Source organism: Solanum pennellii, chromosome 5 (genome assembly GCF_001406875.1).
Source record: "Solanum pennellii chromosome 5, SPENNV200".
In the NCBI taxonomy this organism is placed as follows: Eukaryota; Viridiplantae; Streptophyta; class Magnoliopsida; order Solanales; family Solanaceae; genus Solanum; species Solanum pennellii.
In genome coordinates, this window is record NC_028641.1 from 76,252,493 (window position 1) to 76,323,897 (window position 71,405).

At 29.9% G+C, this 71,405-nt stretch overlaps 9 protein-coding genes across 12 annotated transcripts in view; 1 reads left to right on the plus strand and 8 right to left on the minus strand.

Annotated features, from left to right (window-relative positions):
• Nucleotides 1-2,416: 2,416 nt before the first annotated feature.
• Nucleotides 2,417-5,487, minus strand: LOC107019069 (epoxide hydrolase A-like). Its single transcript, XM_015219650.1, has 4 exons — nt 5,333-5,487; nt 3,519-3,885; nt 3,198-3,439; nt 2,417-2,796 (listed from the first exon to the last, which is right to left on the minus strand). The coding sequence occupies exons 1-4, from the start codon at nt 5,440-5,442 to the stop codon at nt 2,550-2,552; spliced, it is 966 nt and encodes a 321-aa protein (XP_015075136.1). The 5' UTR covers nt 5,443-5,487; the 3' UTR covers nt 2,417-2,549.
• Nucleotides 5,488-6,977: 1,490 nt separating this feature from the next.
• LOC107020014 lies at nt 6,978-8,223 on the minus strand. The gene is made up of 2 exons (XM_015220360.2): nt 7,963-8,223; nt 6,978-7,425 (listed from the first exon to the last, which is right to left on the minus strand). The coding sequence occupies exons 1-2, from the start codon at nt 8,053-8,055 to the stop codon at nt 7,069-7,071; spliced, it is 450 nt and encodes a 149-aa protein (XP_015075846.1). The 5' UTR covers nt 8,056-8,223; the 3' UTR covers nt 6,978-7,068.
• Nucleotides 8,224-8,879: 656 nt separating this feature from the next.
• On the minus strand, nt 8,880-11,047 carry LOC107020530 (pectinesterase-like). Its single transcript, XM_015220935.2, has 2 exons — nt 10,008-11,047; nt 8,880-9,787 (listed from the first exon to the last, which is right to left on the minus strand). The coding sequence occupies exons 1-2, from the start codon at nt 10,960-10,962 to the stop codon at nt 9,087-9,089; spliced, it is 1,656 nt and encodes a 551-aa protein (XP_015076421.1). The 5' UTR covers nt 10,963-11,047; the 3' UTR covers nt 8,880-9,086.
• Nucleotides 11,048-11,229: 182 nt separating this feature from the next.
• Nucleotides 11,230-19,810, minus strand: LOC107020529 (probable acyl-CoA dehydrogenase IBR3). Its single transcript, XM_015220934.2, has 17 exons — nt 19,618-19,810; nt 17,501-17,635; nt 17,124-17,264; nt 16,858-16,989; nt 16,393-16,578; nt 16,162-16,239; nt 15,907-16,026; nt 15,287-15,385; nt 15,079-15,196; nt 14,371-14,633; nt 14,083-14,277; nt 13,645-13,787; nt 12,900-12,984; nt 12,603-12,812; nt 11,953-12,105; nt 11,723-11,827; nt 11,230-11,633 (listed from the first exon to the last, which is right to left on the minus strand). The coding sequence occupies exons 1-17, from the start codon at nt 19,750-19,752 to the stop codon at nt 11,442-11,444; spliced, it is 2,490 nt and encodes an 829-aa protein (XP_015076420.1). The 5' UTR covers nt 19,753-19,810; the 3' UTR covers nt 11,230-11,441.
• A 10,353-nt stretch (nt 19,811-30,163) lies between these two features.
• LOC107020005 (pathogenesis-related protein STH-2-like) lies at nt 30,164-33,459 on the minus strand. 2 transcript variants are annotated; one of them, XR_001456783.2, is made up of 2 exons: nt 33,171-33,305; nt 30,164-30,347 (listed from the first exon to the last, which is right to left on the minus strand). XR_001456783.2 is itself a non-coding variant. In XM_015220349.2 (2 exons), the coding sequence occupies exons 1-2, from the start codon at nt 33,352-33,354 to the stop codon at nt 32,189-32,191; spliced, it is 516 nt and encodes a 171-aa protein (XP_015075835.1). In that variant the 5' UTR covers nt 33,355-33,459; the 3' UTR covers nt 31,982-32,188. The 2 variants fall into 2 exon arrangements, 1 of the variants encoding a protein (XP_015075835.1); XM_015220349.2 differs by lacking the exon at nt 30,164-30,347 and adding an exon at nt 31,982-32,520 and having other exon boundaries at nt 33,171-33,459.
• Nucleotides 33,460-41,750: 8,291 nt separating this feature from the next.
• Nucleotides 41,751-47,645, plus strand: LOC107020353 (two-component response regulator ARR1-like). Of its 2 annotated transcripts, XM_027916915.1 has the most exons (7): nt 41,751-42,289; nt 43,836-43,988; nt 44,107-44,493; nt 45,602-45,678; nt 45,838-46,950; nt 47,054-47,124; nt 47,213-47,645. In XM_027916915.1, the coding sequence occupies exons 1-7, from the start codon at nt 42,103-42,105 to the stop codon at nt 47,214-47,216; spliced, it is 1,992 nt and encodes a 663-aa protein (XP_027772716.1). In that variant the 5' UTR covers nt 41,751-42,102; the 3' UTR covers nt 47,217-47,645. The 2 variants fall into 2 exon arrangements, with proteins under 2 accessions (XP_027772716.1, XP_015076165.1); XM_015220679.1 differs by having other exon boundaries at nt 47,054-47,645.
• A 582-nt stretch (nt 47,646-48,227) lies between these two features.
• Nucleotides 48,228-50,468, minus strand: LOC107020354 (GATA transcription factor 15-like). Of its 2 annotated transcripts, none has more exons than XM_015220681.2 (3): nt 50,227-50,468; nt 49,401-49,529; nt 48,228-48,865 (listed from the first exon to the last, which is right to left on the minus strand). In XM_015220681.2, the coding sequence occupies exons 1-3, from the start codon at nt 50,245-50,247 to the stop codon at nt 48,425-48,427; spliced, it is 591 nt and encodes a 196-aa protein (XP_015076167.1). In that variant the 5' UTR covers nt 50,248-50,468; the 3' UTR covers nt 48,228-48,424. The 2 variants fall into 2 exon arrangements, with proteins under 2 accessions (XP_015076167.1, XP_015076166.1); XM_015220680.2 differs by having other exon boundaries at nt 49,401-49,532.
• A 3,316-nt stretch (nt 50,469-53,784) lies between these two features.
• LOC107020859 lies at nt 53,785-57,010 on the minus strand. Its single transcript, XM_015221378.2, has 4 exons — nt 56,680-57,010; nt 56,395-56,567; nt 54,992-55,348; nt 53,785-54,604 (listed from the first exon to the last, which is right to left on the minus strand). The coding sequence occupies exons 1-4, from the start codon at nt 56,907-56,909 to the stop codon at nt 54,237-54,239; spliced, it is 1,128 nt and encodes a 375-aa protein (XP_015076864.1). The 5' UTR covers nt 56,910-57,010; the 3' UTR covers nt 53,785-54,236.
• An 11,480-nt stretch (nt 57,011-68,490) lies between these two features.
• Nucleotides 68,491-71,405, minus strand: part of LOC107020414 (telomere repeat-binding protein 3) — a 5,281-nt gene continuing 2,366 nt past the window's right edge. Inside the window, exons 4-10 of the mRNA XM_015220767.2 lie at nt 71,225-71,405; nt 71,089-71,139; nt 70,904-70,983; nt 70,313-70,554; nt 69,852-70,175; nt 69,705-69,768; nt 68,491-69,040 (exon numbers count right to left, since the gene is read on the minus strand). The exon at nt 71,225-71,405 is cut by the window's right edge and continues 29 nt beyond it. Coding sequence (XP_015076253.1) covers nt 68,855-69,040; nt 69,705-69,768; nt 69,852-70,175; nt 70,313-70,554; nt 70,904-70,983; nt 71,089-71,139; nt 71,225-71,405 — 1,128 coding nt within the window. The 3' untranslated portion in view covers nt 68,491-68,854. The remainder of the gene's footprint in view (nt 69,041-69,704; nt 69,769-69,851; nt 70,176-70,312; nt 70,555-70,903; nt 70,984-71,088; nt 71,140-71,224) is intronic.

Sequence of the window (71,405 nt, forward strand, 5' to 3'; positions counted from 1 at the left end):
TGAGGTCAATGTATACAATTAAAAAAACATGTTATAAAACAATATGGATGTTCACTACACCAAAAAGTTATTGCATAAACTCCTCCATTATGAAGATAAACTTAAACTCCCGTAACCTCCATAATATTAGCTACACATATACATTAAGAACTATTTCGATTATTTTCTTTATATTAGTGAACATAAAGTAGAGAAAGTAGTCGGAATATTTTGTAACTCATATATATAACTATACTAGTTTCTGAAAACGTGCGTTGCACGTTTAATTTTTACTATTGTTATATAATTTAAACATTGAACTTCATACATACATTTATTTCAAAAGCTCATAATAATAGCTAAAAGATTACAACACCACAATGAGTTTATTAGAAATGTAAAAGAAATTAGAAACAACAATAATCTTCGTGATGGAGAATATATATCGAAAGAGACATGAGGACTTAGGCATGTCTAAAAAGAAGTCTTCAAGTTCTTCTCCCCACCTCATATATTCTATTTTTTCACGGCTTTTTTGTCTATCATAGATGGAATAGTTTTTTTATTATCAGTTGAATGGCAATTTCTTTCATTTTTGAATGGTTATCACCTAATTCTTAAATAGTAGCAAAAATGTCTTTTTAAATTCTATATTTTTCAGTTCTAAATAATAGTCTTTAATATATAGATAGATGGAAAGATGTAAAATACAAATCATAATTAAACTTAATAAGAGAATTAACATTACCACTAATAATTATTGCTTTGAACTTGGAATCTAGTCTAGTTTGAATGAATAATTAAAAAGATGAAAAACACAAATCATTGTAATTAGTAATAAATGAGGAAATTACAAGTCATCTTTATAATTTATTACTAATTCATTCATATACAATAACACACTTTTAATATCTTAGTAATAATAAATCAAATAAATAAAATCAGTGGCATTAATCAAATAAATGGGGGGTCACTCTTTTTATATGCCAGTAATTATTCTAGGATATACATATACAATTAAAATATATCTTTTCACATTCCAAACATTTAATTATTTGTTTATATTTTAATTAAGAATTAATTTAAGAAAATGCAAAAGTCGTCTACATTTTTATTAAAATGATACAATTTTAACATTTAAACTAAATAATTAAATGCTTTTATAACATTTTAATTTATAGTAAGAGTAAATTGTAATTCAACTTTTAACTTTTTTTGTTCCCTCTTATAATAATATATATGATTAACTATGGGATTCATTGTATTGAAATCTACAACTTTTAAGATTCTAGCAATGTAAAGGTAACTGCTTTTATATTTTAGTTAATGTACCACTTAAATCTCTACCTATTTGTTCTTATTAACTAACATTTGTCTCTTCATTTTCTTTAACGTTTAGATTATTTAATTTTCATAACTGTTCAAATATTCTCTATTCATTAATAGTAAAAAAAGTTTACTGCTCAATATTTTTCAAAAATAAAATAATCAAATATGAATATAACATTTTTATTTAGTATAGAGATAAAATGGTAATTCGACTTTACATCTTGGAATTTCCCACTTATAATATAATATGATTATTGATCGTTTGGTAACTAGTTAGAGTCATGCAAGTATTAAAATGTAAGAATAGTTAGGAGTAAAATTTAGGTACTTTTAGCTATACATGAATATTATTCGTGTATTAATTATTCAACCTTTGATTTTACATAAAATAATACATAAAATCCTTCATAACTTTCTTCTTAAATACCCATCAAACATCCTATAAGTTATTCGAAAATTAATATATAAATATTTATTTCTTATTCAGCTATCAAAAAATTTAAATGAGATGGTGTTTATGCGATCCCTTATTAATAACCTCGCTACACCTGAGTCCTAACATAGTGTTGAATTTACCAGGTGATCTGAAATTGTTGATAAAACAAACATAAAGATTTAACGAGGTTCGTCCAAATCACTGACAAGTTCCAAATATGTTGTGCTAGAATATTGTGGATTAATTAGCAAACTATCAAAATAAATAGAGAAAAAAATAAAAAAAAAAACAGAATAATTTAACAAGATTCGGCCAACATTAATTCACTAGGCAAAAGCAAAGACAATTTTTCACTATGAATTAGCAAATTAAAAAAAACATACTCACACGTAATCACACAAAGAAGGATCTAAGGAGCGTAGACTGTACACAGACTTTACTCTTTACCTAAAAGTTAGAGAGATTGTTCCGACTAACCCTTGACACACCAAACCTACTACAAAACAATAACATAGTTAGTGTATTCCTACAAAATAAAATCTAAACAATGTAGATTGTATGTAAACTTTATCAGTACCTCATTGTTTCCGACAAGCCCTAAGCTCACAAAAATACTATTCCAATGAGTTTTGATATAGAAATTCAGTAGTTTTATTCGAAATTTTGTGCAAGTAATAAAATATTCACCAACTGTGAATGTAGTTATTATCACATATATTAACTTAAATATTATTATAATGTTCAAAATTCGAACTTATTTTAACGAACACTGCTTACACAAAATACTGCGTACGATAGAGAAAGTTTAGAAGTTTTGAATGAAGTCATAGATGTGTTTGCTAATCTCATGTGGCCTTTCTTGATTGACAAAGTGAGCTGCACCTTCTAAAACCACAACTTCCTCCAACAATGGAACATCATTCTTAAATCCACCATTGTGTATGTACTCTTTAGCACCTGGTATATGATAAACCAAGTCGAATTCCCCGACGATAAACTTGGTCGGAACTTTAACTTGAGCCCCTGTCCATGGTGCTGTGAGTTCCCAGTTTCTACATTTCATAAGACGCGAACATTAGGATGCATGAATGAAGAAGTTGATCACGAGAGTCTAAAAGCAACTAATAGCGTCTACGTTTGTTCAGGCTCTTCAGAAATGCTACCGAGTGTGTTTTGGAGGATCGGCCACAAGTGTGCAACAATTTCGGAGAGTCTGAGCAACATAGAGCAGTACGATAATGTTCATGAACTTCACAATTTTCTTGACTTCCTCGGAAACATGTCTCAAACTAAAACTAAAAGTCTCTTGACAAAGATCAAATGTATGCAATTGTAAATGCAACAACAAAAACCTTAATCCAAAATAGTCGAAACAAACGTGAACTATATAATCATACATGATACAACTAACGTGTTGAACAAATACGATATCACAAAGGTGGGGAACACTTACATGGGTAAAGCGCGGTAATAGTTAACTCCACCAGTGAAACCAGTCTTCTCAAACTTGTTTGCATAGTAATCTAACTCTTCCTCAGAAAGCCACGATGAAAGGGCAACCGGAGCATCAGGAAGAGCTTCAAGACCTTTGCCTTTAGGAAAATAAAAAGGTGCAGGATCGCGGTATGTCAATATTTTCTTAAGAACAGACTTAGCACCAATTGGAGCAAATTCAGCTTCAATATCACCCGGTACCTGCAAGGTAAAATCATATAGTAAAAATCCCTATATCGAACACAAATGAAACGGATACAGAGATGAAAACAGAGAGAACCTGAAATCTCGAGATATAATGATCTTCCCCATATATAGCCTTTAGCCCCTCAACAGTATTCATCTTTGGGTTCCGTGGGAGAAAATGGACACTCGAATTCACCAAGGCTTTAACTTTATCTGGCCTAAAGAGACATAGATGCCAAGCAATTAACGCACCCCAGTCGTGTGCAACGACAAACACCTTTTCTTCATTAGGAGCAATGGCTTCAAGCAGTGCAACAACATCACCGACAAGGTGAAAAATAGTGAACTTTGAAGGGTCGTTAAGGGGCGCACCAGTAGTATCTCCATAACCCCGTAAGTCAGGTGCAACAGCACGGTACCCACGTTCAGCTAAGTAGACCATTTCGTGGCGCCATGAGTACCTATTGCGGAAGATTTGGGAGTTAACTATCATAGAACCTTAAAATATGTCAACTTCTTTAACTATATACATATTAACCTCAGTTCGTTGAGATGAGACTGATGTCAGCAGGGGTGGAGCTACATTGTAGGAAGGGGGTTCATTCGAACACTCTTCGATGTAAAATAATATTATTTTTATATGGTAAAAATAATTTAGATGTTGAATCCCCTTTGGCTATTTCATGTGTTTATTTCTGCAGATTTTGAACCCTTTATTGAAAATTCTGACTCCGCCTCTGCTGATGTGTATTGATGTGACATATATTATATTGTAGTTAACTCAGAACATTGAGATCACAAACAATAAATTTTTCAAAATTTGAGTTGGAAATATCTAATAGAAACACTTATTCAGATGCTAAATTTGAAATATGTCGTAGTTTGAGTGTCTAAATTAATTTATTGGCAGGGATTGTTCATGTATTGCAACATAAGGATTAACGAGATTCAGGCAAGCCTAGTGAGACGAATTGTATAGTGCAAAACAATTCAAATTACAATTTTTTTCTTCATACGAAGTTTGTACTCAATAACTTAACGAGATCCGTTCAAGATTAGTTCTCGAGGCAAAAGCAGAGAGAATTTTTCACTATGAGTTTTTAACTATGAATGAGCATACAATCCGTATTAATATACAAATCTCATGTAGTTCCTAATTAATGTTACAAATTGATACCTACACGGATGCCAGACAACTAGTTATTGGGCCAAGAAGAAACAAAAAAAACTAAAAAGGCTTTTGCAAAGGTTGATTTGGGACCTATAGGCCACAAAAATATATATCTAGTTAAAAGGACGACGAATGAGAAAGAACGTATTATAGGAATTGTTATGAATACATTTATAGTTTCTACTGAGTATTTTGTTCTTTACAAAATGATTTCCCAAACTTATTATAAAACAACAACATACCGAGTATAATACGATAAAGTAGGGTTTAGAGAGCGTAATCTATACACAAACTTTATCCTTAGTTAAAAGTTAGAAGAGATGGTTTTCGACAGACCCTCGCGGCACCAAATCTACTAGAAAACAACAACATACGCGGTATAATCCTATAAAGTAGGGTCTAGAGAGCTTAGTCTGTACACAGACTTTACCCTTACTTAAAAGATAAAAGATGGTCTCCGACAGACCCTCAATGCACCAAACCTACTAGAAAAAAACAACAACATGCATAGTATAATCCCACGAAATAGAATCTCAACAATATAAAATGTACGCAGATTTTACTACTAACTCAAAGTTGAAGAGTTCGTGGGATCTGAACAATGTAGACCAGACTTTACCACTATCTTACAGTTAGAGAGATCGTTTCTGACAGACTCTCGAATCACTAAAACATACTAGAAAATTTAATATAATTTAGGATTTACAAAATTATTTCAAGATTGAAACAAATAATACCAGAGCTCAGGGAAGCCATGGATGAAGAGGATTGTTGGGCCTTGGCCTAATTCTGCTATATGCATATTTAAGCCATTTACACCTACCATCTTGTGCTCTATCTTCTCCATTTTTGTATTTTGTTTTTTCTCTGTGTGTGATTTTATTAGCCTTGATGTGGTTGACAAATGTAGGCAATAGCCTGTTATAAATACAAGTAATTGCATCAACTTTCTGACACGTGTCAATGTAAATTTTACTTCGTTTCCATTAAGCATCTGAATATGTGACGAAGTGTTTATATTGAGTATTTTTTATTTAAATTTAAAAAAAGATTCGTATGTATTTTTAATATTTATTGTATAAATAAATTAATCACTTAAAATATATTAACTGAGCTTGATAAATTGTAAAAACTACTTAGGTTTGTTATTGAAATTAATATGTATAATTAAAAAATATGATTTATTTTATGTGATTAATTAAATTATATACTTGAAATCATGCCCAATAGTTTTTGGCATGTAATTAGATATTTATTTCATCATCAGTTGAATAATTGTTTTGATTGAACATTTAAATATGTGGTAAAAGGCTTAATATATTTAAAAAATGTAAAGGTATTTATAATATTTATTATGTGCATAAATTAATTACTACAAATATGCAGCTTTTTAACTATATATATACTAGTCTCGACAAATAGTATTGTGAATTAAATCGACTTGTTACTATTATGGATTTATGGTGATGTGTATAATTAAAAGACGTGACATATTTTATGTCATTAATTAATTTAGATGGTTCAAATTAGGATAATTATTTTTAATTGGCGATTTAGATTTTTTATGTTGTCATTGTCAATTTCATTATTTGATTTGATAGAGTGATTATTTTAATTGAGTATTTGAATATATATAAAGTGCTCTGATTAAGAGTTTTTGATTCAAATTTTGAAATATTTTTGTGTGTAATTTTTATATTTATTACATCAATAAACTAATCACTTAAAATATATCCGCTACTTTAAATATATGCATTAGTTCAATAAATAGTAAAACTAATTATGTATGTTATTATTGAAAATTGATGTATATAATTAAACATATATATATTATGTGATTTATAAATTTAAACGGTTAAAATCACAATGTGTTTTTTCAAAATTTGTGTTAGAAGCTTCTCACATGAATACCTATTTAAATGCTAAATTTAAAATATAACGTGGATTGAGTGTTCAAATTAATTATTGAAAAATTTAAAAATCGTTCATGTATTAAATTTTTCAAAAATAATGCATTATCTTATGTATTATTAGAAAACAAATATTTAGGGTTTGTTTGGTAGGTAAAAGATACTTTTCTCCAATTGTTTTTACGAGAAAGAAGTGATTTACTTATTTATTTTTATAATATTGAATATGTAAATAAAAAACAATATTCCAAAAAAGAATATATACTCTAATTATTTCAGGTTGTTTATCTTAATTTTTTTTCATTTGAAAAGTAATAATTTTTGAAGTTTAACGTTATGCAAGTATTAATTATGTAAGAATTAATAATGACGGAAATTTGAATTTGAAATATGAAATCATTTTTATTAAAAGACTTTTCGCAAAATACTATTTTTATTCAATAATAATTGTTTTTATTCATTATTGATTTGATACACAACTTATAAAATAATAAATAATATATTTTCTGATTAATTAAACAAATATTATTAAATATTTTTCAATACGAATCTAAATTAGTCCTTCACGTGACCAAGTAAATGGGAGCAGCTGAAATTCTCGAAATTCGGTCCATGTTGAACTCCTTAAGATTAATATATGGCATCCCCAAATCACTTTTCTTGCTCGGAATCATAACTCCGGCGAGTTGGCCGGAGAACCGCCGGCGAGTTTTCCGGCAAGTTGAGCTCGATCCAGTTCTACTCTCAGTAATATACACAGGCCCATAAGTTATTCGGCCGGAAACAGAACGCCGGCGGCGGAAACTGCCGGAGTTGAGATCACCGGCGTTGGTATTTTTCCACTTTATGAAGAACAGAGCATTTTTCCACCATTTTTTCCGGTGGCTATGTTTTTTAATCTTCGTTGATTCTTTAAAAATCTGCTGTTTAAACAGTAATTAGAATCCCAAATTATTGAACATTGAAATAAAATTTGATTCAAATTGACTAAAATTGAACGTTAGAGGTATGTATATTATAACTACATACTCATTAATTACATGAATATAAGTAGCGAGCGGATTCTCAATTTTAAGTTTATAAATTTTGAATTTTACGATCGAATAATTTGATTTGACTTACAAGACAGATAATTTACAAATATACTATAAAATTTAAGTCAAACTTACTGGTTATATCAAAAACTCGTATGGTAGTGATACTAAATGTCACCCAACACCTAAGGGTGGAGTTATGGCCTATTTCGATAAACTAGATATTTTATATACGTATTTCGTAAGATTGATACTCATACTTTCAAAAGGCTAAATGATACTTTCTTATTAACTAGACTAGAGGAAGAAGGATAAAAATATCCTAGATCCGTCTCTATTAGAGAAAGGTAACACAATATCGAGAGAATTAAATATATTTTTGAGCTATATGAAGAAAAAAATTGAAAAAAAGAGGCGATTTACCTGGAAACAATCGATTTGAGTATCGAAGCCATAGTCGTCATCGTTGAAATGTTGAGATTCTCCAATGGAGAAAATAGGGGACTTGTTTAACATTATTTTCTTATAATTTTCCTTTTTTAAGGTTCGAAAGTAGAAATATTTTAAATAAAAAAAAATAAGATTCGAAAGTAGAAATATTTCAAACAAAAAAGAGAAAAATAAGATGAATTAGGACGAGAACGAAAACGAAAATGAAAACGAGCACATAGAAAGGGGAATTTAAATGGGGAGCGGGCTAGCCGTTTGTATTTGCAACTCCTATTATTTAATGATTTGGCCTAGTTAGTCTATTATGGAGCGTTTGGTAGGGGAATAAATTATTTTGAATTAATAGTGATGAGAAAATAATATTTGAATTAATTATTATAAAATCATTAATTTGATATCATATATTATTAATTTTTTAGATTATTTACCTTTATATATTTTATAAGGGTATAATACATAAACACGTCCTTTAAATTGAGCTCAACTTATATTTATATACTTCAATTTTATACGAGCACAGATAGATAATTAAATTTGTATAAAGTTGAATAAATAGATACATGTCTTACGTGGCAATTTAAGTCTTATGTAGCGTTTTATGTGTATTATGTTATGTAAGACTCGTGTGTTTATTTATTCAACTTATACAAGATTAATTATCTACTTGTACACAATCAAAATTGAAGTGTATAACAGTGAAATAAGACCAAAATAAAGACCACATTTACATATTATGCGTTTTATAAGTAAATACTTTTTAAAATTAGCTCGTTGGAATATAAACCTTAAACTCTTTTGTAAAAAAACACAATACATAAACGTGTTATTTAACTTGATCTCAGTATTTATATTCTTCAGCTTTGGTTGTGTATACAAATAGACATTTAAACTCGTATGAAATTAAACATATTGAAACACGAATCCTACGTGGCATATACAAACCAGTTGGACTATAGTTCACGTGAGACGTGTACTTATACTCGTTCAACTTTATATCATTTCAAATCTCTATTTATGCATATCCAAGATCAATATATCAGTTCAGATCAAGTTAAACGACATAATAATGATTCATTTTAAACATTACAAAGTCATATCTATACCTTCATCAAACCAGATTCATATGGAACACCACTCAATCTAACCCACTCATCTGCCAATATAAAAACTCCAGGGGCAAATCCAGCAGCAATTTCTTTTCCAATATTTTTCTTATAACCCCTCCAATTTACCCTATTATTACTATTTGCCCCAATTCCCCTGTTTTCATACTCTGCATAAAACAGAGTATTCAGTGCAAAATCTCCAGCCCATACAGACCATCCTTGTGGATCAATAAATCCATCGATCAACGATTGCATTATGATCGTCCTCGAAAACTCCTTCCATGGTCGTCCCAAATACGCTTTGATTGTCGGTTGAGTTGATATAAACTCATGTTCAGCTCTAATTTCGCAGTTTTGCATAACAATAGCACCAACTCCGCGCCTATCTTTCCTCCCCTGTGCTGTAACCATACACGCTTGATTCGCCATTGGTTTCCTGACGATCATCTTGCAGTTTTGGAACACGGATGAGGCGTCTCCGAATATGAAGTCTATGGTTCCTGTAATGGTGCAATCACGATAGAATTGGCGATAGGCGTGGACGTATAAGGTGTCTTGATAACCATCGAATTGACAGTTGTGGAAAATAGCCTTATCTCCTGATACACGAAGAGCAACTGCTTGATGCTTTATTGCTCCTGCTGTGTTCTCGATTCCGATGTCCTTTGCCATGAAATTATCTCCATTGATAGCTTCATTATGAAAAGAAACATGTTAAGAGAACGAAAGTTTTGTTTTCATGTGATGGTGTTTGACTGGAATATAGTTACAAAAATATCAATGACATGTTAAAACACCAGTCATGAAGACTTTACTTTCGAACTTTAAATGGTTTTGACGATGTAGGGATCTTTCGGAACGTTATGAAAAGAAAAGAGTGTCAGATAAATTGAGACGGAAATGAGTACTTACCAACTGTGGCAGTTTGAAAAGTGCCAATGCCATCAGCAAAGTTCTTGTTACCAGTAATTTTGGTTTTTGTTGGGCCTTCACCAATAAACACAATATGGTTCATTTTTTTTGGAATATCAATATACTCTTTGTAAATACCAGCCTTGATGAAAATAACAAATTTTTGTGTATTTTTTTTGGGCACAGCTCTAAGGGCTTCATTTATTGATTTATATTGTCCACTACCATCAATAGCAACAATAACATTGGGCTTTAGCCCATTGAAATTAACTTCATTGAGCATTCTTTCATGAGCATTTAATAACCTCCGGTTTACACCGGGGACCTTCAGGTTCAGGACCTGACCGAAGCTGGAGACCATAGCTAAACCATTGCTCGTGAGCTCGCCTGCATTTTTCAATAGTTTCCTCATTTTCTCACCGGTTTCACTAGTCGTGTTCTCAAAAGCGTCCAGACACGTTTCTTGATAAGTGATGGACGCGCTGAGCCAGGTTTTGAGGTCGTCTGCGTAATCTTTGAACTTAGTGGCGTCGAACACGCCGATTTCATCGAACGACCTCCTCACGTCGTCGATCGCGACGTCGAGGAGGTCCCCGCACGTCTTCAACGCGTCTTTCGTCCGGGGATCTTTCGAGGCCTCGTCAATCAACGAGGCGGAATTTTTTATAACGTCAGAGAGATCGTTAATCGTGGCGCTAAACGCAACCTTAAGTAGGTCTTTTGGATCATTAGTGTTGTTAGCCTTAGCAAGACTTTTTACACATGTTTCTTTATAATCAGTTTGTTGACAAATAACATTCACAGACTTTGCAGAAGTTGAAATTTGAGAATCATTATTATTATTAGATGAATTATCTTCATTCCTCTTGCTGGTAGATGAAATGGCTGCTGCAACCACACAAGCCACTAGAAGAAGTGAAGCAATGCTACCAATTGCAACCTTGTTAACCCCCATAATTAATTTAAATAAAAATATAAAATATGGGGTTAAATAATTATGTAAGAGGCAAATTGCTCCCCCTTTGGCTTGAAATTTTGGAGAAAAAATGAAAACAACTATTTATAGGTATTTTTTTGTCCTAATGGGAGGGAATAGAGTCCCCTAGTTTTCTTTGGTTGTGCTATAATTAAGGTTTAATCTAGGAATTTTATTACAGGATTTTCTTGATTTATTCAATTGGTTTTTTTCTCTACCACAAATTTATTTATTTTTCTATTCAAATTATAAAAAGTAATATGGATATTGCAATGCATTAACAAGCCACTCCACAATCATTATGACAGGTGTGAAATTGTTGAAACAATTTTCACTATCAGTATTTAGACTTCTATATTTTACAAGACTATGGTATACAGCCTTGTATTTTTTTCATGCAGCACACTTTCGATTTTATTTTATATTGTATTTCGCGATAGATATACTATATAAGGTTTTCAAAGCCGGGATTTTCTTAGCTCAGTTTTCGCGATTGTTCCCAAGTGTACTTCATCAGGACCATCTGCAATTCTCAATGTCCTAGCAGTAGCCCAGAGATGAGCAAGAACAGTATCGCCGGATACACCAGCAGCACCGTGCACTTGCATTGCAGTATCGAGAACCATCAATGCCATGTTTGGTGCAGCGACCTGTAAGTCAAAAGACTCGTGGTATAGAATTCAAAATAGGAACGGTGATGCTTATCGTGTAAATATTTAGTTATGATGGTCTAGCTCACCTTTGCCATCGCGATTGTAGCACGAGCCTTTTTGTTTCCGAGGCGGTCAAGCTGATCAGCAGCTTCCAGAACTAGTAATCTGGTTTTCTCTAGTTCAATTCGACACTGCAAACATCAGAGCTAAATGTCATTCATGTAACCATTACTATAGGATTCAACGAAAAAAAGAGAGTAATGAGCTTTTGTTTCCTGCAAATACTGTGCAAGCTTAAAGTTGGAGGGTAACTAACTTTGGCAACATCCGAAAGGAATGCACCGTGTTCGGCAATTAATTTTCCGAAAGCTCGTCTTTCAAGAGCCCGTTGAACCATCATCTGCATGCCGCGTTCGGCTGCACCTATTAGCCTCATGCAATGATGCAACCTTCCAGGACCTAGCCTACCCTGTAAGAATAAAATCAAAGCACTAACAAGTTTCAGATGATCATTCCATATGCTGCATGGACTTTCTATTATTTGGGGCGGAATTGAATAATTAAGAGATACACGATGAGACAGAGGAGAGCACTTAGACAATTCACTTTGTGTACAGGGAAGTTTGCTAGAAGGAATTTCCCAGGGTGTATTACAATTTTATCATTTCAAATGATGATTCCTTATAAGGATGTCCTAGTCAAGGAGATAGTCGCATTCTCTATTTGTTCTTTGTTTTCTCCTCCCCAACCTGTTTTTCCTTATCTTATCAAGAAAAAAAGAAAGTGATTTCTTCATCAGTAATACCACAAAACCTCATTTAATGTACTTTTCTAGGTCGGAGCAACTCAAAGGAACGTGCAAAAAGAAATCATGTTTGTTTACATGAAATAAATTCTATATCATAATACGCTAGAAAAAGACTCAAATTCTAAATGTATGATTCCTCAAAAAGTAAACACCTTTACCTGGGCAATCTCAAAGCCACGCCCCTCACCGAGTAGAATATTGTTCGCAGGTACGGATACATTCTCAAAAAATATTTCCGCATGCCCATGAGGTGCATCGTCAAAGCCAAATACTGTCAGTGGTCTCTTTATCGTAATACCTGGAGTATTAATGTCTACCAAGATCATGGATTGTTGTTTATGCTTAGGAGCAGTTAAGTCAGTTTTTCCCTGTCATTAATTCAAATTAGCGATATCCAAGAATGAACAATAGAAGAGAAGTCAATCATATTTCTCATTTGAAAAACGAACACTAACCATCACAATGAGAAGTTTGCACCTCGGATCCATGGCTCCACTGGTCCACCACTTCTTCCCATTGATGATATAAGAGTCTCCATGTCTATACAAAGCAATTTTTTCGCATAATTAAGTTTATTAAACACAACAACTCCAGCATTTGTGGGTGATATGATCAAAATATCGATAAAAGCTAGAGTGAATGTAAAAACATAGAACAATCAGGCTGAATCCAATCCCTTTAGATTCATGAAAAAGGTTCTTACTTTACAAGATTGCAAGATACTTGAATCCCAACATGCATTACAAACTTCTTTTACATTTCGTCACACTACACATGATACAAGTGTTCCCATACAAGTTTTGTGAAATCCAGCTTCGCTATATATGAATAAAAATTATGAGGTGACTTGTAGAAGATATTAGGATTATGGTTTGATGGATTATTTAATTGTTTCTTTCACCATTAAAATAATAAGGCGTACATGACTAGCTCCTCATTTAGAAATGCCCAATTGAACCATGTAAACAACAAGTTTGAGGGAGTACTACCTATCCAGACAAGGAAGGATAAGAATATTAGAACCGAGGAATATTAGAGAGTAACGCTATTCGAGGAGCATCTTAATAAGACAAATTGATCATGCTAAAGCATCTTATGCTCAAGTATACCACCATAGTAAGATAACAAATTTCCCAAGAATAATAAACGGAAAGGGGAAAAGTTTCTTTCTTTTTTACTCCTCAAAGATGCAGCTTGTACCTTTTGATGGAACATTCTATATTAGTAGCATCTGAGGAAGCAACTTGTGGCTCTGTCATTGCAAAGCCAGACCGTGTCTTCCCCTCAAGCAAGGGGACAAGCCATTCCTTTATCTGTTCCCCGTTCCCATACCGGAGTAATACCTGAAAGGGCAAAGGCATCCCAGAGAGTTAGAAGATAACAAGTCCTGAACTGAACAGGGTAGAAAACAAGCAAATGTCCTCCAGGAATTTGGTTTAGTTTTTCACTGGCGAAAATATCCTCTAGAAATTGTGCAAGCGACAACAAATCATCATCTACTTATTGAAGAAAATAGTCTATCATCCTTTTAGTTGTTTGTCCAATAGTTTCAGTAGAAATCTCCAACTTTTAGTTCAATGAAGATCACAGTAATAGTGCACTGATTATCTGTAAATGTAGAAAATACAGTTCTTATACCTCCATATTTCCTGTATCAGGCGCCCCACAGTTGAAAATCTGTGGTGCCCAAATAGAACGACCCATAATTTCACAAAGATATCCATACTCGAGGTTCGAAAGTCCAGCACCTAATAAACGATTGAATTTGTTTTCAACTAGGGAATCATTTCCGCTGCCAAAGATCAATTCTCTTGCCCGTGCAGCACTATCAAACTGCATGTTTGTGTGAACAATATTAGAAAGATGTCTTAGAAAATAAATCTTCGGGAGTATCTGTTATACCAGAAAAAAACTTTGCAAACTCACCGGTATCCACAGGTTCCAAAGGCCTTCTCTTTTTGCCAGATCCTTTAACTTCTCCTCATCTGGGTGAATTGTCCAGCGCATGGTAGACAGTGCAAGCTTGTAAAAGTCACTTTCCCTTGGATATATGTGATCCTCCATGAACTTTATCAATTTGTCTCTCAGATTTTGAACCTTCTCACTAGGCACAAATTTCCCACTCGTAGGTGTTACTTGAATTTGGCTTTCACTTCCAAAAATCCTGATATTATCCTCTCTAGTTGTTTCTGTAAGAGAAATCACAACAAATTCTGGGTTGAGAAATCAGGTAAACTGTAAAATGTAAGGAAAATTTTCTTGATTGTTCTGCAGGCAAGCAACACAAGTGATGGGGCTTTCAATAACCATTTACAAATTCACCAAACAGGAAGAGTTAACACAAGATAACTAATGGTCGACCTGCGAATGTTACATATGTTTCAAAGGATAGTGGGTGCAAAAGTCCAGTTAAAGGAATCTATGAAAGTCAAATGACATTCAAGTCATGAAAAATGAGCAGTCAAGGTTTGATTTGAGAATAATACAAGATTTTGCGCCACCTTTGAGGATTTCTCGATATATACATATAAAAGATTTAGGAATAACTAAAAGGTCAGCAAAAGAAACAAACAAAATTAGAGGGAAGTATTTTCTAAGCTTATCCAGATACAGTCATAAAAAAACAGTATTTACCAGATGGTGGGTGAAGGGGGAGAACAGATTTTCTTTGAATAAATAACCATGCAGTTTTGATGAAGGAATCAGCCTTTTCCCCTGCAAACCGGGCACGTTCACCTCCAGAAGCATTACCCTATTAACTGAATTATTAATCCTTCTTAACAAAAGTTCATGGACCAAAAGAAAGTGATATCATCCACATTACAGGTCAAAAGGGCGATACCATGATCCATCTGCTGTGTATACCAGCAAATATTGAAGCACCACGAAACAAAGAAAAGGCAATGTAGAACTTCCACTGATCAACCGGCCAAGGTCTTCCCTGATTGCCATTATTAAAATCAAAGAAAGACAGTTAGAATCCTGACATACAGTAAATTAACCTTCTACACAATTAAATTAGTAATTTGAGTTCACAAAACGTGTAACGAAAGCTTAACTTTCCTGTATTATTGCATTTCTAGGGTCAATTTCTATTTTGAGTAGGGTGTTGGGGCTGATACTGATAATGTAATAGTGAATATCAAGAAATTGGAAATGAATAGTTAAATCTCTTCATTGATCTTTCCTAGAGACTAACAAAAAAGGCCATGAAATTTAAGATGACAATAGTGCTCCATACATATTCAATTATTCAGATAAAGGGAAAGATACCACAGGTAGGCATTCCCAAAAAATATCACAATCTATGCTCATATATCCAATGTTTTTCTCATTGCAAAACAACAAGAACAAATTCTTTAGTGCTGACCGATGAAATTCACTGAACTAGTCCATTCAAAACACCATAGAAGAAATTGCTCTTCCCATGAATAAACAAAGATAAAGAAAAGTGTGCCTTACAGCAGCTGAGCAGTAATCTGCAAGGTATTCTGGAAGAGAAGGTATTCCTTCAGGGAAGCTGCTGCGCTCAAAGCCATCACTCTCGTCTAGATCTTCTAATGAAATACTCATAAAGTAGCTCTGATAGAAAAACAGGAAGAAATATGAAACTTAGGAATCCTCTTACTCAGCTCCATAAATAGTCCTGTGAAACTTAAAATCCTGACAAGATAATTAAGATAAGTTGAATTACAAGTTGAAGTAGGGTGGCAGTACCAAGCAGCTGTAAGCAACATCAGACATCTGATTACCCAAAGTCGACAGCTCCCAATCAAGAATTCCTATGACTCTGTCCTGCAAGATCAACTTCAAAGTTCAGGTGCACCTTCTTTTGGGGGTAAGTGGGGTGGGGAGTGGGGGAACTTGACGCATATTGGAAAGGACTATTAATTACAGAGACTACAAGAAAGAACAAAAAGATTTATCAAACAATGTCAATGACTGCACCTCTGTGGGATGAAACACAACATTGTCAATCCGAAAGTCACCATGTACTAAACCAGCTGTTTCCCCTAACGAATCTTCAAGGGGAATATGTTGTCGCAACCAATCAACCAGCTCTAACATTTTAGGGTTTCTCCTGGACTTGCCCTCGCCAGTAGATAGAAGATATTGTTTGGCCCACCGCTCTACCTGAAGTAGGTCAGAGAATTTATTCACACAACAGAAGAACTCATACGCATGACACTGAAAACTATCCTCAAAGGACAAAGGAGCATAAATCAGACTGCACTTTAAGGGTAATTGAATGATGCAGGGTATATATCTGTAATATTTTTTGTTTCTTGATTTGGAGTAACAGGTAGGCACAGTGTATCACTTGCCTAGCATGACGAATTTCAAGATTTAAGACCAATGCAACGAAAAACTATATCCAAATCTATTTTTCCCAAGAGATATAAGTTTGAGCACCTGTCTCTTACAGTAGTCTTTCCGCTTCCCGTAGTTACCTAAACCGATTGCATCAACATTGGCAGAGTGAACAGAGGCCAGCGCTTGAGAAACCGCACGACATATATCCCTCCTTTTCTTAGGCGATACATCCTAGAATAGATGGAGAGCACTTTTTATCTGGTTAATCTTTGAACCAAAAAGCAGCAAGCTACAGAAAACATATAATTTGTCGAATTCACAATTTAAGTAATCTTGGAGTATAAGGTTAAATATAGTGTTCATACAGGTAGGTTTGGGTCTATAAATATACGTCCTTCCAAATACTCCATAATGTAAAACGGAGTCCCAATCACACTTGAATCTGTACACAAGCAAAATACTTTGGGGACTGGAACCTGAGTATGAGTACCGAGTGCATGTAGAACCTGAAATGTCAAAACGTCAAAGATGAACACAACCAAATATTAACTATCAGAATAAAATAAATGAAGTCCTCTGAAGAGCTGTATTCAGCAACAACACCATGTAATACAAAAAGTAATTATGAAGTTACAAATTTGTGAGGTCCGACCCACGCCCACCTCCAAGGAAAAGAAAACAACATGACTAATTGACTGAAAGTAATTATATATAAATCCATCAGAGAAACAGAATTTACAACCTCATACTCTCTCTCAACAGCATGAGCAGATGCCAGCAACTTTCCATGCGGTTTCTTTCTCAACACATATTTCTTAGCAAAAGTTCCTGAACGAGCCTCAATGAGAAAAGTAGGATTTGATTGTCCATGCCCAAACTGACACAAGGGAGACAACATTTTTAATATGAAAAACCTTGCAACTACAACTGTGTTGGAAATTGATAAGTGCATAACCAGAACATATGTATATTTGAAAATGTAGTGAAAATTTTATTAAAGAATTATACCCAAAGAGTGCAATGGTGAGTAGTACAACTATTTGTAATATGCATCTTATTACAATAGCTACATGTAAAAAAACTTAAGCAAACTAATCATCCTATCTACTTCCTCTACATTTTTATTTTTACACTGAAAGGCTAAAAGAGATAAACATCTAGACTTTAAGTTACAAATTTCTCGTTTAGCCTTCAATAGATCTCTGATTTCTTTCTTTCCATATAGTCCAGTATATAGCCACTGTTATAGTATTCCACAATTTTTTGTCATTTTTTTGTAGTCTTCTCCTGTAGGACACAACGGAAGAAGACTCATATAGATGATACCAATTAGTCAGGATTAAATTTTAGTCATGTTGGCAAAGAGTCCTTTGCTCTTGTTAGAGATTTATACGTGGTGCCAGTAGGAAATGTAGAGAACTTCAAGTTCTATAGAACTTATTTTGTTTGAATATGGACTAAGATGGGTTTAAATGAGCAACGTAAATAGTGAAATTCTCTTAGGAATGAACCAAATGGAATCGGTTATTACCAGACAGCCGAGAGTATGCCTACTATTCAATGAAGAGTCTGAAAAGCATGGTTGATCGGAGTATAAATTCCAACAGAGGAAAAAACACTAACCTACTACCTGTGTTGGTGGGAGGTAATATGTATCCGATGGAATAGTTGAGGTGCGTGCAAGTTGATCAGACACCGACATTATAAAACAAAATTGAATTGACAGTCACTAGTAATGCATTAAAAGTTAAAACTTATCAAATCTCGTTTAGGTAGTTGCATCTCTAAACCAAATGAGGACACCATATTTCAGTGTAATGCCACTCACTCTTAGTATGTTAATATTGTTGCTGGCCAGCAAAAATACATTGCCTATACCAATGGGATGCAAAATAGCCCGCCCATTTACCAATTCAACCTATTTTGCACCGCTCAATTCAACACATCTAAAAGTTGTGCTAGGATAGCTGATGTGTAACCCAAATTGATCCATCAGAAACCTTGTCCAGATACTTTTATAGGAATTTTCTATTTATTTGACATGTTATATAAAGCCATAAACTTTTTTAAAAAAGAAATCATAAGGTAACTAAACGAACTACTAGAAAACGAAACAAAAAAAATTGGTAAGAGCCAGATGCTCGTCTTATGAATCATACTTTAGCTATTTTGCGCCTAACTAACCTTTGCCTTAAGTAAATCCATTTTGATCCGCCACAAATATATCTCAACCCGCCCATGTGACACCCCTTACCCATAAGGATAAATCCGTCTTCTATTTGCCACTTATCTTCCTTGGCTAATTTTAAGTAATGTGAACATCCTGCTTATGGCAAGGCCCACGATCGGTTGGGTGGACCGGGTCAGAGTCGTGATCGAACATGACGCTTGCGTGGTGGACTTAGTTAAGAAATAAAGTTGTGTCTTTGCTATAAGCTATAGCTTTTAGCATGATGCTAAGCTTTTGACCTTAACAGCCAGTATATTCTAATCTATCAAGCACCTAACTTAAGTATATTATCCATGTGGATAACTTACCAAATCCAGTAAAGCTCAAGACTTTTCTAGCTTTATTTATCATAATTCCCCCTCCAAAAAACAAACTCAAACTTTTTCTTATCAGATACTAATCAAAGTTATACTATAGTTCAATTAGAAAACTCACAAAAAAGTCATTTTTTTCAATTTTCATGATATATGAGCAATCAAAAACACACAACAACAAAAAAAGCCAATTAGCCAGCAAAAAAACTTTATTATAAACATACATTAATCTCAATTTCGCTATAGTTAAGAAGCTCAAATAAATCGAATTTAAATTTTTTCAAAAAAAAAAAACTAAAATTTTCGATTTCATACCTGAGAAAGAGTGAAATTAGAGATATTTGAAGGGAATCCATTAACATTAGCAGATGCATAGCGAAGAAGAGCTTCAATGTCGAAACTCTGAGCCGGGTCGACCCGTCCGGTAAGATCCGAAGTCCGATTCGCCATCTCAAATCACCGAAGAACTCAAAAGAGAAGATACAAAAGCATACGCAAGTGACTTTGTAATATCAATTTTGGGATTATCGAGGGCGATGTTATTTTTTTGTTTTACGTGTCATCGTACATTAATAATTTGAATAATAAATTTACGAAAAATTATTATAAAAAGCTAAGTAAAAGATAATATATAATTATTAAATAATATTAAAATAACCATACATCACGTCAAATCAATTGGTATATAAATTGAGTTTTATCATCATTTGCTAATTGCTACTAATGGATTTGAATTATATAATCTAATAGTAATAATTAAAATAAATATTATATTTAAATCAAATAATACATTATAAATACAACAGGTAACAATCGATCCAAATAAGGTGGTTAATAAAAACTTTTTTTTCTTTTGATTTTCCAAAATTTGATTTAATATATTGTAGATTTAAATACGATATTATTAATAATATTTTTCTAATTTTACTGACTTGAACTAAAAACTTTTTGATTAAATATCAAAAAAAAAAATTAATTACTCTATCATAATTTATTATGATATATAGGTGTACTTAACAGAATCAATCAATGATTGATGAATAATGTGCATAAACTGAAATATATATTGTATTTTTTTTGTCAAATAAATATTTTGTACGTTTTCTCAATTATTATTCGACCTTTAAATAATTAAATATATGTGTTAATAATAAAATTTCAACTTTTTCCCAAAATAAATTGAGTCAAATATGAAAAGTAATTATTTGAGGAGAAATTTTCAGATTATTTTTTTTTTTACAATAGATAACTTTATTATATTTACGTATATTAAAAAAATCGCGATTATTACATATCAATTTCAACTAATATATATTTTAGATATATTTAATTTTGCATGATTCCTCAAGATGCAAAGTGCTCCAATAAGCCTTGATTCTGGTGGCCTTTTTCAAAGATTCAAAGTGATATTTATTCTGTTTTACTTATTTATATATTTATTTATAATTTAATTTGTAAGAAGTCAATTTTTAATTTACTTTTTTATCCTAATAATTTCAGAATTATTCAATCTATTAACGTGGCTAATTATATATTGCTAGTGGCGATAATTAGTGCATGAAAAAATGATTCGTTCAATTTATTTAAATTTAGATGAAAAGTATAAAATATTTATTCATGATTGGTGTATAATAAGGGCGAGGCAAATCCTCGAAAGATTTTTAAAAAAGTCGCGGCAAACTAATAAATTAAATTAAATGTGATAATCACACTTTAATTTTACTGTATCCCATAGCAAACTGTTTGTCAGTCACCTCTCTCCTTCAAACTCTCGCTCGCCACTCTCCCTCTAGTGCTCACGACTCTCCCTCTCTCGCACCATCTCTGGTTCGCTATATAAAATGTGTTTCCATTTGTATAAAGCGAAAAATTAAAAAAATTGTATATATACATATATTTTCGTTTCCCTCTTCCAGATCTCGCTCGCCACCCTCGCCTCTATCGCTTGTACAAACAGAAACGAAATGTATAAATTGTATTTCTGTTGGTATAAAGTGAGAGAAAATTGTATATACACTTGCAAATACATATATCTTCGTCCTATACACTTATAATTATACAATACAAATATTCTCCTGCCCAATTTTCTTGTCTTTCTCTCTTTCGCTTTTTATACATACACAAATTATACAATTGATTTGTATGCACTGTTTTCTTCTGTATATGTATAGCGAATTATACAATTTGTTTTTTTGTATATGTATGGCAAATTATACATATTTATGTTTGCTACGGAGCGCAATTATACAAACATTGTTATAACATACAAATATGAATTTTTTATTTGCTATTTCTGAAAGTTGTTATGCTTTTGAATCTGTTTTGGCTTAATACATTTTAATCTAAATAATTTGATCCACCTATTTATTAACTCATTCTATTTTAACTTGTCTAAATTCAGTCCAATCAGTTCATTTGACACTCTTGTAAACGACTATAATTCGAGTAAAGCAAAACAAAAATATCGAAATAAAAACAAAGACATCCATTATAAGCAACAACGTTAATAACATACTCAACATATTCTCAATATTCCATAAGGGTATCCATCCATTATGAATATATGAAATACTATATTCTTCATGTTAATAATATTTATATTTCTTTAGAAAATTCATATTACATATTCCTTTCTCTCATTTTTTTAAAAATATATTCAGATTAAAGTATTCAAAGTGGCCTCTTTTTCCAATTATATACTCCAATTTTGCATATGCTAAAATTTAAATATCTATATTATTAATCATTAGAGGAATCTAATAATGAAACTTTTTTATTTTTTCTTCTTAATAGTAATTAATTATTGTCACCACATCCACATGATTATTCTCAACTTTATCAACACATAAATAATAGCGTTATGTTTTGTTTCTGGCTAGTTAATTATTCTTAGTGTAATATTTTAGTTTAATTAAATTAAATCAATATTCATGAAATATTTAATTGATCTTAATTGTTTTTTTATATTAATTTGCACCGAAAGATACATGCAGTACGTAATTCCAATTCCCAAAAGAGAATTTGTACGTTGTATAATCCACATTAAAATAAATTAATATGCATGTATTATTTACGTAAAAGATACTTCATCCGTCCTAATTTATGTGGAGTATACATATATTTTTTGTTTGTCTCGGAAAAAATATCATATTTTTTATATATTTAAAACTCTTAATTCATAAGATAAATGTATTAGACCACGATTTTCAGCGTCTTCATTTTTTTTTGAAAAAAAAACATGAATTGTGACTGGTCAAATTATAGTATGTCACATAAATTAAAATGATTGAAGCGTTCAAATTTATAAGAATTCATGAGAGATAATTGTGAAGTGCGAGTAGGGCAACAATCACCAAGATCATAATGATTACTCCATTCTTAATTAAAAATCTCAGGATATATCAGTCTCTTAGATTGAATTCACGAATGTATTATCCCTGATCAAGAAGGGTAATTTCTTTGTCAGAATTAAAATTAGTCGGACTCAAAATAAATACATACCGAAGATCGAGTTGAAAATAAAAAATAATTGTAGGCAAGGACCATTTGAGATACTACATTTTTAAAAAAAGTTCCCTTTTCTTCATTGATTTAATTTTATGCCTTATAAATATGAGTTTTCTATAGCCATTAGCCCTTACAATAAACACAACCAACATTTCTCTCTTTTCTACTAACCAAATCTCAAATTAAATGGCACCAAACAAAAGAGATATGTCTAAGATAGGCCAAGAAGCCTTTGCTCTTCTTGATGAATTCCATGGAAAAAATACAACAAGGCCTAGTGTTAAAACAACCAATAAAAATTATTTTTATTATAATCAATATCAACCCCAAAAATCTCATATTGTTCAATTCAAACAAGCTGAAGAGACTAGAGTTATGAATAGTTATGAAGCTGTGAAGTTCTATGGAGGTTTTCTTGTTTGTGATTATTCCAAGAGAAAATCAAAAGTTGTGACTTATTATTAAGCTTAACGAGTTCGGGATCTAGAATCAGTGAGTATTCAAAATTATGTATGTGTGATCTTATTGTATTGATATACGTATACATAATACATGACATGATTCAACTGAATCTGCAGAACCCATTCTAGATCCGTTACAAGCGTTTTTAAGTTTTTTTTGTCGTTGTTCTTTTTTAGTTTCTCAACATTTACACCTGTTGCATTTCTCTATGTATGATGTTATTCTGTATTTCACTTTTAAATGATATAGTATCTCCTTTTTTACTTCTATATATATCTCCAATTTACTTCATAAGGTGATAGCTCATGTGAGACTCAATTCAAGAGGGAGTATTGTTGGGGCGTGCGAATAAAATTTCACAGGAAATAGATAAAAATTAAAAGAAAAGATGTTATTTAGAGATATTTTTAATAGTGTGAGACTTTTCGAGAAAAAATCATCTTGAATAATGAGTGTCGAGCTTGAAAGTGATCACGGCGTCATGCGGAAGGTTACAATTACAAATCATGATATCGACAAATCAGATGACAAAATCTTATATTAGAAATCAAAATATTATATATTAGTCAATTGGCCTACATATTAAAAACTAAGAAAAAAAACATTAAAATTGTAGAGAGAAAATCTCTCCATATATAAACAAAAATACTACATTGTGATTGTTATTGTGTTATGTTATGAGAATAAAGATCTTCAATTTATAAATCTTCAAACTTTTTCTTTAAGAAAAAAATACATCAAATATGAACGAAAATTATATTTTTCTTTGAGGGAAAGTTAAAGTATTTATGGTAATGCTTTGATTTTCCTTCAAGAAAAAAATCAAATAAGATAAGAAAATCAGCGCCAAATCCTAACACGGAGTCACCTCTAGAGCTGTCAATATGGGCTAGCCTACCTATTAGGGCTAACCCATACAGGCTTTGACATTTTACAAGCTAGGCCGGGCTAGCCTATTTTTTGTGTTGACCAGAAAATGGTCGGCACAACCCACGATTACGTGGGCTATAGGCTTGCCGGGCCAGTCCACTTTTTAAAAATTATGTATTTTTTATAATTATTAAATTAAATTATAAATTATAATTTAAAAATATTATCATAAATATCGACAAAACAATATTATATGATGTTAATGTTACTACTTGTTAATCAAATCCACAAATAAAATTATTTTTATAATATTTATTAAGCTTTTTTTAAAGTAAAAGCATAAATATTCAAATAGAAATATTAACCTAATTGTTTTGAGTTTGGACTCTCTTTAATTTTAAATTTTAATATTATGTTATGTTTTTATAATTAATTTTATTGGCCCACGGGCCGGCCCTATCTATATTTCTCAAGCTTCTCAAATCACCAGGCTTACTCATGTTGAGCTAAAAAGCTCTTTTCTTATATGGGCTCCAAAAATCTTTAATCCATGCCTATTAAATCTCGAATTAGGCCAGGTCTGCCCAATGGGCCTAGCCCATTACGGTGAACAATAACTACTAGGAGTAAATTAATTAGATTAAATAAATAATTTTATCTTAAACTTCAATGGAATTTTGAGACAAATTGGAGTATATATATTATTCATATATACTGTGTATAGTGTGAACTGAATAGAGGCATGGAGTATATATTAATCATATATACTGTATATATAGTATCTAGCATATATATATATATTAATCATATATACTGTATATATAGTATCAATCTAGCATATATATAGAAACGAGTGGTATTTGTCCAGATGAATTAAAAGTAATTAAGTAGTGCAATTATTGGTATAATTTGTCATTAGTCATGTAATCATTATGATAATTAATCCTAGGTTATCAAAAAACATAATATTCCCTAATCAAAAAATTAATAAGATTCATACAACTCCATGATTAGATGCCATATGGATTAGCATTTAATTATTTTCTCTACTTTTTTAATTTAAAGTACATCAAAAAGAGATTGGAAAGATCATATATATACTTTTAGGAGGGACTTAATTAATCAGTTAATCAGATGCTAAATTCCTGTAATGATGAATTAATTTATCTGGATTAAAGGAATATTAACTAACAAAATAAATGAAGCATAGAAGGAATCTAATTCACATTAACATACAGTGTATCTTTTACTCTTTTCATTTTTTATTTATTGAGAAAAAATAATGTTAGGTAAAATTTTACTTTAATATTAATTGTTACCACGCCACATGATTATTCTTAATTTTAATTAACATCAATAAGTGTGACAAAGAATAAAGGAATTATATATAGGTTTAGTTGCTATATAGCTAGTCAATACTACTGTATTTTAGTCAAATTAAATTAAACAAAGACTCATGGAATATTAATTTAATTTGCACCGTAAGTATAAGAAACAGAAATTTTATTTCTATTTTATATGAAATAAAAAGGTTATTTTTTAGAACATGTTATAACTCAATTTTTGAATCGTATAGCACAAATTACAAAACAATAAATCAATATGCATATATTATTTACCTATTTACGCGACATACTTTTTTTATTATCTCAAAAGAATGTCAAATTGTTATATTTTAATTTAAAAAAAAAAATTCTATCAGCAATGAAATAATTTATGGTCGCACATATATTAAAGACTTGTTTTACATAATAAATTTTAAAAGTTTAATTTTCTTTCTTAATCACTACTATCGATTGTCAAACAATGTCACATAAATTGAAATCAAAATACATTTAAATTTGTAAAATTAATGAGTGATGATCTTGAATTTGGTATAGCAATATTGTACGACCACAATATAAGGTTATTGCGGAATCAGAAGTACCATGTTTTGATATCTTTAATTAAATATCTCAGATTCGAGTTCTGAAAATAGAATCGCAAGCCCTTTATGCTCTAAAATGAGACTTTCTAGCTCGAATTCAAATTAGTCAGACCTCAAAATAAATATCAAACACGAGTAAAATCTTAAAAATAAAATGGTAGGCAAACACCATTAAAGATAACACTTCCTTTAAAGTGCCCTCNAAGAAAAACATATCAAATATAGGCCAAGAAGCCTTTGGTATTCTTGATGAACAACAACTCTATGCAACAAAGGGAAAAATTAGGTCTCGAGCTCCTCCTTCTCCTTCTGTTGTCGCGGTTAAAACAACAAATCAAAATTACTTTTATTATAATCAATATCAACCGCAAAAATCTCACATTGTTCAGTTCAAACCAACGGAAGAAAGAGTTATGAATAGTTATGAAGCTATGAACTTACATGGAGGAGTTCTTATTTGTGATTATAATTCCAAGAGAAAACCAAAAGCTATAGGCTATTACTAAGCATAAGCGAGTTTAGTAACTAGAGTCAGTAAGTTCAGAATTATGTGTGTCGGTGTGTGGTCTTATGATACCGATATGTAAACATATGTAATGGACTCAACTGAATCTGCAGAATCCGCTCTAAATCATACGCATGCGTTAATCAACGTCTTGAGTGTGTGTGTTTTTGTTTGTTAACATGTACTTGCACCTTTGCGTTTGTATATATGAATAATATTCTACTTTTAAATGCCAAATCGTGCTTTTTTTTTGTTTTTTGCCAAATATAAATCATAAATATTTGAATGATGTGGATGGCAAATATTAGAGTATCCAAAGTATTCCTTTTTCCAATTATATAATCCAATTTGGAGAGTCCGGACTCTAAAGGGTATAAAATGTTAATAAAAATTTCAAAATGGTATATGAATATTTATTTTAACCAAAAGGACAAATCGCTGGAAGGGCAGCGACTTCGCTTGCCGGGAAAAAATAAAATCGCTGCCTTGACAGCGATTTCTAAAATTTTTTTTTAATGATTTTTTAATAAATCGCTCCCTAAGGAGCGATTTTCTTAATTTTTTATTTGAAATTTAAAAAAAAATTAGGAGCAAATCGCTGCAACTCCAATTTTCTTTTATATTTTTTTAAATCAATTTTTAGAAAAAATTTAGTTGCTACTTATTTTTAAAAATCATTAAAAAAATTATTTTGGAATAAGTAGTAGAAAAATTTAAAATTAAAATTTCTTTAGAAAATTTAAAATTTAATTTTAAAAATTGTAAAAGAAACATTAAAAAAAATGATTGAAAAAAAAAATTGGAGACAAATCGCTGCCATTGCAGCGATTTGCTCTTAGTTTTTTTTTAATAAATAATTTAAAAAGTTTACGAAATCGCTGATTAGGCAGCGATTTATTAAAAAATTAGTAACAAAAATTTGTTTTGGAAATCGCTGCTATGGCAGCGATTTTACCTTTTTCGGCAAGCGAAATCGCTGCCTTTCCAGTGATTTTGCCTTTTTGGTTAAAATAAATATTCATATACCGTTTTGAAACTTTTATTAACATTTTATACCCTTTAAGCTTCGGACTCCCAATTTGCATGTGTTCGAATTAAATAATCCAGATACCTAATGACATATTCTAATATATCAATCATTTATTTACCTTTAATTAGTAACCTATTGATAGTACTAAATTATATTGGAGAGGGAAAAATTATAATTAAAATTAAGATTTGATGGATTTGTTATTTGACCAACCTTTCAAAGCTTATAACATTGATGTCTTCATATTTACACGTCCTTTGGGAAAATATTAATTATGTGAGGTGTAGTTTGATAGTTTTATATTTTTTATTTTGAGGTATTGTTTTAAAAGATTTTGTTGGGATTTGCTTTAGAACTCGTCTTGAAACGGGACTTTAGCAAAACGTTTCGAGACTCAAGTGTGAGCTTAGGATGTGTAAGACTTGCGTTTAGTGATGGAGCTAGGATTTTCAATAAGGGGGGTTCAAAATCTCGAAAATGTACTCCCTGAGCATGCACCAATACTCGGTAGATTTTACACAAATTATGTGTTAAAAATCTTTTGTTAACATTGTCGACTCTTAATTCTTGAATAAATGAATGATACTTAATAATTTTTAATCTATAGAGATAAGAAGATTGAGAGTAACTCAAATAATAAGTTGCAGTATCAGATCTTACTATTTGGTAACACCATGAATATGATTATATTTAGTATGCAAAATTTCTTTATAAAATACGTAGCAAAATATTACTTTTTCACTTATTATTGGTCTACATGGTTTTGTCATATCTCAAAATTATCATATTTTATATAGCTATTTGAAAGAAATTATATTTTTATTCATGATATAGAGTGATGATTTTATTATAATAGTGGTAAGTTTCATTGATTATTTTCTTTTAGGGGGTAAATTGTATAATATGATAAAAAATATTTTTAAAAATAATGATTCTTTTATTATTAGAAAGTTAAGATATTAGATTATTTATATTTGTATAATCATGTTAAAAGTTCTATTTTCTATGAATTTTCTTAATCAAATTTGTAATTATTTCAAACTATTGATATAGTTTTATAATTTTGTGTTATTATATTTTTATATCGTAAATTAAAAATTTAAAAATCCATATGGCTCATGCCCCACGAGACTTACCCATCGTTCTATACTAAGTAAAACATTCTGACTCACGCCCCCACCTTTTAAAACACTATTTGAAGATATCATTTTTCTTCATAATTTTACTCTATTTACGTGTCATGATTAAAGCGTTTATAGTCTCGAAGACTAATTAGTATTAAGGATAAATTAGAATAAATAACATCCATATGACTCCATGATATATTAGAATTTAGATGCCATATGGATTAGCATTTAATTATTTTTCTCTATTTCTTTAATTTAAAGTACATAAATTAGTCGGTTATTCAGATGCTTAAGTCCTCTAATGATGAATTAATTTATTTGGATTAAAGGAATATTAACTAACAAATTAAATGACTTAGAAGGAATCTAATTCACACCAACATACAGTGTATCTATTGCTTTTTTCATTTTTTATTTATTTAGAAAAAATAAATGTTAGGTAAAATTTTAATTTTAATATTAATTGTTACCATACATCTTCCACATGATTATTCTTAATTTTAACATCAACAAGTGTGACAAGAATAAAGGAATTATAGGTTTAATTAGTTGCTATATAGCTAGTCAATATTGCTATTTTTGGTCAAATTAAATTAAACAAAGACTCGTGGGATATTTAATTTGCACCGGATATATATATATATAGTACGTAATTCAAATAATAATATACGAATGTGATTTTACGAGTGAAATTCAAAAAAGAAAATTATAAATATTTATAAATTTTATCTCTATTTTATATGAAAATAAAAGTTATTTTCGATAACGTTTGAAAATAAGAATCACCTCTGACATTATTTCAACTCAATTTTTGAATCGAATGATATAAATCAATATGCATATATAATTTACATATTTAAGTGGCACATTTTTTCGTACGGTCTCAGAATATAATGTCTTTATATTTAAAATAATTTATTTTAAAAAATTATTTTACCTTTAATGAAATGATTGTTATGTATAGTTGTACAATTTTTTTAAGACTTATTTGAGTGAATATGTTTCAAAAAAGTCTTATATTTTTTCTCAATAAACTCTATCATTAGTTAAATAGTGTCGCATAAATTGTAAAGAAAAAACATTTATATTTGTAAAAGCTTATGAAATGATTTTGATTTGGTACGGCATGCAATACTATACGACCACATATATCAGGTTATTATGAAATGATAAGTATCATCTTTCAAATTCTCTAATCAAATATCTTAGATTCGAATACTGAGAATAGAGTCGTAACGCTCCAAAGTAGAACTTTAGTCTGACTCCAAAACAAATATTCAGTCAATCAGATCCCAAAACAGATATCGTATATGAGTAAAAATTCCCAAAAAAAAAGGGGTAGGCAAACACCATTAAGATGACACTTACTTTAAAGTTTCCCCTTTTTTGATGTATATAAATAGGTTACCAATCCATTAACCCTCACAATAAACACAACCAACAAGTCTCTCCTTTCTACTAAAAATTTGCATCCAAAACTCAAAAATACAATGGCACCAAACAAGAAAAACATATCAAATATAGGCCAAGAAGCCTTTAGTCTTCTTGATGAACAACTCTATGCAACAAAGGGAAAAATTAGGTCTCGAGCTCCTCCTCCGCCTCCTCCTCCTTCTTCTGTTGTTAAAACAACAAATCAAAATTACTTTTATTATAACCAGTATCAACCGCAAAAATCTCATGTTGTTCAATTCAAACCAATGGAAGAAAGAGTTATGAATAGTTATGAAGCTGTGAAGTTCTATGGAGGGGTTCTTGTTTGTGATTATTTCAAGAGAAAACCAAAAGTTATGACTTATTACTAAGTACAACGAGTTTACGAATCAGAGTCAGTAAGTTCAAAAATATGTGTGTGGTTTAATTGTATCGATACATAATGAGCTCAACTCGATCTGCAGAATCTGTTCTAGATCCGTCTCTGAATTCAGAATTAGTATGTCTTTTTTTATTGTTTTTTTAGTTTGTCAACACTTTACGTGTATGAGTGATGTTAGCATGTTATATATTTCAATTTTAAATGCTAAGCTATGTTCCCTTTTCTTTGTTTTTTTCCTTATTTTTTGTCATGATTACTCTATATAGGTGTTTCTTTTTGTGTGAATTTTTTAAAAATTTTAGAATATAACCGGACACTATAATAAAAGGAAAAAATATATATATGTTACGCAAAAATAAGTAATTCAACTTTCAACATTCAATTAAGATAAGCTTTTTTATAAATCATTAGCAAGCACTCCCCATTCATATTTACTTGTCGTATTATTATAAGTCATCTAATATTGGGAAGTGGATTGGAAATTACTAAAGTAACAATAATAAGAAAAATATGTATAATGTGATAAATTATCTCTTGATTTTTTAAACTGAACAAGTTTCTAGACCAGAAATCCTATCGAAAGAAAACCAGTTTAGACTTTCTTTCATTTAGATTAAAGTATTCAAAATGTATGTTAATCATGATGATAATTAATCCTAGGATATCTAAAAATATAATATTGCCTAGAAAACAATTAGTAATAATTATATCCACATAACTCCATAATAGATTCCAAAGGGGTTGATACTAATTAATTGATTTTTTTCCTTTTTTTCTAATTTATATTTGTATTTATAAAGTATATAAAAGGGAGATTGTAAAGATCATTTATACTTTTAAGAGGAACGTACTTAATTAATTAATTAGTTAGTTAATCATATGATGAATTAATTTATATTTAGTTTGGATTGAAGGAATATTAACTTAACATGTATGAAGCTAAGAAGGAATCTAATTCACAGCAACATACAAATTGCTATATCTTAATTTTGCTCTCTTTTATTTTTTTATAGATATTAAAAAAATCAACATATGAATTGTAGGAATATATATTTATTTTTTAATAATAGTGTGACATATTTTATTGAAAATCTCATGGATTTAGTTTAAAGGGAACATTTATCCTAACATGTTAAGAATGCATTTTTAGATGATTTAGCTCATGATATTTAACGAGATGAGTATGAATATGACGATAATTATATGTGAGGTTTTATTTATTAAATATCTGTCGTTATTAATAATTTGGAGATGTACACGTCAAAAGAAGCTTGTGTTGTGGATTTTGATGATCATAAATAATGACGCTATGCCATACGTTAGGCTATGAATCTTGGTATAAACATTGTGACACTTAATTTGACGAAAAAATTATTAAGTATTCAGATAAAAAATCTCACATCAATAATTAAAAAGAAAAATACTTATGAAGTACAGAAAATCCTTTAGGAGAAAGTCACACAAGCTTTATTAAAAAGTGTATTGAACTAAATTTAGCCCAACATAAACATTTAACTTGCATCAATTTGAATATAAATTTTTTATAGCATGGTTGAAAATGCTATATATCTTCAACAACAACAACAAAAATATTAATTAAAAAGGGGAACCAAATCATATAGGCTTCATTTTGATTAATTAATTAAGCATAAAGATTTGGATTTTGAATTAAGTAGGTTTCAACAGTTTTATAAATTCCCATAGCACTATCTTTTCCATCTTNTCCCTTAGCACTATCTTTTCCATCTTTAATATCTTCTTCTTTGGCAAAAAAATCACCAATTCCATGATAATTTGTTGTCATTTTGCAAATACATCCTCCAATATTAATTTTGGATTCTTCAATTTTTATTTCATATGAAATAAAATCAAGATTTTGTCCCAATGGATCCCCTTCAATCATTGTGTATTTACACACCATATTTTCTTTATCTAGTTCATCTATTCTATGTTTCACAAACTCAAAAGGGTTACCTGCAAATTAAACAAAAAATATCAACAATAATATACTTGTGAATTTCTGGTCTGAAGACCGAAGAGGATAGTATGTATGCAGTTTTACCTCTATCTTTGTAAAATTAGGAAAATTAAACCAAAATAAGTCATTATGCAAATTAAAGTATTACATGTATAACCATTTGATAAGAGATTATGAGAAAAGTTGGATATAATTAATTTCCTTTAAAGCTTCATTAGAGGGGTTGTTTATCTGTTTGGTACGACAAAAGTTGTTTTTAAAAGAAAAAATTCTCTCATTGAGAAAGTCATTTTTCAGTGTTGATCGACGACATTAATTAATGTTCAAGGAAGAAAATAAGCGAAATTGATTTTTCAAGAAAATATTTTTCATAAAAAAGAAATTATTTTCTGGTGTTTGATTGCCTTATATATGCCCAAAAATCTTGAACCAAAGTTCCTAATAAAGTTATAGAAGAACTTAAAATATATATATAAAAAAAATAATATTAATTCGAATTCAGGATATGAAAAAGAATCATGACAGAAAGCATCTCTCTCTTCAATATATATTATACAGCGCGAATCCAAATTAATTGAATCTCAATACAGATACGATACTCGTTAAAAAAATCCAAAAATAAAAATAAAAGATGATATACACTAACCTTTTGTGAAGTTTACTTGTTCAATACTTCCAGCTCCACCATCTCCTTGTAATAAAACAACATTTTCAACAAATTGAGGCAATAATTTTGGTATTAAGGATTTTGAATCCACAATTAAAGCCTTAAATAAACGAATTGGTGTTATAGGGGAATTAATTTCTTCAGTAAAAGTTGTAACACCCATAATGATTATGAATAATCAAATTTTGGTCTATTAAAACTAAAAGTTTAATTAGTGGCTAAAAATAGAAATTAATTATTTGTGCTGATATTGTATATAATTATGGTTAATTGGCTTATATATAGGTTGGAATTTTTAAATTTTTTTTTTTAAAAAAAGGTCAATTTTCTATTTGGAATTTAAAATTCTATATTGAATAAAACACATGGGCGGCATTATATTTTTGGACTTAATTTTGGTCTAAGAGGAATTGAATTGTATTTGTTTAATTTTTCAGTCTTATTTTGGAGCCAAAAGTTTTAATGAGTTGGTAGGTGATTTTTTCTTTAGTCTTTTAGAAAAAAAGAATATATTCTTTACTGGTTATAAGGTTAAAATATGAAAATCGAAGTTCAAATTTCAACAAAAAGCTAGAAACGAAAATAAAAATAGGTATTTCCTTACGTCTATTCAGAAAAGAATTAATTCCTATGTGTTTATGTCTTTTGATATGCAAAATTACTCAGTATATGTATATTGATAAAAGATAATAATAAATATGTGCAAACCGAATAAGACACTATTAAAAAAGAAATCTAAATTCAACTTTTTTTAAACCAAAAGAAAGAAATTAAAATTTAAGTCCAACTCAGGCTAATAAAAAATGAATATACAAAATTTGACTGTTGAATTATTTTTCAAAATTATTTTTTATAAATGTTGCTTTACAATGTCATTGTCCAATATGGGAATGGACCTACTTATTAATATTACTTTTGTTTGTTGTTATTAATAGTCCAATGTTCGAATGAAGAACCACAAAATTTGAGAAGTGAAATAGGAATTGAGTTTCTATTTTAAATAAAATAATAAATATATATTCCAATTTAATTATTGAAGGTGATTCAACTAATAATTATTATTTTAAAATTTTTATTTCTTTTATGAATACAATTGAAATGAATAAAAAAGAATTCTCACATATATATTTGGTTTATAAAACATGATCAAGCATACATGTAAGGTTAAAAGCGGAGACATGATTTGATGGTTAATTAATTGATTTGAAAATCTATTTTTTAAAAATTTGTGGGTTTTAAATTAAAATTTTTAATCTATTTTTTAAAAGTTCGTGGGTTTTAAATTAAATTAAAATTAAACCATATTAGCTTCCCTACTATCCGAGAAGCATGTTAAAGATATAATATATTGACATATTTTCTCTAATAGTTTAAAATTTTTATAAAAGGCGTGACCATAATTCAAGAAATCTTTCTTTAAAATGATTTTTAAATTATAATCGATTATAAAAAATTGAATGTATAAAATTATTATGTTAAGTATATTCACGTCACTAAATTACTTGACTCTTCTAAATAGAGACAGAGCAAGGTAAAGCTAAGAGGTTTAGATGAAATTTTTTAATTATTTATAAATGATTAATATTTTTTAGCATATATAATAAATGTTGAATTTATTTTTAAAAAAAATTCTTTATATATTTACTTTTTATATTTTATCATCATTAATAAAAATTTTAACTCCGATACGAATTCCGCACAAACATGTCATGTCTCATGTTTGGTAGAGTTTACACAAAGATAGGACAATATTTATTGAGCCGACACTTTTTTTTCATATGAACAAGTTTACGATATAAATATATAATATATTATAGGAATGTTGGAAATTTTTTTATGTTTTATTAATATTTTCAATGTGTTGTATATGTTTTTATATGAAACTTACAATAACTTCAAAACTATTGTATATGAACACATAATTTTATTTGTACAACAAATTTAGTGATAAAAATTCTAAAAGTCACATCCAACGCACACTTAAAGATAGAGGACAACACATAATATAAATATATGTACATTGAACGTTAGTCGATAAGTACATGATATATGTAATAGTCGGTGGAAGGGTGAAAAGGTCACCATTACTAAGGATCCCTCTAATATAATATAGGTAGGGTTCGCCTCGTTTCGTTATTATACTTAGGGTTGTCATTTTCCGAAAGCTCTGTAGAACCATCTACCTAACACTTTGTTTGGATAGTTATTACATATTGTTTCATAATGTATCGTACTGTATTATTTTCTAATGAATACGATATATAAATAGATTGTATCGTTCTTCGTCTTTACATAATGTCGCACATCCATAATTGAAATATGATAAACTTACAAGAAAACTAGGGTACAGAGTAGAGCTACTATGAAAACGTAAAGCATATCATAAAATAGATTTATTAAATACTAAGTAAAGATAAATTAGAAGGAAAATATTACATTAAAAATGCAATCATATCAAATCGACCGTTACACAAAATGAATCTTTTCGTTGTCATTTTACGATGGATTTAAACAATATGTTACAATAAAATATAAGTAACAGTTAAAATAGATATTATATTTAAACTAATAGTACAATACAATATAACGGATAACAACCATCCAAATAATAAGACGTAAATATTTTTGATCAATCGGTCAAATGTATAACTAGCTTGAATTATGAGGTCCAACTAATCAATTCTGGGCCTCATTCATTGGGCCCTCAGCCCGCGTTCTAAGCTGACAGACCAATTAAAGCCTGCTATTTGTGGGCCCTGAAAGCCCATTTAGTTGGCCCACATTGTCACACCAAAGTACAATTCAATTTCACCTCTTTATTGATGGTCAATTTTAAATTTTTAAAATAGAATTTTTTAATAATAAACCTAATTTTAATATGCAGTCATTATCTAATTAATTACATAAATTTATATATATAATGAACATGTTTCAACCATGATTTAAATAGAAAATAATCACATAAATTACTTGTATATCTTCCAAAAATCAATTGCAAAAAAATATTTGATTGTTAATCTAAAAATACATATATTTAGAAAAATAGGGATCACTTAGTAGCTAATTAGAGTTATACAGATATTAATAATATAAGGACTAATTATGAGTGAATATATGTATAAGCTTATGCATACATTAGTTATTCCATATTTTATTCTGCATAAAATAAACACGATTTCACTCATAACTTATATAATATATGTATGTATTATACAGATTTTCGAATTATCAAAAAAATATCGTATTAATTTTACATATGAATAAATTATTTTTTATTTACCTACCAAATACTGTATAAATTTTATAAAAAATAACATATAAATAACTCGAATATTATTCGACTACTAAACGACCCCTAAAAAATTATATGGCAACAATAATTGACCCCTCGACAACAAATTTTCTATCTCAAAAAAGTACTAATAAGGTCAAAACATGTATGACCAAACTTTTTAAACATGTATACCAAATAATATAATATTTATAAATTATAAAATTAAATATTTTGGTTTCGATACGATAACTATACCACGTCCATCCCTAGTTTGTGGGTAGAGGGTGGAGATATATATTTTAGTGTATGGTGAATACAATAAAACATGTCTATTTCTAGTGATGGTCCAATTTATGGACATTTTTTCGGTCGATAGTCTAGATTTATATATTATTGATATTTTTAGAAAAAATTATTTTGAATAAACGATTAATTTTATTATGTTTTTTCAAACATCTTATCATTTAAAAAATATTTTTTTTATTTCCTCACTCTTTCTCTTATTCTTGGATATGTCACTCTTATATATAATATATCAAAATGTGATGTATTGTGAATTTAAATAATCCCTACTTTTCTAATATTTTCTTTATTTCTATTTTCTATTTTATTTATATAGAATAATATAATACTTTGAATAATATAATGTTTTGAATAATTTGGTTTTTGACATTAAGTATATATGTAGAATTGTGTAAAAAAAAAAATCAAATACTAAGTTAATTATGTTTCAAACTATACTAAATATTGAATAATACATTTATTATGAAATTAGAGATGTTATTATGGGAGTTTTTGTTTGACAATAATTTTTTATAGATTTGTTAAACATTATGCATTATTAATAATCGTGTCTTATGATACATTATATATAATTTTTCAACATTTATAATTTGTTTCATTTTTTTAAAAAAATTATATATTCCAATATTAGTAAAATCAGATTATTTGATCCTTATACTCCGAATCGTTTTGTATAATGAGGGATGAATTTTTCTTTTGTGTTGGTACATGGAGAAAGTGAATGAAACTCCTTATTTTTCACCCGATATTCAATACTCGTTTTATAATTCAATTAATTTGAATTCGACCTCCGCACAAAAAATCTTGCTCTAATAATAAAGCATTATATCAAAAAAATGACTTTATATTCAAAACTCGTATTCGAGACATATAAGTTCATTGTCTACATGATTGATTAGTCAATGCTCTAGAGTTGAGTATAATGATGGAGATTTTAGTATAGTGGGCCTACAAATGGGCCCATCTCAAGGTACTCTTGGGCCACTTGGCCCTGTTATAATTTCGGCTAGTTTTGAATCTTTACAATTGATATGGGCCCAATAACCTACCATTTGCCCATACCGCCACGTGTCCATCCCTATTTCGTGTTTGATTAATCAAAGAAATTTAAAATGTTAATTTGATCTTCGAATAATTTCAGAGGCTTCCCTTCGTGTTTAATTTCATAACATTATTTCTATTTTTATTTGTAATATTACGTTTTTTCATTTCTTATTTTTGATTTTAATAGCTTATCAAAGTGCAAAATTGTGAGTTCACTTTCTAGGCTAAGAGGGAGTATGGTCTTAAAAAGAAATTTCTACAATCGATTTGACTAATCGTAGATTGAAAGGTATCAGAATAACTCCCTTGATTATATATAGTTATAATCTAAATTTTGTGATTCGAGTATTGTGGAGTTTCTAAAAATAATTCTGATATTATGTAATTTACTTTTTATATAGGATTTGAAGAACTCGATTAGATAAATATAAAATAGTCAATACGCATATATTATATAGTTTTGTTTTTTTTATAACATTTTTGTTGTGACAAACGCACGCATATGCAATTTCTCCACTATCCAAAAGCTTTTGGTGTAGTTTTTGGTGTTTGTGGATGTTGACATTTTGATTAATAATATATAATTTATTTATTTTGTGTCCTAATAAAATTATTTGGATACAGTTTTCTTGTAATATACGTAGTTTTTCAATTTTTTCAGTTATTAATATGCGATATTAAATATAATTTGTTTGGATAATTGTTATGCATATCATATCTTGTATTGTATTGTTATTTTGAATATTACTGTTTTACGATTTGTATTGTATTGTTGCATTTATTGTTATATAACGATGAAATGTTTTGATTTATACAATAAATGATAGGATGTGGTACGTCGTAATGTCATCTTATTTTTGTTCTAGTCATTTTATATTTACTTATTTTATTTTTTAATACAACATTTTTTTATAATTATTTTATTTTTATCCTACTTTTCTTTATAACGTTGTAGGTTATTGATGTGTGGTTTAATGTATCGATTAAAGATGATATTATCTATTCAAAAGTTATATTTATCAATACAATACAATATAAAATACTATGAAATGATACGTAATAATACATGTTGTCCATCGATTACGTCTTTCGGACTGATCTTAGGCTCTGACTCACCCTCCGTGGACAAAGTTTGCGGAAGAGCCATTAGATTTTTGGGACATTGGATTCTCACCGATGTTTGCGTTACTCAAGCCTATCAACGAAGTACCAGTCGTTAATTAGATGTGTACAATACGATATACCATCAAGAGGTGTAATGAGATGATTGAAACGTTTTTATTCAGTAACCTTTTTAATAAGAAGAGCGGTAACCTTTAAGTGAACGTATTCAACACAAATTTAAATTAATCAAATCAATAAATTTCGAGAGTAAATTTTTAAAAAACATATATATATATTTTAATTTTGGCGTGAAGGTTCACTGCCACACATATTTGTTTTGTCCTTAAAAGCATATAAACATTTCATAAAAAGCTAAGCCCTCAGACTCCTTTACGACTTCACTAATTAATTAAATTTATTAAAGTGAATTTTATTAAAAGATGAGAAGAAATATAATAAATTAAAATTAAAAGTGAAAAAAAAATATTTTTTTTTACCTCATTATAGTTTTAACTGAAATATGCTGACGTGGAAGTCTATGAAAACAGGCTTTTTTGGGTATTTTATGGGAATTAATTCTTTTATAGTTATTTTTTTTACTTTACTCATTGGAATTGAGAATATACTGTTGATTTTCTTTTTGGCCATGAATTTTTTTTTCGACCATAAAAATTTTAAATACAATTTAAAATTTCATGATATGAAATTTTAATTATTGACGATTATTTTTTATGCTTCGATTATCATATTATTTTATCGTTATTATAATTTGTTAATACTTCTTCCAATATTTGCTGTGTTTCCTTTTTTTATGTTCTTTTATAAATTGAGATTTTATGAATTGAAATATTAAAAATATAACTTTTCTATCTTCATAAGTTGAAGAAATAATTTTGCAATACACACTATTTTTTCATATTTTATATACGAAATTTCACTAGGTAAATTGTTATTTTTGGTATAAATCTTCTTGTTTTGGAAGTATTATATATATCTTCAATAATGAAGTAATCTATCTGTTTTAATATATTTTTTATTTCTAGAGTTTATTTTAAGAAAACGTTTCTTATTGCTTTAGAATATAACTCTTTAATTTTAAGTTTTCATATAATATTATTTAAGACCATATAATTATAGACATATTGATTCTGATTTCTTTATTTAAAATCATAAATTTTATAAATATTTTTTATTAAATTTTTATATTAAATTAAAATTAGATAATCAAATTAAAATAGATAAGGTAATAACACTAGAATTATTCATTAAAGTGACATCATATAACGAAGTTGGTTTCAACTTTATTTATGGGCTATTATTTTATTAATTTTAATTAAATATTTTATTCGTAAAATAAGAAAAAGAAAAGAAGTTAGTTATCAACAGTTGCTAAATTAATATTATGTAAATGAAATTAACAATTGTTTATGTGGTATTAATTAGCTGTGATTTTGCTATTAGAATCAGATAAACAATCAAAATGGATTTGTCAAATCAGAGACAGCTAATAAATTATTTTATTAGGATGAAAAAAATATATTTTTTTTCCAATTCAATGTCATTGTAGACCATAGTGTTTAATTAATTTCCTTATTTATTCTATTACTATCTTTATTTTATTATTGTTTTGCTTATATAATATAGAGTTATGGACCATGAAGGTATTAATTAAAATAATAAAAGAAGTTTGAGGAGATGTCAATGCAAAAGTAAAAAAAAATTCACTTAGTATTCGATATTGATATTAAAGTCTGGTTAAATTTAAATTCATATATTATATAATCTATTTTTAAAATCGACACACTTAAATATAATTTTACTATTAAAACGAAAGAAATTTCAATCACTTCGCACAAAATGCGATATTGCTATGAAGTATTCAAAATAATTATTTATAGAAAATGATTAATTGTTTGTTACAAATAACCCACGTTACAAAATCTTTATATTATTGATTAAAGTTGTTTAATTTTTTATTTTTTAAAATAATTTGAGGAAAAAAAAAGATGTAATAAGAACCAACCTACAAGTTTGACTTAGAGACATGTTACTAAGTAATTAATGAGATCAAGATGCAATCAAGTGCTTAACAATAATTTAAACCTAATTAACTAATTCAACTTACTCTTAACAACTACAATGAAAAAAAAACTTATTTAGGAAAAAAATAGACTCTATAATTAGATGAACTAAAAGAAGATTTTGAAAATAAAGTGCATTTTTGGAAGTTCATATTTCATTTTTTTCCTAATAAAAATTACAACCTCCTTATTAATTGATTTAAATAATACAACAAAATTTACTCTATCAACTAAACTATAGATTCACTTTGACACAATATTTTCCTTCAAATAAATATATGACTTTTTTTTCCTATATTAAAACACTTTCACAATCACAGGTTCAAAATTTAAATTTAATAAATTTCAATAATTATTTTAAATTAACATATAAATATAAAATCTAAACATATACTAAATTCAAGTAAATCATAAGTTAAAAACACATAAATATTTATTAATTTTACGAAATACCTGTTACCCTGATATGATATTATAGTTTTAACTAGATAATCTTTTAGACAATGGTCTATTATTAAAAAATAAATAAATTATTACTCCATTATGATTTTAAAAATACAAAAAATAATTTTAGCTGGTGTGGGGTTTCATATTATGAGCTGGATCCACACTCAATGGAAAAGACCCCACAATAATTTATTACTATAAAAAAATTATTGTTATTATTATTTTTAAAAAATATATGGTAGTAAACTATTTTTTATTTTTAATAATATAACCAAGATAAACCAAAAAATAAAAAATAAATAAAAAATTGACAACTCCAAGCACAAACACCCATGTTCTTCATACCAAAAAAAATTAGTATATATATATATATAAATTTATTAATTCTCATCCTCTTGTTACCTCTTTTTGTTCTTCTCTTCTTCTTAGAGCCAAAAATAAAAATAAAAAAATTAAAATTTATTTAAAATTTATATAAAAATCTCCTTGTCTCTCTCTTGAATTTTTTTTTTCAATATGATTCCTTATGGATGTACCAATTAAGATATGTACTACTAACTTTTAAGATACTTTTGTTCTTGTTTTTGGGTATTTTTTATTTTTTTAACTTTATTTTTATGTAAATTTGTTGAAAAAATTTCAAAATTTTGAAGAAAGTATGAATCTTGGTGTTGGGTCAGTGGTGAAAACTATGTCTGGTGCTAGTTGTAGTGTTTCTTGGAAATCCGGTGGTAGTGATAAAGTTTCCGACCAGTTTCCGGCAGGTTTAAGAGTACTTGTTGTAGATGATGATCCTACTTGTTTAAGGATCTTGGAGAAGATGCTTAGGAATTGTCACTATGAAGGTACTAAAAAAAAATCATTTTTTTTATGTTGTGTAGATTATGTGTTTTGTAAATCAAGAATGGTGCTTTAGATGTTCTTTTCAAGAGTTGACCTTCTTATTGGTGCTTGTTTGGTAGTAAAGTTTAAATCTTTGATGTTTTTTTGGCTTTTTTATGTTGAGTTTGAGTATGATTGATGTGTAGAATTTGATTTTTATGAGATTTGGAAATGATAAGTTAGGAATTCATGATGGAAAGACTGGATCTCATATGGAAACTTCTCTTTTTGCTTCTTAGTTTATTAAAGTTGATGTGTTTCTGTTGTTCCTTGGTGGATGTGTTTTTTTAAAGTTAATTTAGTTGGTTTCTTTGGATTTGAATGATAGGATTAACTAATAGAGAGTATGATTAATGTATAAGATTTGATTTTTCATGAGATTTGGAAATGATGAGTTGGAATTTTATGATTGAAAGAAGAGTTCTTTTTTGGTTCTCCTATTGACCTTCTCTTTGTGTTCCTTAGTTTATTGAAGTTCGAGTCTTTGTTGTTCGTTTTATCGTTCTATGTTGAATCTGAGCTAGTGGAGAGGACAGTGGATGTGTTTTTTTGCTTAATTTGGTTGGTTTCTTTGGATTTGAAGGATAGGATAAATCAATAGAGAATATGATTGATGTATAGGATTTGATTTTCATGAGATTTGGAAATGATAAGTTGGAATTTTATGATTTTTTTTGGTTCTCCTATTGACCTTCTCTTTATGTTCCTTAGTTTATTGAAGTTCGAGTCTTTGTTGTTCGTTTTATCGTTTTATGTTGAATTTGAGCTAGTGGGGAGGATAGTGGATGTGTTTTTTACTTAATTTGGTTGGTTTCTTTGGATTTGAAGGATAGAATAAATCAATAGAGAGTATGATTTATGTATAGGATTTGATTTTCATGAGATTTGGAAATGATAAGTTGGGAATTCATGATTGAAAGAAGAACTCTTTTTGGATCTCGTATTGACTTTCTCTTGGTGCTCCTTGGTTTATTAAAATCCATGTTCTTCTTTTTCTTGTTTTATGTTGAATTTGAGTTTTGCAGAGGATAGACGACGTGTTTTTGTGCTTATTTAGGTTGGTTTCTTTGGAGTGCAAAGGCGTGTAGGATTAAGGATTGGATAAATCAATAAAGAGTATGATTGATATAAGATTTGATTTTCACGAGTTTGGGAAATGATAGGTTGGGAAATTTCATGAAGAAAGAAGTTTTGTTTGTTGGATCTCCTATTTACATGTTTATTAGGAATCTTAACTTCCTCAATTAACTTTTAGGGGTCATTTGGTATGAGGGATAATAATCTCGAGATAAAATGCAAGATTATCTTGTGTTTGGTTAGGGGTCCGGGATTATATAGTATAATGATGGGAGTTAGTCCAAACGACCCCTTAGGGTCAAGTCAAGTTACTTCATTTATGACCTTGGTCTGAAATAGTGTGTTTCAGGCTTCTGAGAACTTGTTGTTTTTTGTTGTTATTGTCTAATTTGTTTCTGCTCACAATTCATTCTAATTTTATGATTCTTCCAGTCACAAAGTCTAATCGAGCGGAGCTTGCATTATCAATGCTCCGAGAAAACAGAAATGGTTTTGACATCGTTATAAGTGATGTACACATGCCAGACATGGATGGTTTCAAACTTCTTGAGCATGTTGGTCTGGAAATGGACCTGCCTGTTATAAGTGAGTATCTCGTTTCCTTTAGTTAAAACTGTATTATTAATTTTTCAAGTTTTGGAACTGCTGAATGCTGATAGCGTACTAAGTGATGGTATCTGATCTCCAATTTGTCATTGGCTAGTGATGTCTGCGGATGACAGTAAGGATGTCGTTATGAAAGGTGTTACTCATGGTGCATGTGATTATCTGATCAAACCGGTGCGTATTGAGGCTTTGAAGAACATTTGGCAGCATGTGATTCGTAAAAAGAAGCACGAATGGAAGGACAGAGATTTTGATCAATCAACAAGCGTGGAAGATGGAGATCAACAGCAGAAACCTCCAGAAGATGTTGATTATTCATCTTCAGCTAATGAAGGGAACTGGAAAAGCTCAAAGAGAAGAAAGGAGGAGGAAGATGAAACTGAAGAAAGGGATGATTCATCTACATTAAAGAAGCCACGTGTGGTTTGGTCGGTGGAGCTTCATCAACAGTTTGTACAAGCTGTCAACCAACTTGGAATTGACAGTATGCTTCTCTAGCCTATTTCTTTACCTTAATATTTCTATGTGCTTCTATATTGCTTGGAACTTGGGGTATTTCAGGTCTAGGGGAGTATATGCCTATTTATGATCTTTAAAACCAGAAAGGAGTTCTTCCTAGCTCCGCTAACCTTGTGGCTTGACCAACTTGATATACTTCCTCCGTTTTAATTTGTTTCTTTGGTTTGACTTGGCACGTAGTTTGAAAAAGAAAAGAAGATTCTCTAATCTTGTGGTCGTAAGAAGACTTTCTAAACTCGTGTGGAAAGTTGAAATCAAACAACATACCCATAGTCATCCCACAAGGTGGGATTGAGAAGGGTAGAGTGTATGTAGACCTTACCATTACCTTGGAAGGTAGATAGGTTGTTTCTGATAGACCCTCGACTCAAGGAAAAGCATGTCAAAGAAATAATGGAGGTGAAGAACTCATGGAAAAATCCTATAGTTGCAAAAAAAAAAGAAAGAGACATTCTTTTTTAAACGGACGAAAAAGGGAAGTATGAACAAATTGAAATAGATGGAGTACTATTTTGCTAATGTTCTGTCTTTTCTTACATTACCAGTTTCAGAAAAAAAAAGTAATTCTTTTCTTTTCTTTCTTTTTTTGGATTTTTGGTGTTCATACCTGCTACCTCTACTAGCACAAGTACCGTGTTACTCTGCTCACCACGGTTTAGGTACATGTTAAGATTTTACCTAGTGTTTTGCGTCTCTACTGGGATTTGAACCCTAGTTTTATTGCAGTTCCTTTTTACTCTCAACCATCGCCGATAAAATAAAATGATCAAGATTCTATAATTCCTGGATATGATTGGAGGTTGTTTGACTTGGTGGTATCGGTAGTTGGTATCACAAGATTAACGTTCATTTCATTTCTCTTGGGTGGCCTTAATATTTGATAGTTCTCTAAATTTTTGCGTGAGGTTCAGTTCAACATATACAACTTTTCTTCAACCAAATTGCTTAGTCTAACTGTATTGCATTGTCTATTACCTTAGAAATGGGTTCTGCTGAATAAGAAAAGATTGTTTGCCTATATTCTAGATACTAACTCGTATATTCTTCGTTGCTGATTCTGGCTATGATTTCAGAGGCTGTTCCCAAGAAAATTCTCGAGCTGATGAATGTTCCTGGGCTAACCAGAGAAAATGTTGCTAGCCACCTACAGGTCTTGAGCAACTTTACTTCTTCAGTTTTCAAGAATATATGGTTTCATGCACAATTAGTTGATAAGTGGAAGACTTCATGTTTGGTTTGCAACATGTAGTTGATAATATTTCTTAAGTTTCTTAGTGAAGTGCTTATTGGTGGTAATCATGTACTGCAGAAATATCGGCTGTACCTAAGGAGGTTGAGCGGTGTATCACAGCATCAGAATGGACTGAATAACTCGTTCATGGGGCACCCGGAAGCAACATATGGGACAATGACTTCTTTCAATGGGCTAGAGCTTCAAGCTTTAGCTGCCACCGGTCAACTACCCGCACAAAGTCTTGCTACCCTCCAGGCGGCTGCATTAGGTAGGTCTGCGACAAAATCTGCCATATCGATGCCTCTGGTAGATCAAAGAAACCTTTTCAGCTTTGAAAATCCAAAGTTAAGATTTTCCGAGGGACAACAACCATTAAATAATAGCAATAAGCAAATTAACTTGCTTCATGGGATCCCAACTACCATGGAACCGAAGCAGCTGGCTGATTTGCACCAGTCCTCACAGTCCTTTGTGGCTATGAATATGCAAGGGAATGCTAGAATGCAACAAAACAACGCTCTACTAATGCATATGTCTCAACAACAACAACAATCTTCTAGGGCTCAAATGCTAAATGAAACCAATAATGGTCAAGTTTCACGGCCACCATTGTCCATGTCACAACCTGCTGCAGTCTTATCACGAAATAGCATTGTTGACAACGTACGAGGGCCAATATACAATCCAGTCTCCCAAACATCTTCAATGGTAGATTTCTCCCTGAATCAAACTACAGAGTTGCAAAACAACAGTTTTCCTCTTGTGAGTAGTAATTCAGGGATGTCAACTCTGACATCTAAAAGATTGCTTCAGGAAGAAGTTAACTCTGATATTAAAGGATCTAGAGGATTCCCTCCTGGTTACGATATATTTGAAGAGTTGCATCAACAAAAAACGCAGGATTGGGGTTTACCGAATATCGGATCAAACTTCGGTGCCTCTGATCATTCGAGTATACCAGGAACTCTAGATGTCTCACCGTCCATGTTAGTTCAACAAGGTATTTCTTCAATGAAGAAGAATGGACAAAATGGAATTGCTCCTATGGGTGGACCGCAACTTAACCTATTTTCTGGCGGAAATTTGCTTCCTGTTAAAGCTGAACAACTTCCTGATACGAGCTATCAAAATACATTTTTCCCAGAGCAATTTGGACAGGATGATCTCATGAGTGCCCTTCTGAAGCAGGTTAGTTCGTGTTCTTATCCGTAGTGTAGCTTGCTTCAGAATCTTGGTTTTACTGATGCCATTCTAATATTTGCTAATTTGCATTTTATGAAATTTCCAACAGCAAGAAAGTGTCGGACAAGTTGAAACTGAATTTGGCTTTGATGGATATTCACCATTGGACAATCTTCCTGTGTAAGACGCGAAAAGAGCATAGTTGCTGTAAGCTTACGCTTTGTAACATATAATTCAGAGTCACTAGTGTACATAGTTGTTTTTGCAGCTGAAACATTGATTTCTGTGAACAAAAACGATGGAGTTTAAGCTCGTCATTCAATTCTTGATGTTGGATTCTCGTCTGGCTGCATCATCCGGTCTGATTCTTGATTATTGTGGAATTAGACAGCATTTATGAAGGGTAATTTGTGTATGATACTTCTGCATGGTATCGCAAAGGCGTACATGCAAAGTTTTGACTTCTATATAGCTAGGTGAAATTTAGGACAATTTGCACATCCTAGAAGTTATTTTGTGCTGTTTGTGGGATGCAACGCGTTTGGCGTAATGATTCTCTTTAAACGTTCGAGTTATTTACTAACTGCAATAACCCTGTGTCATTTCTTCTATTTCACTTTCTGGAGTTGATCTTGATGTACAGACTAAATTTGGATTGCCACAATCTGCAAGTGTATGAGATTCTTTTAGTTGCTCATTCAGCTGATCTTTTCTTTTTTTGCTTACTTTCTTAGTTATATGAGTTGTTGATTTGAGAGGTATATTTTCTTTAAAAAGCTTGGCTTTCAACCTTTGATTCAGCTAATAAAACTACAGAATGTGTTTTGATTTATTTACTACTGTTTTATGTGTTGTTGCTATGTTTTTATCTGAATGTGAAGGGGGAGTCATAAATCAACGGTAAAATTATCATATATAGATCACAGGTTTGAGCTATGGAAGTAGCCATTAGTGCTTGCATTAGGGTAGACCATCTAATATTACAGCCCAAACTAGTGGCGGATCCGTTTTTTTCATTAAGGTGATTCAAAATGTAAAGAAATAGACACGAACTAGTTGAAGCTATTGAAAGCAACATACTATAATAGAATATGCACTAACCTTACGTAACGAGGTTTTCGATAGACTCTCGGCTAGGCAATCTCCTAACCACTAAATGAAAGGGATAAAAATGGCTTTATCCTAATTTTGAGGATAAAAATGACTTCTAGGTAGGGTAATATATGTAGAAAATACTTGGGGAAACTACTTATTGTATCAAACATATTAAGGTTGTTGCCATGTAATGAACATTAAGAAATAATTTCATCAATCAAGTCATCATCAAGATAAGAAAATAATTTCATAAATGAACTAAAATAGTAGTATAAAATTAATGAAATGAAAACATAGAGCTCTCCTCAACTTTCTATCTACTCATAGTCTTCCAAATCGAATTAGCACTTCTCAAATCAAGCTAGTCTTCTCCGAGCTAAAACATTCAACCGACCCACAAAGTACTACTTTTACTGCCAAGAGTACAACATTTCTCGTTCTTTCTTTCCTTGTCGATTTTCATCCTTCCATGAGTATAAAAAGAGCCACAAGAAAGAGCCATCAACAGGAATGCTGCTTGTTCTACTTCTCCGAGCTTTCTCTTCTGAGTAGATCTTGATCTTGGTCTCTGCATAACGACTTCTTCTTTACCAAAAGGAAGTAATTTCTTTTTCAACGAAGAAGAAACAATGTTCTTCACAAAATTACTGCTTTTACTATCATCACTGTTGCTGCTGCTGCTACAACTTTGGTTCAAATGGTGCTGTACTTCAATGTTTTTATGTCCAACCACCACTGATTTCTTTGATTTCTTCTCTTCGTTGTTCAACCCGAGAAAGGCTCTTCTCTTTTTCCTACTTTTGATCCCACAAGCATTACACAGTGACTGCATTCAATCATCAAAAAATCAAAAACTCAAATGGTGTTCATTTTATATATTGAACTATTACTCCACCTTCCCATTTCATGCAACACGTTGTCATTTTAATCCGTTCTAAAGATCATATTTTACTTCTAACGGAGAGTTATTACAACCACGAATGTTTAACGAGGCATATGCAACATTGCAGCACCGATTCCATGATCATCTAAACCCAATACTTTAGATACGGAGCGTAACTTTGTGTAAAAATACACTCAAATTGCAACGAATAATAGATATAAACAACTCATAATCATATAACACAACAATCTTTCTTTCTTAAACCATGTCCCAAATAAACGATGTACTTTTCGACTATATTACATTGTGCGACTACACTGGATATGCTATTGTTATTCTATGGTGTTCAATCAAATTTGAATCAACATATACACAACTTATACGAACTTGTAATTCTATAACATGATTTATTCTTCTTTTAATCGAAAAAACAGATCAATGTTTGACTTGAAGTCGTAAATTAGACAGTAGTACTAACCTTGGGACCAGCAGGTCCACCTCTCCAAAGAGGTGTTTTTGTGGTACCGCAATCAGCACAAGTCTTGACGTTACTTTGGCTAGTTTCTGGTGAAGTAACTCCGCTACTCATTTCTTCAGATCCTAAACCCTGCTGCAACACAAGAAACAATTCAAATCAAACACTAATAAAATTCACAGAAACCCCCCTACTGAACTAAGCAACAAGAACAATGTAGCTAATCAGAAGATCCAACTGAATGATTACAATTGAGAAAATTTCTCCACCAGTTACACAAAACCCATTACAGAGAACAAGCTAAAGTAACCCAAAACAAGATCAATCACACTTCATTTAGACATTGATCAAGTAAAATGACTCAAAACTAAGCTCAATCACACTTGATTTTGACCTAATAAGAAGAAGTAAAGGTAGTGATTTATCACTCAGATCCACCATTTTGGATCAATCACCTAATCAGAAAAATCCAAACTTCACAAGTAATCACACAAGACAAGACCCAAAACAAGCTAGATTTAAACCTAATAAGAGGTTAAGGTAGTGATTCATCACTTAGATCCACCATTTTTTATCACCTTTTTCAGAACAATCTCAACGAAATGAGTAAACACAACCAGCAATCACACAAGACCCACAACAGAAAACCACTAAAAAAACACACAAAAACAAGGTGAATAACTCTTCATTTTCGACCTCAACTGAATGATCACACTGAACCAACAATTACACAACCCCCCATTTAACAAATCGGCTAAAATGACCCAAAACAAACTGAATCACACTTGATTTAGACCTAATAAGAAAAGGGTAACTAACGATCACTTACTTTATCACTTAGATCCACCATTTTCGATCACTTTTTCAGAAGAATCACAATGTAAAAACTCCACCAGCAATTACTCAATAACCCACCAAAAACACCCAAAAAAAGCTCAATCAAACTGGATTTTTGAGCTCTATCAAGTAGATAGAACAACAATAAGAAACCCCACCACTCAAAAAATCAAAAACGAAGAAGAAATTTGAGCTTAGTTTATAGATAAGAGAAGAAGAGTGATAGTGGCGGAAAAAATATGGAATCTGTGGTTTATAAGGGAGTTGTATACGAAAAAAACCCTAGGTGCGCGGGAGTGTGAAAAGACGAAAATACCCTTTTCGGACAATTTTTTTTTACCCGCCAAAAAATATTATAATATAACTGAAAATGGCGCCATTAAAATTTGTTTTTTTTGTATTTTTGGGGAATAGAAACAATTTCATTTTTTGCCGCTTTATTAAAAAAGAAAAAAAGATTTGGAATTTTTAAAATAAATTAATTTCAATGTTTTAATGGAGAAGGGTAGTGTGGACTTTTTATTTATATATAATATTCTCTCCGTCTCTAATTACTTGTCCGATTTTCCTTTTATAGTTGTCCATTTGACAAATCAAGAAAGAACAATTTATTTTACCTGTTATACCTTCAATTAAATGACTAGTTATCTTGAAAAATATATAATAAAAAAATTCCACTTCATAATTAATAAGGGTAAAATCGTAAACTCAATATTTCATTTATTATTTTCTTAATAGGTGTGTCAATTCAAAAGTGGACAAATAAAAAGGGACGGAGGGAGTATAATTTTGAGTAAATAATGATTTTACTATTAATATTATGTTGGTTTAATATTAGTACACATAACTCTATTTAACTTAATATTATGCAAATATTAAAGGATAAACTATAAGTTATACATTTCGTTCGTTTTAATTTATTCGTATGATATTGAGAAGTAGTTTAGTGTTTGAAATTAGTTTTGAATGTTTCTCTTTTATTTTTGAACTCTAACTTTTCACCTAACATGTTTAATATTATAAAATCTACTTATTTTTAAATTAAGTATATTATAGGATTTAAAAAGAAAATCATATCAAATCAAAACGAATTAAATTAAATAAAATAGATGTATTCATGTAAGATACATGTTCACATGACTCTAAGGGCAGATGTAATTTTATAGTATAGGTTTTATTTGAATTCTATATTTTCTACGTAGAATATAAATGTATGTGTAATAATTTATTAAAATTTGCAAGAGGTAATAGGCATGAATCAATGATTTCAAAATTTTAATAGGTTCAATATGAAAAACATTAAAGATTGAATTAATAGAGTTTAAATGATGAATTTGTCTACTGTATGACCTAATAATTTCTATTTAGACCTTCATATGTACTGAGTAATTTACAAAATACTTATAAAACATCAGTAATTATTACTATGAAGATTCACTTGAAATTGTTATAAAGATACATAAACTTTAAATCTTAAATCTATCTGCGAGACATAATCACTTATAATTACAAAAAAATAGTTGCACATATTGTTCTAGATCATGAAAAAAAAGGAAAAGGAATGAAGTCTTTTTAATATAATTGTTAAAATTAAAACAAATAAATAATGTTTGGAAAATAGGGGGCGTTTAATAAGGTCAAGAAGAAGAAAATCATCCTCCATTTTTTTCTTTTTAAAAAATATTTTGGATATTTTTTTTATTTCTTTTATTCTTTTTATTGAATATAATAATGCACATTAAACTTGTATTTTCGTACATGACATTAACATTTTGTTTGGATGATTGTTACCCATTGTTTCATAATGTATTGTATTATATTGAACTCTATTGTACTGTATTGTGTGGTAGATAAAATGTTTGGCTAGACTGTATTGTTTATTCGTTTTTAATAACTTTGTAGTTGTTTGGTTTGATTGTATCGTACTGTATTGTAATTTATAAATTTATAAAAATATCCTTAATTAACCTAGGGTAGGAGGTTAAACTAGATTTAAATAATTAAGGTAAATGGTAAAATAGTATTTTGAAATATTATATAAAGATATAATTGAAAAAAGAAATAAAGTAACAATGGGAACACACCAAATTGGTTGTTTCATAAAATAGGGGTTTTCATTGTTACGTAACAACGAAATTTAACAATACTGTACAATACATTTTAAATAACAATCAAAACAAACATTATAGGTACATTTAACGATACAATACAATACAATAGATAATAATGATTCAAACATAGTGTAAGTGAATTTATGTTTCTAACGATGTTTTTAGAAGTGCATGATTGAAACTTAAAAAAAAAGAAGCTGAAATTGATATCAAATTTCATCATATTCTTATAATTATTTTTACATTCGATATAATAATATATATTGATATCGTTATTTTAGAATCTATTCGAATTAATTATTAGGAAGAATGGACTCAAATGTCATAAAATATGCTTGGGAGTATTCCACTAATGGGACAAATAAACAATAATGGTTGAAATAAAAACTTAGGAAAATTATTTCGAAAGGAACGACGAGAAACAAAATAGGAAATCACTTAAGAATTTAATTTGTTACTAATCTTTAAAGTACGAAAAAAAAATAAAATACTATTCAATTTACGCCACCAAAGGTTGTGTGTAGACTCGTGGGAATGATCGAGTTGATTGGTCATGTAATTTTTCAGTCGATTTATTATACTAAACTTGTTTAGTATAATTTATTTTTGATGTATGATTTACGAATTACTGTGTGAATCGCACACATATCTAAAGAATAGCAATTACGATTTTTCTGATAAAAATAAATATTGTGAATACATGACGGGTGAAGGGTTTGCCAATTAGTGGTAAGGAGTAATTGGTGTGGCTAACTCCTCCTTGTATTTTATGATACTCCTTCGGTCTAAATTTGATTCGACGCATGAAAGAAAAAATGACAGAAATCATGCTTTTGAGTTATGTTATTATCATTATCCTCTATCAGTTTTATAAATTCTCAAAATTTCTCATTTTCGCGCATCAGATTAATGTATCATGTATGAAATGTAATGTATCTCGCACATCAGACTAATGTATCATGTATAAACTATACATCAGATTGGTGTATCATGTACAAAATGTAATGTATCTTATTTAACGATTAATGTATCAACGCTTATACTATTGTATTAGTTTGAGGAATTTCTGTATTATAAACTTGTAAAGGACAAATGGTAATTTGACCTTGTGACATCTGTCCTTTGCCCTAAATAAAATGGTAATTGTATAGTAATACTCCTATTATTAAGTCATTTAAACATTGAAAAATGAATAATATTTAATAATGAAGCTAAAATAATAAAATTGATTTTGTAAAAGTAAAAATAAACATCTATTTTTGATATAGTAAACGATGCACAATGCTAAAAGAAAAAAAAAGGAAAAATTCTCACATTTCTACCACTTATTATGATGAAATATTGCACACAAATCCCTTAACTACAATAAACAATTTAGCACTATATATTAATATATTATAATATAATAATAATAATAATAACACAAAAACCCTACCACGTTGAGCTACTCAAAACCATTCATAAAAAACTTATCACAATTTTTTGTTAGCTAGACATTAAATTTCATTCAACCAAACGCACCTACATACAACATATCAACAAGCCCCAAAGAATTACAACAACAACAAAAGGAGATCCCCTCAAACAAATTTAATCCGTGACGGAGTCAGAAATTCTAAGGGTCAGAATAAAAAAAATTGCAAAAACGCCACATATGAAATTTGAACATGCAACCTAAAACAATTTCAAACCGACCCTATTTGCACACACAACATAACAACAAATTGAACTCCTTTCGATACATGTAAGCTCTGACACTCATGAACCCTAAATAGAGAGTAAAAAGACAGTTCATTGCACTAAGCTCCTGCTATGTGCAGAGTCCACAGAAAAAGATTGTCGAACCACAAAAGGTCTATTGTACGCAGACTTACCGTGCAATATTATACTTCTAATACTTGAGTCTTTTGTTGTGAGGTTGACTACATTTTGAGAAGAAATTTGCAAGAATTGCAAAGAAGGCACCAATGCAACACAAGATCCATGTCAAAAACAGCACAATCCAATCCTTCAATTTCTTCTTTGGCTGATGATTTCTATCAGATTGCATTAGTGATCTATACACAGCTTCAGTTAGGGCAAATGCTGTTACTGGATCTGATTCATCTGGTAATATTCCCTGCTCAGTCAAACACGCTATATCGTAGACCCCTGTTGTCTCCGGTATACCTAGAAATTCGCATATTTTCAGCCGGCTATTGATCCTCTCCTCCGTGCTAATCGTGTCACCGTGTGTCAAGATTAGCAATGGATTCTCATCTAATTGAAAAACAACAAAAAACAATAGGTTATACATAACTATAGAGCAGATTCAGATTCAGATTCAGATTCAACCAAATGTGTAAACACTACATGTTGTAGACATACATTTGTTTATTCTGTAAACAATTCAGAAACATAATATTTTATCGTTGCGATTCGTAGCTGTCCTATACAAGAATCTTTCAGTAATTAATGTGTAAACACCATTTGAAGAATCTGGCACGCACTCAAACAACATTTCTGAAGAATTCGAACAACATATAGGATTTAGGCAGAGTTTTTGCGAATCTGTCAATGTTGCTTGAACGGTCACACCTCTATTTCAACATGAATCCGACAACATTTTTGAAAAATACGAACCAAAGTTTAAAAAAACGAACTTACTTGATTTCCTTATAGAAGAATTGTTGAAAAGGCTCTTCAAGGCGACTACGTCCTTCAAATCTCCAGAGTTAAAAGCTTTGTTAATCTCTGATAAATCAGCCACAATTATTGCACAATCAACATCCCTCTTAGTGTACCTTTTATTTGAAATCTTATTATTATTGTTATAATCATCGTGTCGAAAACAAGGTTGATTATGTCGAACGCCACGTGTCATCCATGTAGAAACTTCATCTAATCCCTCAATCATATCATTAGTATCTAATCCCCTTGTATCATACACACAAAATCCACTTCTCATTGATCTCAACACATTGTGTTCTTCCAAAAACATAGTTGTATAGTGTGAATTCCCACCTATATATAACAAGATTTTCAACAAAGTGTCAAAGGGTCGATAATCAGAGACGGATTCAGAATTTTAAGTCAGCATACAAAAGAATACCTCCACTATACATTATCATATACGAATCTTGTTTTATAATTTTTTTGAAACACACATACATATGAGTTTTAGCTAACATGATAATTGAGACTATTGAGACTGAAATCATTTGGTATCTAAAACTCACTTAGCTCGATTAAGTAATACAAATTCGTACATCATAGAGCCTAATTATAAACTTAAAGAAAGAACCGTTCAATACATGATTTCCTTTCATTTTCGGGACTCAAACTCGAGACATTACTCAATGGGCCCTCCAATTGGTGGAGTTCATAAATTTTTCACAGCACAACCAAATGATGTATACATTTATTAAATTAGCCAACACCTCTACCTTCCTTGACAGCAAGATAATGGACCATCTTCATACCTGTGATTAAATGTGGTAACCCTCCACCCCACCCCACCCCACCCACCCAACCAATCTGAATTAATGCCAATTAACCTAAAGTATTAATTTAGTTACCCCTGAACTATTCGAAATAGGCAAAAATGTTCACAAAATTAGTTCATTTTATATTGTTTCGGAACAACCACTAAAACGAAGGATATTTTTGAGCCAAAAACATAACATAGGGTAAATTTGACCAATTATCACTCTCTAATATCTATTTCAAGACTTAACAAAGCGCTCGCGGATCCACTTGTCCAGAAATAGCACAATAAAAGCTCTTTTCAAAACGTAGAACTAGTGAAATTCAAACAAACGAGCACTACCACATTCCATTCAAAAGAGGTGAAACCACTAGACTACAATAGCTTGTTGTGTTAAGCATATCCAAAATATGTTATTTAATCATTTCGTGTATATTTTACTTGTATATATGATTTTTTTTTTCTAATGAAAGGTGTCCAATTGAACACTCTCACCACCATGTGACCAAAAGTTACTGAATTCACGTAAACCCGTAGCTAAAAAAGGTGGTACTATAGAGAAGAGAATAATGAGTGAACATACTTGATGTTTGAGCAAAAGGGATGAGACCAGATCTACCAAGAACACTATACATGTAATTAATAAGTGAACTTTTTCCAGAAGCAGATAATCCAACTAGTAAAATTGTGATCACTGGTGGTATTTCCATATCTTCCTTCTTTATCCCTCCTATTGGTAACCAAAAATCCCCTGCCCTGCAATAACATTTACTCCATGTCATTAGAAATTCAACAGGTAGTTGACTTTCAAAATAAAAAATATCGAAAAACCAAACAGAAAAACTCAGAAGTACTAGTAATGTTTTACCTGTAACTAATAAGTTTGTGTCTAAGATCTTCAAGTCCTTCAGTAGAAATAAAAGCTAATCTCTCCATTTCTCTAAGGATTTTAAGCCTTGGTGTGAGTTTTGATAGATCAGAAATGTCAATTTTAAGATGACCATTTTCATCAAAATCTTGTGGTGTTCTCCACCATAAAGTGGCTGTTTTTGGCAATGAATCACTTTGTTCTTCATCACTAAATGAAATATTTCTCATCTTTTTTTTTTTTTTTGAAAAAGTAAAAAAACTTTTTTTGAAGATTTGTAAAAGATGGAGAATTGAATTAGTTGAGGGATTATGTGTGTTTTTATGGATCCAAGGATTTATTTGGGACAAAATTACAAAAATGGTCCTTTATGTTTAGTGGTAGGTTCAAAGTAGTTTATCAAATATATATAATATCAAATATATACATTTGAGTAATATTTGTCTTTTAAGAATATCAAAAGGAAAATGTATAGAGTATTTTTAGACTATAATCGAAATTTTAACGATATAAATTGACTAAAACTAAGGTTCTATAATCTATTACCTTTAAATATATTTTTGTATATAATTTTATACATCTTTTTTATATACGTGGCATTCAAATACTTTCCACATGCCTCAACTGCGTAGAGTCATGAAGGGTGTATGTAGGGGTGTGCATTCAATTTTTCGTTTCGTTTTTATACTATTCAGTTTGAGTTTTCATTTTGTGGTTTTAAAGAAGTGTAACCCAATTCGAACCAAAATAAATTCGGTTTGACTTGATTTTTCTCTTTTTAGTTTGAATTTTTTCGATTTGGTTAATCGGTTATGTCAATAATTAGAAACATATGCAATTTAAAAAAAAAAAAAATATATATATATATATATATATATTTAAATATAAATTAGAAGTAAAACATAAAACACAATACTTAAAAGTATATCAATTATAGATGACCAAACATAAGAAAATAAACTAAATCATAATGAAAATAACTAAAAGGGGACAAAAGTGGTTAATATTAACTTAATTCTATATATATATATATATATATATATATATATATAAAATTCAGTTTATTTGGTTTTCGGTTTTCATTTTTCTAAATTCGAAACCAAACCAAACAAAGTAAATTATAAATCCAAAACCAAACAAAGAATACAAAAAATCAATCCAAATTAGAATTCGGTTTGATTTGGTGTAGTTTTTCGGTTTAATCCAAATAGTGCACACCCCTAATATCACGTAAGTCAAAAGGTATATAAAATTATATAAAAAATGAGTTTAGGGGTAATAAAACTTCAATTTAGTTAAGGTATGTTTTGAAAATTTCTATCATAGTTTAGGAGATAATTTTGCCTTATTCCAATCTTAAAAAATTACTTCCTCTTTATCCCATTTTATATAAATGAATTTGATTTTATACTGCATTTAAGAAAAAAATTGAAATTTTTTGTTTAAGGCTGAAATAAGTATTTTAAATTCAAACTGTCACTTAATATAGAGACATGTCATTTTATTTTTGAAACAGACCAAAATTAAAATTATATAAATTGAGACAGAGACACTAACAATTTTAGTCTATGCCAAATATTTAATAATTTATGTTTGTTAAATTTAATAGATACAAATAGATAAGAAAAAAGATTTAACTAAATATCAAAAAGGTCTTTTTCATCAAAATATTTAAGAACGAAACACAAATAATTGCATTAGCCATTTGACATTAAATCGATTTTTTTTTAAAAAGCAAAAAATACACCTAAAAATTGTATTAAACCATATCGTTAAAATTCGTACAAATTATGATAATTATATCTTTAAATAAAAAAATTTCAGTAATTCAGTTGATCAACTACTTATGTTTCTCTTTTTTCCTATCCTCCATTTTGGAAGGAAAAAAAGTATCTTAAATATGAATTCTCACTAATTTCCTATTTTTCTCTAGTTTCAATTTGATAGTTAAAATTCTATAGAACAATTAGTAAATACTAAAAGTGCTATTTTTTAAAACAAACTTATGCCTATTTTAGGAATTATTTTAAATTTTACCCTTAAACACAAAGGACCATATTTGTCATTTTCTCATTTATATAGGATGGTGAGGTTTAATAAGATTAATTAGTAAAATTAATTATATGAGAAAAGTAGCTTACACGATGTATAATATGATAAAGAAAATGATTATTATTAACTTAGTGGAGAGATCGATGTTATTGCCATTTCTATTTACTTTATATAACATTATTTTTTTATTAATTCGTTTTTAAAAAAATAATGTACTCTTTCTATAATCTACTATTCTGATTAATTCGAAATTGTATTATGTAAGACTTCTTCCTAATATAAAATATTTCAATTATAAAAAAATTGAATTTCAAGATTCTGAATTAGAAGAGATTGTACGTAACATGTAATATTGAAAAGCGCAACTTTCACATATAGCAAATAAAAAATTTATATTTGTATGTTATAACAAAGTTTGTATAATTGTGCTCCATAGCAAATATAGAAACTGTATAATTCGCTATACATATACTGTTGAAGCAAATTGTATAAAACGAAGTGTATAAAACAAGAAAGAGAAAGACACTTGGGCAGAAAACTGTATAATTCGTTATACATATACAGTTGAAGCAAATTGTATAAAACGAAGTGTATAAAACAAGAAAGAGAATGACACTTGGGCAGAGAACTGTATAAAAACGAAGTATATAAAAATGAATTGTATTATTATAAGTGTATAGAACGATTATATACAATTTGAATTTGTATAAAATGAGAAAGAGAGAAAGACAAAAGATACTTGACAAGGAATATACAATTGAATCGAATTGTATAAAACGAGAAAGAGAGAAATTAGATACAATTTGAAAATTGTATAAAACGAATAAGGGAAAAAGACAAAAGAAACTGGGCAAGGGAGTATTTTTATTGTATAATTATAAGTGTATAGGACGAAAATATATGTACTTGCATGTGCATATACAATTTTCTCACGTTTTATACAAACAGAAACGCAATTTATACATTTCACTTGTGTTTGTATAAGTGAGAAAGGCGACGGTGACGAGCGAGATTTGGGAGAGTGGCGAACGAGATCTGGAAGAGGGGAACAAAAATATATGTATTTATATAATTTTCTCTGTTTTATACAATTAGAAACAATTTTTATACACTTGTGTTTGTATAAAAAGTGAGAAAACGAGCGAGAGATTGGAGGAGAGTGGCGAGCAAGATATCTGGGAGAGAGGCGCCTGACAAATTTTTGCAAACGTTTGCTATGGAGCACAATTAAACACATCTTAGTTACTCCATTTATTTTAGGTTATTAGTTTGCTATTATATATAATTTTTTCTAAAATTAACAATTTTCAAATAGTATTGAATATATTGGCTAATGTGTAATGATTAGGGATTAGTTGACTTACTAATTGGAAGATCAAAATTTGAAACTTAAATCCACAATTTATTAATGATATGAAATCCAAAATGTTTGGATTTCAATTTTATTTAAATTATATGCACACCTTCTACAAATCAATAATATATTAATATTATCTTTATTTTTAAATTTGAAATTGTTAGATAGCGGCTTAAAGCTATTTTAGTCAATACAATTTTGTTAAATGATTAATAGAGACTAAAATTAAAATTATTATACTCTAGGTCAAAAATTAAAAATTGTCTTAAAAATAAATTTTTTTTGTCAAATAGTATATGAGTTTTAAAATGGGAAACTTACATAAATATACTATGATAAAAAAATATTTACCATTTATAGCAATAATATTTTTGTCTCACTTGATCACTTTTAATTCATTTATAATACAAGTTTAATACATATTACAGATTTAACAAAGCATTGCTATAAATGATAATAAACAAAAAGTATCGCTAAAATCAATAATTATTTTTTAAAATGTATTAATTTATGTAATTTGCTCTTTTAAAAAGAGCCAAAATTAACAAAGAGTTCATATGAAGTAAAAGAAGAAAAAAACAAAGGAGAAATACGTACATAGAGGAAGCTTCTAATTTCTAATCATTACAAAATATAAAATAAAACAATCACATTGAAGAAAACGTAGAAGGAACATATTATTTTGTACATTTTCTAAAATTATTATTTCGAAATTTTTCACAAATAATATTTTTTGTGTCGAAGAAAGTAATGAAAATTTTTATTTAAGTACGAAATAGAGTAATGTTTTAGTTTCAAATTGTAGCGAGATGTACTATATCTATGACTGATTCAATACGCATAATAAATGTGTTCACGTGTTTATAATACTTTTATAGCGACATAGTATATCGTATTCACACTTATATTTAATAAGTGTGTATGTATATAATATCACCATCAAACTATTTTCGTACGAATAATAAATGTATCCATGTGCATCTTGTATAGATATAAAAGTAAATTATCGTTACATTTGACAATCTTTTTAAATTATTTTGTTTTGAGAAAATATATGCCTTAGCTTGTTGTATATAGAATTTTTTAAGAATAGAGTAATGTTTTAATTTTTTTTATTATATAGAATTTTTATTATTATTTTAAAGAAAGAATGTCATTGATTATTACACCTAAAGTATAGTTCTTATGATCATGGTTATGTCATTAATTTTATAAGTAGTTTAATTTTATTCGAACATGTAAAATAGTTGGACATTTAATAAATATTCTAAGTCTAAATATAATTATTTAATTATTAGCCACGCACTCAGAAATAAATAAAAATTAATTGGAAATGTTGACAATATAGAATAATTGGAAAAACAAGAAGTCGCAATATAATGACTTCTTTTCATATCGATCGTTTCAATTTTTCTTTATTATTATATATACATCTCATCAATAAGGTGAAAACGGAGAAAGGAATTGCGAGATAGAAAATCGAACGTTCACAATAAAGTGAAAATTTGGGTAATAGGTCAATCAAATGAACAATTAATTTTTTTTTCAAATTAATATGAAAATATGATGATTTTCTTTGAAAATTACGCGATTAATCAAACTTTTACTATTTATAATTACTCATCATAGCTACAGTTTGCTCTAATTACCATTCGGGACTAACATTAATCGTTAATTACGTGAGCTGATTTCGAGTTGTATGATTAGTCACGTTTGTATAATTCACAACATTTGTATAATTCGCAACTAACATTTTTTCGTTTGATTTTATTTGTATATGATGGTTTTATTTGTATATGACGATGATTTCTTTTGGTTTTTCATTTTTGTCACTATATACCTTCAATTTTTTTATGTATAACTTTTAAAGTTTGTATAAACATATAGTTTTCTAATTTTGTATAATATAATTTGTATAGTATAATTTGTATAATATATTTTGTATAACTATTTAAAGTTCATATGTTTATGTTTGTATCAATTCATTATTTTGAGTTTTATCATATTTGTATAGTTCAGACTTTATATTACTTAATTATACAAAACACACGAATAATACAAATGTACCTACAAATTATATAAATGAGATGCAAATTATACAAATCATTGCCCTCTCTCGCTCGCCTCTCCCCTCCCTCTTCCAATCTCGCTCGCCTCTCTCCTCCCTCTTCCAATCTCGCTCGCCTCTCTCCTCCCTCTTCCAATCTCGCTCGCCTCTCTCCTCCCTCTTCCAATCTCGCTCGCCTCTCTCCTCCCTCTTCCAATCTCGCTCGCCTCACTCCTCCCTCTCCCGATATCGCTCACCTCTCTCCCATTTTCTCACCCTCTTTCGCCCGCCTCTCTCCTCTCTCTCCCAATCTCGCTCACCACTCTCCCCCCTATAACATGTAGATACAAATCATAATTAGCAAACTATAGCTATAAATCGTAATAGAGTATTTTGAGTGACTATACGTGAAAGTTCCTTTTATTTTTATTGGTTAATGTGAGATGATCTGATTTGCTTAATGGGCTGTAAAAGAGGTGAATGGATCAGGGCCTATTAAAGAGCCAGTTTGACCCACCGGCCCAATAATATGGGCTTGGGCCTATTATGGGCTACATAATGTTTTGGAAAAGTGAATCCTGAATTTCGAATAATTAAAAGTGAATTATAAATCAAAATGAGTTATGTTTGAAAAAAAAAAATTAATTTAAACGATGACAATTATCATTATTATTAAATGAATTTGTTAGATTTATTATTGTTTGGAGTTAAATGAACTATATAACTATCATAGAATTAAAATGCATGCAAAAAATTAGCTATTAAACTATGATATACTAATAATAAACTTAATTAACCCTACAATGTTATCTAAAAATGATAAAATATATATAAATTTTATTTTTATTCGTATGAAATAAAAAAATTATTTTTGATATCTAATTAACGAAAGTCAAATTATGAAAAAAAAAATCATGTCAAAACATGTGAAGATGAATTGAACATTTAAAAGGAAAGATCAAACATGTACTTTCTTACTCACATGATAGTTATATAATTCATCATAGGTCAAAATCAGAACTGAACATTTTTTTTTCCGTGGTTTTCGGGTGTCACTTTGTGAACCCGACTAGCTGTATCCATCGGGTCTCGCTGTTTCAAGGTGAGTGCACCACAGTTAGTTCTACAGGGCCCTGGAGATGCAGCCTGTATGTAATGCCTCCGGTGGCTCTGCTGGGACTCGAACTGGCAACCTGAAGGACTTTGTCCTCAGGCCTTTACCAGCCGCTACCCCTCAGGGTTAGAACTGAATAGTTTAGTTGTCAAAAAATGACAACACTTAGGCACATATCAGTCATTTAATTTTTTTTGACCGAATTCACAAATAGATTTCTAAATTCGTTGGATTTTTCCTCTCAAGTATCTTAACTATGCTATTTTCCTATTAAATTATTGAACCACCTATAATTTGTTCTTTTTAAACACTATTGACTGATTTTGATTGACTTTTCTATTGTAAATGTCTTCGATTGTATTCGTATTGTAATGATTTTAATTGAACGAATGAAGACAAACTGTGTGTTAGTCTCTTTTGTTTCCTAATGTGTTCAAATGACTTGAAGTAAAACACAATTTTTCTCGAACATTTTCATTATCAATTGAACTAATGAGTTCTGGAACAATAGATGTATTCTCTGTCAATACCCCTCATAAAATTCGTTTCCACATCAACCAACTGTGTTTAAAAGGAACAAATTATGGATGGTTTAATGATTAAATAGGAAAGTAGCATAGTTGAAGTACCTAAGCGGAAAAATCCAATAAATTTAGAAATTTATTTATGTACTTGGCTTTTTTTTTAATAATTAATTTGAAGTTTGATAAAGTTCATCTTAACAAATCATAACAAATTTTGAATAAAAACTCTAATATTTGATAAAAATGTCCAAATTTTATCAAAACTTCAAACGCGACACAAATTATATCGTAAATTTCTGGAGTTATATCCGAAAATGAATGAATTTGTAAAAATAATTTTTTTTTTTACAAATACAAATTAAATAACAACCTCAAAAACAAATATTTATACACTTCATCAAAAGCAAACAAATGTACAATGAAAATGAAGTTTTTTAATATACATTTCTAGAACTGATTTCTTGTGAAAAAGATAGTACAACTAAAATTTAATTTAAAATTTAATTCAAGATTTAACATTATGATTACATAGACTATAACTAGAAATTGTTTTGAATATGAATATTATAATTTTATATTAATCAGACTCTAAAACGACTATAAGATATAAATAAATAAAAATTCAAATCACTCATTTTTAACAACCACTAGTAAGTTTGTTTTTCATTCCTTCAAACATTCCTCATTATATTCTTTTTACAATAAAACTTCAACTATTTATTTACTTCACAAAAGAGAGGGATAAAATGAATAAAAATCCACATGCATATATCTTATATTTTTTTACCCAAAAATTGAACTAAAAGTTGAAATACTCAATCAATTATGCAATTGAAAGAATTCAAATCTCATGATTTTTATGATCATATGGAAGATCCACAAAACATTACAATATCATCTTCACAATATAATACAAATTCATATACATTACCCAAAAAACAATACAAGAAATCAAAAGATAGGAGAAAACGTATTGCTTCATACAAATCATATACTATTGAAGGTAAAATCAAGAATTCTATACGCGATAGCTTGCGTTGGATCAAGAATAAATATTCTTCAATAGTACATCGTCACTAAAAATATAAATTTGTGACGGAATATTTATGACAGAAAAGACTCGATTCAGAATTATCGTATGTGGAAAATTTTTAATTAACATTGAAAAATATATGAGCCTTAATTTTTTTTCCTTTGGATGAACTTTTTGATTAGACATGAGGTATATTTAATGTAATGTTGTTTTGTAATTCATGTTTATTGTAATTACAATTTGTGATCTTAGATTGGTGTTCAAAGATTTATGTTATGATGGAATTTGGACTTCTATTAATTGATTATAGTCTGGAAATTGAAGGAGATGTCCCTCGTTTTAATTTGTTTGTTATATTTTATTTTTTAGTGTACTTCACAAAAAAGAAGAAGAACATATCGAATAAATAAAATGAAACAGAAGCAAGTTATTTGAATAATTGGTAAGTGTCTCAATAACATATCGAATGTAATCTTAATAAATAGAATTTGAAAACGATAGTATATACAATAATTTTATCCATATAAAGATAGTTATGTTGGTTTCACTAGACCATCGACTCAATAATTATCCAACAATAAGACAAGCAAGAACAATCAAAACCAACAATCTTCAAAAGTCATGATTGCGACCACCAAAAAATGTAGTACAGTGGATGAAGTTTTTTTTCTTTTAATTAGAAATTTTGAATTTAAGTTTGGATATAAAAAAAATTCTTTATAGGTAGTATTTCTTCGAATGAAATCTTACACGATATAAATTTAAAATGATTGAACTTTAATATCGACATCAAATAATTAAAAAAAAGAGTCATGATTGTGAATTACTCCTCAAATAGGGCTATAATTATAAACACTTTTGCAGATTTTGTCACTACAATATAGCTATTGATCATAAATACGTTCCAAATCATAATGGTTAATTATGTGTACTTTATGTCTAGTTATTTTCAAGACAAGTGACTTAATTTAGAAAGGAATTTATGTCCATTTGATAATAACATAAATCGGTCACTGAATTTGATCTTAATCGATATTTATATAATTAAATCTTTTAAAATTTTAGATGTATATATATATATATATATATATATATATATATATATATATGTCACTTGGCACTTTACGTGTCAATCAATTTGTGTGAGATGACATTATGTTGAATGTGTATTTATTTATTCAATTTTATATAAATTTTTAAATGATTATTAATCTATATACGAAGTTAGAGAATATATATATCGTTTACGTATGGTACCAGAATATATGGACCATATAATTTAGTTATCTGTGTTTCATTTTGGTAAAAAGAATATTCTTTTGAACAAAAAAATACATATTATTATTATAAGAAAGAAGAATATCTCGATCGTTATATATAGTTGGTTTGATATTTAGTAGTGCGGGTATAAGTTTGTTCCTCTCTAGATTCTTCTCTTTGAATTTCTTCATAATTCAAAAGTCGTTAGTGAAATATTTCTTGAAATAAGATGATTTGATCTTCATAAAAGGATTTGTGGATCTTCTGGAAGTATTTGATTATCGAGAAGAGTTCGGCATATTTTGATTTCTTTATAAATATCTCAAGAGTTAAGGGAATATTCGAAATCACCTTTTGATGTTTTCATGATCTCTTTGTGAATATTCAAGATTTTATGAAATTTTCAAACTGTCATACGTCATATTTGTCGTTGTACTCTTAGAAAATGGTTATATTTATCCTTTGTTATATTTTTTTGATATATTTGCCCTTAAAAAGTTAACTCTTCAAAGGCAAATATGAATCCATAGTTGAACGATAAAAGTAAATATATTAAAACAATATAACAAAGGATAAATATATCTTTTCTAAGAGTATAAGAATAAATATATAAAAAAAATTAAAAGGAAATATGAATAACATTAAATTTCTAAAAGAAAAATCAGATCTGAGATTTAAAATTAAAAGGAAATATGAATAACATTGACAGACAGTTTTCCAAGCTATCAATAAATTATTTTTACCGTCTTTAATTAGTGATTTCAGATTTTATTTTTAGCTGTAAAAATAATTTGGAAGCGACGATCTAAAACATAAGTCAATGCACAAATTCAAATTAACCAAGCTCCAATATGAATATCGAACAAAAAATAAAAAATATCAGACTATTAAATGACTTCACACACACGATAACGAATCTAGTATTTTCATTTAAGAAATTTGAAAAATAAAAATATTGTGCCTAAGATTTGAATACTTAAACCACAACCTTATTTATTTCGGAGCCTCAAAAACACTATATATACAATGAAATTTTTTATCGACATGATCAGATAAACACTCTCCCGACCCTCTAGATCCGCCCGCCCCTATCACGTGTCAGTAAGGGTGCACATTTGCATGTGCATGGAGCTGTTTGTTCTCTGTAACTAATTACTTTATACTATAATTAACTTAATTAATTAAAAGCTAATAAGCTAATTGTAACAACCAGTCTGTCTGTTTAGATGTATTGTAATTAATTAATTGTTAAGACTAAAATTAAGGTATCCTATTTATTTGGGACCAAACTAATGATACCACGTGGATCTAGCTAACTAGTGAGCAATAATATATATATATATATGTATATAGGGGCGTAGCTACACTCATGTCAGGATGTCCAATTAGACGATTTTCATCAAAAATTTATATCGTACATACAAATAAAATGATAAACAAAATAGTTAAGTTACACGTAACTCAATGATTTCAGGCGCATTGAAAAGACATACAAACTTAAAATATTCTTGTGTTCGAACTTTACTAGTAGCAATTTTTCGCCTTTTTAAAAGAGTAAGCTCACCTATATATATATATAGAGAGAGAGAGAGAGAATTAACCAACAAAACAATAATAATTTATCCAGTGCAATCTTACAAAAAATGAGGTTATAGAAAGGATTAAGCATATACAGACATTGAACTATCTAAGTAGGAAGATTGTTTTCGATATATCGTCATATTAAGGAAATTAAAAGAAGCTATGACAAACTATTATAGATAATCCGATAAATTATTATCTAATAATACAGAAATATAAGAAATACAACACTTAACTATCTAACTAATGATCCGACTCAACCCCCCCCCCAAACACACACCCTACCCCACCTCGAAAAAAGGCTAAAAAAAAAGAGTTGCCTATCTTTAGAGTAAGTCATAAATCTCACATGGCATAACGTGTTGTTTGGCTTTCCCATTGGATATATTAAATTAAATTAAAAGAGGGGAAAATGAATATATATGTATATATAATATATCACCGACAATTATTATATTATATTCCCCAAAATCATGTGTGGATATTGAATTCCCTATCCTTTTCATTATCCTCTTTTTTATTTATTTATTCATGTAATATTTTTTACACAATATAAAAGGTTAAAATTATGCATCTTCTTAATTTATTCGCGTTTTAAATTTTTTGATGAAAATTCTGACTAGCAACGGATCGAAGTGGAGAAATGAACCTACGCTTTAGTACAAAAATGCCATTTTTAGTGCAGTCATTCAACTCAGTTTCATCTAAAGAATAAAAGACGATCTGATGCACTTAACTTTTCATTATATGCGGAGCTCAAAGTATAAGAGAGAGAATGGAATCACATCGACTCTATTGTACGCAGTATTATCTTATATATGTGCATACTTAATAACAAAACACTTGAAATGAGATTCAACTAAATATCACAAGAGTTGCATACAATAGTGAAATTACACTAGAAAATCAATTGGAAGTACTAGTAATGTACATATTTAATACACATTTGATTCTTTCCATAACCCTAATAACACCAAATGAAAGAACCAACAGAAACAAAGTAAACCCTAAGAGACATGTGCTGGTTTACACAGCTTTATTCCTGAAGCAATTTACAAAGTCACAACTGTTGTAAGGCAACAAATCAGTGAGTCTAACCGAGTTGACGAGAAACAGAACGAATCCTTTTATACAGTTTCCTCGTCGTGCTCTTCGTGTTACCTAATATAATAGTTTCTTTACATCATTGACAATTCGACGAATTCCTTCAAGCGCTAACTTTTTGTGCTTTTGCATCTGGAGTTTTCACAAGTTCAGCGTGATGTTTCCCCTGTTGTTGAGACCAGTAAGCATGAGCAGCTAAGACTCTGTCCAGAAGTTCCTGGGGAACGGGCTCGCCTCTTCGTTGTTGCGGGGCAATGCTTGCTGTATGTACTAATGTCTTCCATTTATCCTACATAAACAAAGCACCACACATCACATGGATGATGGGAACAATGATTACCATTTGCTAAACAAAGACTAAAAAATTAGTGAGATCTATGCTCTTATCTAGAACAACTCATATGTTCCCACTTGTGCTTTCTAGGCAATCATTCATAGCTGTCATTAGATTCATTAAGCCATTATAATAACAATTTACAATATAATAAATCTATGGATTGTCAAAATATGTAAAGCATCTTGTCATATGACGAGAGACCTTTTCTCGAGTTACTAAATACTCCTTCCATTTCATTTTACATAGAGGAATTTTACGGTCTAAAACATGTCATGACATACACATGGCTTTAACAGCATATCTTGTAAGGGTAAAAACGGAAATTTTGGGGAAGTTACTGATTTTCAAAACGTCTTGTTTAGTAACATTCTTTTTAAACGGACTAAAAAGAAAACAGTGCCAAAAAAATTGAAACAGAGGTGTATCTAAGGCTTGGGATGCGAACTCCAAATGATAATGAGACCATGACCATTATTTGCTAAGAACAATATGTGATAACATCAAGGATTCTAAAAAATTAATTTCTCAAGAACTGGCATAATGCATGGAAAAGGAACACACGTTCTTGCTCATTAGAATCCTCAGAAACAATAATGGCACCAATAAGATGTCTAACCTTCAAGTCAACATAAGTTCGATGATCAGCATTATCGAAAGCACGCATTTTAACATCACGCCACCTGATTATCAGAAATTATCAGAAATGCAGTTCTCTAGTGGACAATTTGTTTTGCTAGCAAAGAGGATTTTGAAGTTCTCGTACCTTCCAGTTCCAAGATGCTCCACAGCTTCAACTAGTGCTTCTACTTCTGCAACTGAGAATGGTCTCCGTATTCTACGTTGTGAAAGTTCAGAACGTTTACTTTTTTGGTTCAGCGGAACCATAGCAAGTGCCTCTGCATTAACTGAAGGGACTATCACCAAGGCTCTAGAATCTGGAATAAATACATCGGTTGATGAATCAATAGGATTTGTAGGAGATAGCTCTGATGGAAGGTTATTCTCGTTGTACTTGCACATCTCAGTCTCTAGAGGGTCTGCTGAAGCATTGTGAATCCCAAATTCCATTATAGGACTAGGTCGCCGCCTGAGCATAAATATAACTAATTAGTCTGAACCCAGTCAATTTCATAAATGGTGGTAAAACAAAATTTGCAAATAGCATTTCTTTCCAAAGCAACACACTAGTTGAAATCATAGGAGTGCTAAACTCTTCGATCATACCTTGTTAGTTCCTGATCTGCAACATATGTTGATGAAGCCGGAAGTTTGTTAGGAGATGATGATGGAGAAACTTGGGTGAATCTAGGCTCCAAAGTGAAACCCAAATTATCGAGGTTGCCATTCTGGGAAATGCCAGCCTGCTCCAGAGTTCTATTGTCATCTCTGACCTTCTTTCCCTGGAGAACCACCCCAACCCGTAATCCACTTTCCAATATAGCTGTAACTGCCTCCATAACCGTTCTCTGCATAAGAAAATTAGCATATTTAGCTTTGAGAACTTCCAATTCTAAAAAAAAAAAACTTTCTAACATCATCAAAAATCAATTAGTTACAACTGCCAACATTATCATTCCTTCATTTAATGCAAGCTTTCTGCATATCAGAGAATTCTTAATTAAGCGGCTTCAGAGACATACTAAATGACGAGAAAGATTAAATGAATAACTGTATTGACTGACAGATGCAGCAAGAACAATAATTTTCAACATTCAGCAAAGCAGAAATCGTCAACTGAAGTTTCTCAGTCAACCTAGGGAGGTGGGGGACTATTGAATACAACAGAGGAGGAGGAAAAGAGGACACCATGAATACCTTCAGAGAGCCAACTGTTGCAGTTTCCGGAACCTCTATGTAAAGCTCTGGCACCTTGAAAGACTTGATGCTAAATTTAACTGAAAGGATATATTGGACTCAAGTTAGAAGTTCTATAGAAGATAAAAATGCATGTTATCAACGAGGGAAAATTTAACAAACAGATGAAATCCAAAATCCCTTACCATTAGGGTCCTTCTTGTGATGATTGTTAACTGAAGCTGGATCAGCAGTTCCTGTAAAGCAATACAGAATATTACTTAGTATGACTACATAAATCACCAGGACCTTCAATTTCAAGGTCAATAGTAAAGTATTGACCTCTCGGCGGGATGGCATGCGAGGTATTAATGTCTCGTTTGATTTCCTTGTCAGGTGAATTTGTAACACTTTCGCTACTGGCCTCCTGGTAATATGCAACAGCAAAGCCATGGTTGCTCAATTTCCGTCTCTTGGAAGGAACTTCAAGTTGGCATCTCTTGCGTGCACGTACGCTTTTCCT

Bases quoted from the DNA above. Each gene is read 5' to 3' on its own strand.
- LOC107019069 (XM_015219650.1), bottom strand. From the start codon at position 5,442: ATGGAGAAGATAGAGCACAAGATGGTAGGTGTAAATGGCTTAAATATG. The intron at 3,886-5,332 runs GTATTATTTGTT...CTTCCGCAATAG, and splicing joins CATGGCTTCCCTGAGCTCTG to GTACTCATGGCGCCACGAAA. The intron at 3,440-3,518 runs GTTCTCTCTGTT...TTTACCTTGCAG, and splicing joins ATTATATCTCGAGATTTCAG to GTACCGGGTGATATTGAAGC.
- LOC107020014 (XM_015220360.2), bottom strand. From the start codon at position 8,055: ATGTTAAACAAGTCCCCTATTTTCTCCATTGGAGAATCTCAACATTTC. The intron at 7,426-7,962 runs GTAAATCGCCTC...TTTAAACAGCAG, and splicing joins CTCAAATCGATTGTTTCCAG to ATTTTTAAAGAATCAACGAA.
- LOC107020530 (XM_015220935.2), bottom strand. From the start codon at position 10,962: ATGGGGGTTAACAAGGTTGCAATTGGTAGCATTGCTTCACTTCTTCTA. The intron at 9,788-10,007 runs GTAAGTACTCAT...TTCATAATGAAG, and splicing joins TTTTCAAACTGCCACAGTTG to CTATCAATGGAGATAATTTC.
- LOC107020529 (XM_015220934.2), bottom strand. From the start codon at position 19,752: ATGGCGAATCGGACTTCGGATCTTACCGGACGGGTCGACCCGGCTCAG. The intron at 16,990-17,123 runs GTATGAACACTA...CATCTATTCTAG, and splicing joins TTATAGACCCAAACCTACCT to GATGTATCGCCTAAGAAAAG. The intron at 12,985-13,644 runs GTACAAGCTGCA...TGCTTTGTATAG, and splicing joins ATAGAATGTTCCATCAAAAG to ACATGGAGACTCTTATATCA.
- LOC107020353 (XM_015220679.1), top strand. From the start codon at position 42,103: ATGAATCTTGGTGTTGGGTCAGTGGTGAAAACTATGTCTGGTGCTAGT. The intron at 43,989-44,106 runs GTGAGTATCTCG...GTCATTGGCTAG, and splicing joins AATGGACCTGCCTGTTATAA to TGATGTCTGCGGATGACAGT. The intron at 45,679-45,837 runs GTCTTGAGCAAC...CATGTACTGCAG, and splicing joins ATGTTGCTAGCCACCTACAG to AAATATCGGCTGTACCTAAG.
- LOC107020354 (XM_015220680.2), bottom strand. From the start codon at position 50,247: ATGGTGGATCTAAGTGATAAA. The intron at 49,533-50,226 runs GTAAGTGATCGT...CTTGTGTTGCAG, and splicing joins TGGTGGATCTAAGTGATAAA to CAGGGTTTAGGATCTGAAGA. The intron at 48,866-49,400 runs GTTAGTACTACT...GATTGAATGCAG, and splicing joins GTGGACCTGCTGGTCCCAAG to TCACTGTGTAATGCTTGTGG.
- LOC107020859 (XM_015221378.2), bottom strand. From the start codon at position 56,909: ATGAGAAATATTTCATTTAGTGATGAAGAACAAAGTGATTCATTGCCA. The intron at 56,568-56,679 runs GTAAAACATTAC...ATGTTATTGCAG, and splicing joins CACAAACTTATTAGTTACAG to GGCAGGGGATTTTTGGTTAC. The intron at 55,349-56,394 runs GTATGTTCACTC...TGTTATATATAG, and splicing joins CCCTTTTGCTCAAACATCAA to GTGGGAATTCACACTATACA.